Below are 72,089 nucleotides of genomic sequence, written 5' to 3'. Positions count from 1 at the left end.
GGCCAGCCCAATTGCTTTTGTGGTGGCCCCCACATACTAAATGGGCCGGCCCTTTAAGACGAAAGTGGGACCCACTGTGTTTTTGGCCCGCCCACTATCTTGTTGGGCCGGCCCACTTGCTATATGGTGGACCCCACATACTAAATGGGCCTGACCCTTAACAGAAAGTGGGACCCACCCGTGTTTTGGGCCCAGCCCACTAGCATGTTGGGCCGGCCCACTTGCTATATGGTGGACCCCACATACTAAATGGGCCGGCCCTTTAACAGGAAAGTGGGACCCACCAGTGTTTTGGCCCGGCCCACTATCTTGTTGGGCCGGCCCACTTGCTATATGGTGGACCCCACATACTAAATGGGCCAGCCCTTTAACAGGAAAGTGGGACCCACCTATGTTTTTGGCCCGGCCCACTATCTTGTTGGGCCGGCCCACTTGCTATATGGTGGACCCCACATACTAAATGGGCTGGCCCTTTAACAGGAAAGTGGGACCCACCGGTGCTTTTGGCCCGGCCCACTGGCTTGTTGGGCCAGCCCATTTGATCAAATGTGGACCCCACGTACTAAATGGGCCCGATAGCCGGAAAGTGGGACCCACATGCTAATTGGGCCGGCCCAATAACTTCTTGGGCCGGCCCAGTTGCCTTAATGTGGACCCCACTTTGTAAATGGGTCGGCCCGATACCAAGAAAGTGGGTCCCACATGTCTTGTGGGCCGGCCCTTTTGCCTGTTGACCGGTCAAACGAGTGCATTCGGCCCGGCCCACATGCTTAGTGGGCCAGCCCATTAAAGTTTTGACCAGTCAACCTTAGAGGTTAGGCTCGGCCCACGTAACTAATGGACCAGCCCAGCCATATAGTTGACCGGTCAAACTAAGTCAGCTGGCCCGGCCCGCAAACTTAATGGGCCGGCCCGCTTAAGACGTGGCAGGCCTCGTGTGGGCCTACCATCTACCACGGGGTTTCAGCCGGTTAACGCCGTTAATCGCGATTAACGGCGTCATCACGTGTCGGTTGCATGACGTCAGCAGTCAACGGGCTCCCGGAAACACTTGGGCAACGGTCCGATTTTCCGTGGCGGAAGGGCGCCCAAGCGCGACGGACCGAAAAAATCGTCGTAGGACTTTGCCTGACGCAGTTTCCACAACAGAACCCATATCGTCGGGTTAGGCCCATAGGCGACGAAAAATACCCCTTAGCGGACGATTTTGAGACGTTGTCTATCAGAACTTTTCTTGTAGTGTGTAGTTCATCACAAAGTTCTTGTAACTCGGTGGCAGTGATTGAAGGACATGATTAATCCCCAGTCTATTAGGAATCACTATTCCCAAGTCACTGAGTTTCTTCGCATGCCCGGTCATAACGAGCATGTGCTCACTAACGGAGCTGCCTTCTTCCATCATGCAGCTGAAGAAGTGTTTCGATGCTTCATAGCATTCCACGGCCGCATGAGTCTCAAATATAGCTTTCAGATCATTGACCAACTCATGAGGATCGTGGTGCTCAAAACGTTTTTGAAGATCGGCTTCCAGACTGCACAGGATGGCACACTGTACTTGAGAGTACCGAGCTTTCCGAGTCACGTAAACATTCTTTACGTCCTCGGTTTCAGTTTCTGCAGGAGGGTCACCTAGCGGTGCATCAAGCACATATTGCAGATTTCCGCCAACGAGGAAGATCCTCACATGACGGAACCAGTCGGTGAAGTTGCTACCGTTGCTCTTAAGCTTTTCTTTCTCTAGGAACTGGTTAAAATTGATTGGGGACGCCATATCTACAACATATATTTGCAATAGTTTAGACTAAGTTTATGACAAATTGAGTTCAAATTTTAAATCAACATAATTAAAAATCTAGATGAACTCCCACTCAAAACAATATCCCTCGCATTGTCTTAGTGATCACACGAACCAAATCCACCACACCTAAGTCCGATCATCATGAGACAAGGTGTAATTTCATTGGCGAACACTCAAAGTGTTCATCATATCAACCATATGATTCATGCTCTACCTTTCGGTATCACGTGTTCCGAGACCATGTCTGTACATGCTAGGCTCGTCAAGGCCACCTTAGTATCCGCATGTGCAAAACTGGCTTGCACCCGTTGTATGCACTTGTTGATTCTATCACACCCGATCATCACGAGATGCTTCGAAACGACAACTCTTGGCAACGGTGCTATAAGGATGAACACTTTATTATCTTGATATTTTAGTGAGGGATCATCTTATAATGCTACCGCCGCGATCTAAGCAAAATAAGATGCATTAAAAGGATTAACATCACATGCAGTTCATATGTGATATGATATGGCCCTTTTGTCTTTGCGCCTTTGATCTTCATCTCCAAAGCACGGACATGATCTCCATCATCTTCGGGCATGATCTCCATCATCGTCGGCGTAGCGTCAAGGTCAATGGCGCTGTCTTCATGGTTGTTCACCTCATGTAGCAACTATTACAACTACTTTGAAATACTACTCAACATGAAATTTAAAGACAACCATAAGGCTCCTGCCGGTTGCCACAATACAATAATGATCATCTCATACATATTCATCATCACATTATGGCCATATCACATCACCAAACCCTGCAAAAACAAGTTAGACGTCTCCAATTTGGTTTGCATATTTTACGTGGTTTAGGGTTTTCGAGAAAGATCTAATCTACCTACGAACATGAACCACAACGGTGATACTAATGTTGTCAATAGAAGAGTAAATTGAATCTTCACTATAGTAGGAGAGACAGACACCCGCAAAGCCTCTTATGCAATACAAGTTGCATGTTGAACGAGGAACAAGTCTCATGAACGCGGTCATGTAAAGTTAGTCCGAGCCGCTTCATCCCACTATGCCACAAAGATGCAAAGTACTCAAACTAAAGACAACAAGAGCATCAACGCCCACAAAACCATTGTGTTCTACTCGTGCAACCATCTATGCATAGACATGGCTCTGATACCACTGTAGGGATTCGTTGCATAGAAAACAAAAATTTTCCTACCGCGAACACGCAATCCAAGCCAAGATGCAATCTAGAAGACGGTAGCAACGAGGGGATGATCGGACTCACCCTTGAAGATTTCCAAAGCATACAAGATGAGGCTCTTGTTGCTGTGGTAGACGATCACTTCCCGCTTGCAAAAGCGAGTAGAAGATCTTGATCACGGTGCCACGATCGGGCAGCACCTCTGTACTCGGTCACACATTCGGTGTTGATGAAGTCGACGTCCACCTCCCCGTTCCAGCGGGCAGCAGAAGTAGTAGCTCCTCCTTGAATCCGGCAGCACGACGGCGTGGTGGCGGTGGCGATGGAGATCTCCGGTGGAGCTTCGCTAAGCGTTGCGGGAGAGAGGGAGGAGTGGGGCGGCTAGGGTTTGGGGAGAGGGGGTGGCCGGCTACCTTGGGGTGCGGCCAATGTGGTGGTGTTGTGGTGGCCGGCCCCCTCCCCTTGGCCCCTCATTATATAGGTGGAACCCCCAAGTGTTGGACTACAAGTCTTCGAATAAGACCCCAACCCAAAACCTTCCATGTAGTAGGGAAACCTACCCAAGGTGGGAATCCCACTTGGGGTGGGATTCCCCCCTTCCATGTGGGGGGTGGCCGGCCCCCTAGGTGGAGTCCACCTTGGACTCCCCCCCCTTAGGGTTGGCCGGCCATGGGAGGTGGAGTCCCTCCGGGACTCCTCCTTCCTTAGTGATTCCTTTCGGACTTTTCTAGAACCTTCTAGAACCTTCCGTAGAATCTTCCGGATCATTTTAAATCTTATAAAATGACTTCCTATCAAGGAAAAAAATAGCGCGCTATAACAAAATAGCATGGGTCTAAAAATACGCTATTAGCATGTTATAGCGTGCTATTAACGCGAATAGCGCGCTATAGCGCCGAAATAGCGTAGCGTCGGCTCTCCAGATATGCTATAGCGTGCTATTAGCGTTGGAATAGCGCGCTATTTTTTCCATGCTTCCTATATATAAATCTTATTCTCCGGACCATTCCGAAACTCCTCGTGATGTCCGGGATCCCATCCGAGACTTCGAACAAAACTTCGAACTCCATTCCATATTCAAGTTCTACCATTTCAACATCAAACCTTAAGTGTGTCACCCTACGGTTCGCGAACTATGCGGACATGGTTGAGTACACTCTCCGACCAATAACCAATAGCGGGATCTGGAGATCCATAATGGCTCCCACATATTCAACGATGACTTCAGTGATCGAATGAACCATTCACATACGATACCAATTCCCTTTGTCACACGATATTTTACTTGTCCGAGGTTTGATCATCGGTATCACTCTATACCTTGTTCAACCTCGTCTCCTGACAAATACTCTTTACTCGTACCGTGGTATGTGGTCTCTTATGAACTTATTCATATGCTTGCAAGACATTAGACGACATTCCACCGAGAGGGCCCAGAGTATATCTATCCGTCATCGGGATGGACAAATCCCACTGTTGATCCATATGCTTCAACTCATACTTTCCGAATACTTAATCCCACCTTTATAACCACCCATTTACGCGGTGGCATTTGATGTAATCAAAGTACCTTTCCGGTATAAGTGATTTACATGATCTCATGGTCATAAGGACTAGGTAACTATGTATCGAAAGCTTATAGCAAATAACTTAATGACGTGATCTTATGCTACGCTTAATTGGGTGTGTCCATTACATCATTCATACAATGATATAACCTTGTTATTAATAACATCCAATGTTCATGATTGTGAAACTAATCATCCATTAATCAACAAGCTAGTTAAGAGGCATACTAGGGACTCTTTGCTGTTTACATATCACACATGTATCAATGTTTCGATTAATACAATTATAGCATGGTATATAAACATTTATCATAAACATAAAGATATATAATAACCACTTTTATTATTGCCTCTTGGGCATATCTCCAACACATGATGCCATGCATCCCTCCAACATGTGAGCAAGGGTGGGATAACACCATGAGGGAGTACCCCAATTACACCATACATAGATGACATAAATAGAAAGAATGACACACATAGAATTAAGGTGCTTCGGGACATCAACAAATGACATCCAACACGGCATCAAACAGAGTTCAAAGATGGCTTGCCTTGGCTTATTTGTCCCTGTACTTCTTCAACTCCATCAATATAAGAATCCCAACAACATAAATAAAATCCTCGTCCGATTCCACTTCTTCTTTTTCTCCGGAATTGTTCGCATCTATCGCCGGAACATATAAAAGGAACACAATCAATCACATTGCATCAACAAGACAACATTCAACAATCAACAACTAATAATGCAGCCAAGGTATAACATACTAAGGACTTATAGATACCACAAAACAAATTTAAAAGTTTTAATTTAGAAAACCCCATTTATGTACCTAGTAGAGGCATGAGTGCATCACAACTTAGCAATTGCCTCTCTCGGTTATCACCATGGTATAAACCAATTATCCCCTGGTATATAACACCACAAAGAAGACACGTGCCTTGGTTAGGTATCAAAAGCATTCATATTTTATTTTAAAACATTTTTTTTTGAAAAGTAGAAAATCATTTTCCTAGTTTATTTGGCTAATAGACACTATACCAAAATAGGAGGTAAACAATATGCTACCCTATTTTAAAACTTAAGCAAAACAATAGGACTAAGGTTAAGTTGCAGAGGTTTTGTTTTGCAAGAATAAAACATAGGTTGACCATTTTTAAATAAAAAGAGTTGGTTAAAGATTTTAAATAAACTAAAGTTTTGGTACAACATTTCATGCGATACACACATAAACACAAACAGTAACAAATTTGTATGAACAGAAACTAACAATATTTTTCCTAGATGGCCAGTACTGAAACAAGACTAACCCAATTGGGTTCACCCAAAATTATTAATCCTACAATTTTAGGAATTTGTTAGAGTCTGCAGTACACATAGAACAAGTTTAATTTACCAAAACTCGTACAAAAATCCTAAAAATACAAGGTCAGTGGCATTGGAAAGGTATAGAAATTTCTCAACTAGTGCACTTGGTTTCACTCGATTTGGGTTAGTCTATCTCAAGTTATTAATAGAAGAGTGCTACTGGTTTTAACAGAAATTAACAGAAACTTCAAATATTAAGTCGGGCGGGAAAATCCTGGGCTGCGCAGGGGGTGGAGTGTTGGGCCGGCCCAGGAGGGGTTTCCAGGTGGGGAGGTGAAGAAATAAAGAAAAAGAAGAGAGGGCCCAGGCGGGCCAGGCCTGCATGCATGGGCTGACGTGGCCTCACGGGCCGACGTGGCCATGCACGCACGATCGGGTCGGGGCTCTTCTCCCTCCCGCGACCATGCTCGCGTATCGGAAGAGACCGGAGGAGGACGGCGGTCCAGGGGCTCACCTGCGCGAGTGGGCGGCCGACGGCGAGGGCTGGGCGGAGCAGCGGCGGGTTGGGCGGACGTAGGGCGCGCGTCCAGGGCGCGTTCTCCTCCTCCCTAGTTGCTCCCCTCATCGGTGACTTCCTCGCAGAGGTCCTCGGGCATGTCGACGGTGGCGAGCTCCGGCGGTCCTGGATGGCAAAGGAGGGTATGGTGAGGACCAGAAGGGGATGGGGGAGAAGTTTAAACAGAGAGGGAGCGTTGAGAACGACGGGGGCGTCCGTGACCGTGCCCGCCACCCATGCGGTGACCACGGCGGTGGTGATCTTGCCGGCGTGCAGCAGCAAAGAGGGGGCACCTCGGCGTCTTCTGGGAGGTGGGAGAGGTGGGGTGGAGTGGAGGTGAGGCTAAGGGAGAGTCTGGGGCGCTCTGCCGGCTTTTATAGCCGAGGCCGGGCTCATGGTGGACACGGTGCACACGGCATGTCGTGGTGATCACGTCGGAGCGAGCACGGGCGAGGCTTCTGTGGGCAGCACTGGCCTCAGGAGCGTGCGCATCGGGGAAGGGGATGCCAGGGTATCATCATGGCGCAGTCTCGGGAGAAAACATGGCCTGCAGCTTTCTACCCAGAACTTGGTGACCACGTCCATGGCAAGCTCGGGCAGAGGTGCTGGGTGCATTGGGGCACGAGGGAGAGGCATTTATGGGCTCCAGGAATCCAGGGCTTGGTGCTGGACAAGGTTAGAGGTGCCAGGGGGCAGGTCTAGGATGTTTGGGTCAAAGCCTATGCCACTCAATGGCATTGGGAAGGAGAAGAAGAGCAATGGTGGTGGAGGGGTTGTGTAGGGTTGTGTTGGGGGGATGACCCCCGGTATGCCAAAGGCATGCCAAACCAGATGGTTTGAGCCATCAAGATACCGGTTTAATGTTCGTTCCGGAACACGAAGTCAAGCGTTGGCTGAGTAAGCCAGACCGGTATCCCCAAGAGGGGTATACCGGAACCGGATGAAGAAGACACCGGGCTACCGGTAAGAAGAGCATGTCGGCAAGACTGGTCAAAGATTCTCTTCAGAGCTAGAGGACAAGGATGAGCTAGCAAAGTGACTTTAATCGAAGCCCTGGCACCAAAGAGAGGGATGACGCTGAAAGAAGCCGGAGGACGTCAGCGTCCCTGATTAAAGAAGACCCCGGCGTCATCCATGATTAAAGTTACTTTGTAAAGTAGTTTGTCCAGTCAAAGATGCCATTGGGGTTTCTTGCTCTGTAAGCCACCCTCTCCCCTATATAAGGAGAGGGGGCACACCCGTATCCAGGAGGATCAGTCTCTAGTTGAACTTTGTATCCAGAAACCTGTATTCATGTTGAGATCAATGAAGATCGTGATCTAGAGCAGAGTTCTTCCTTGTGTGTTTCTTCTTGTATCCTTGCCTTTGGCTAAGTTCTTGAGGAAAGCATCCGGAAGTTCATCCCATCTAGTCACAAACCCTCCCCCGAATCCTCTTGCGCCCATTCGGCCCCAACTTAAGCCATCCCATGGCATCTGCTCGTTCGCCACGACGACAGTTGGCGCCCACCGTGGGGCATGAAGTGGCGCTTGCTGGAGTTCACATTCGGGCGGGCATCCTCGACGTCGCCGGCCAGCGTACGGTGTCCGCGCTAGTGCAGCGCATCTACGCCATGGACTTCATCAACGACAACGCGGGCTGCTTCGCCAATGGCGGCATCTTCCCTAAGAACGGCCGCATCATCGAGTTCGGCAGCCACCGCGTCTACTTCGGCACCGTTCCCGTGCGCCAGCGCCCCTCGTCAGTGCTGGTGGCGCCGGATCCGCCAAGGTGGCTACATGCAGGCCGCGCACCCGGCAGCGTGGAGGTGATGATGGCAGGCGTGGTCGGCGCCGGCAAAGAAGCTGTGGAAGAAGGTGCAGGGCGTGCGGTTTCAACCCGTGCGGCCAAGCCACCGCTGGAGCACGACGCAGGCACTGCGGGAGCATCGTCTGCGCTACCGGAGACACCGCTCCAAGCGGCGATGAGCATCCTCGCCACGCCCATCGCGCAGAACATCGACCTGGCAGCGGCTCAGGAGGAGCTGGAGGCACAGCGCCAGAAGATGCTCGAGAGCGGCAAGGACGTCGTCAGGGCGCAGCGCGAGCTGAACCTAACAATACGTGAGTATAACGCTGCCCATGGCTTTGCTTCTGTTAGCGCTCATGCTGCTAGGATACCGGAGAACCGGCTTAAGGCTCGCAATCTAGATCAGGATCTGCGTAAAGAAATTCATGCCGGCAAAAGCACCTCTGCATCTGTGAGCATAGTAGAAAAGCCTAAGTACAGTAGCCCGGATAAAACTATAAAAGCTGCTAAAGCTGCAGTACAGCTGTGTGAATCGCTTTCCGGGGACGCTCTGGCAAAGCAACAAGAGCGTGTCCGGGAGCTTCTTGAAACTATCGAGCAGCAGAACGCTGAGCAGCTTGATAAGCTGAACAAGGTTGTGGCTTCAAAATCCGCGCGTTCGACAAGGAATGCCGGTAGCAAGTCCCATGGGCAGGCCTCATCCCCCCATCCAGACAGAAGAAGAGAAAAAGAGATGAATGCGCAGCAGATGACCGTGTACGATCCGGTTCTTGCCGGAAAACAACAAGCCGGGCAACACGATGCCTGTAGAAAAAGCTAAGGGGCAAACAGAGGCTACGCCAAAGAAGGCTATGCCGGAAACAATCATGCCGGTAGACACGAAACCGGGCAAAATTATCGAGCTGCAAGGGCAGCGTATGATGAGGAGGAAATGGATCCCCCAAGGTACCGGCAGGCAAGGGCCGCGGTGCCAGAATGTTATGATGAGGCTGATTCCATAAGACCGGCAGCATACCGGAACCCGTTGGGAGAATGCTTGGGAGAAAGATACCTGCCAGAACGGGATGCGAGGCACCGTCTGGACAGAGTATATTTGTCGGAAATGATCGAGGCAGAAGGTCCTCCGGGCCCAAAGTGTTTTGGTCCAAGGATCATGAAAGAGGGGCCACCGGTTCGCAACTTCCAGTTGCCCCATGACACAAAAACATACGATGGCACCACGAAGCCGGAAGACTGGCTCGCGGATTACGTGACCGCGGTATACGTCGCTGGCGGCGGAGGAACCGTAGCTGGAGGAGGAAACCGGCGTTGGGCCGTGAGAATCATACCATCATTCTTGGTGGGACCGGCAAGAATCTGGCTGAACAACTTGCCGGCAGGAAGCATAAATGGTTGGTTGGACTTTGAGGAAGCTTTTGTGAGCAACTTCAGCAGCACCTATCAAAGGCCAAACAGGCCGCAGCAGCTCGCTCTGTGCATACAACGCCCGAATGAAACAGACCGGGACTACCTGGCCCGGTGGAACACCACCAGGAACTCCTGTGAAGGGGTGATAGAGGCGCAAGCCATTGCTTGGTTTAGCAGTGGGTTGATACGTCTCCGACGTATCGATAATTTCTTATGTTCCATGCCACATTATTGATGATATCTACATGTTTTATGCATACTTTATGTCATATTTATGCATTTTCTGGAACTAACCTATTAAGGAGATGCCGAAGAGCCGATTCTTTGTTTTTCTGCTGTTTTTGGTTTCAGAAATCCTAGTAAGGAAATATTCTCGGAATTGGACGAAATCAACGCCCAGGGGCCTATTTTCACACGAAGCTTCCAGAAGACCGGAGAGCTGACGAAGTGGGGCCACGAGGCGGCGCCACGCTAGGGCGGCGCGGCCCAAGGCCTGGCCGCGCCGACCTAGTGTGTGGGCCCCTCGTGACGCCCCCTGACCTGCCCTTCCGCCTACAAATAGCCTTCGTCACGAAACCCCCAGTACCGAGAGCCACGATACGGAAAACCTTCCAGAGACGCCGCCGCCGCCAATCCCATCTCGGGGGATTCAGGAGATCGCCTCCGGCACCCTGCCGGAGAGGGGATTCATCTCCCGGAGGACTCTACACTGCCATGGTCGCCTCCGGAGTGATGAGTGAGTAGTCTACCCCTGGACTATGGGTCCATAGCAGTATCTAGATGGTTGTCTTCTCCTTATGTGCTTCATTGTCGGATCTTGTGAGCTGCCGAACATGATCAAGATCATCTATCTGTAATGCTATATGTTGTGTTTGTTGGGATCCGATGAATAGAGAATACTATGTTATGTTGATTATCAATTTATATCTATGTGTTGTTTATGATCTTGCATGCTCTCCGTTATTAGTAGAGGCTCCGGCCAAGTTTTTGCTAGTAACTCCAAGAGGGAGTATTCATGCTCGATAGTGGGTTCATGTCTCCGTGAATCTGGGGGAGTGAGAGAAACCTCTAAGATTATGGATGTGCTGTTGCCACTAGGGATAAAACATTGATGCTATGTCCGAGGATGTAGTTATTGATTACATTACGCACCATACTTAATGCAATTGTCTGTTGTTTGCAACTTAATACTGGAAGGGGTTCGGATGATAACCTGAAGGTGGACTTTTTAGGCATAGATGCATGCTGGATAGCGGTCTATGTACTTTGTCGTAATGCCCAATTAAATCTCACAATACTCATCATATCATGTATGTGCATGGTCATGCCCTCTCTATTTGTCAATTGCCCAACTGTAATTTGTTCACCCAACATGCTATTTATCTTATGGGAGAGACACCTCTAGTGAACTGTGGACCCCGGTCCATTCTTTACATCTGAAATACAATCTACTGCAATTGTTCTACTGTTCTCTGCAAACATCATCATCGACACTATACATCTAATCCTTTGTTACAGCAAGCCGGTGAGATTGACAACCTCACTGTTTCGTTGGGGAAAAGTACTTTGGTTGTGTTGTGCAGGTTCCACGTTGGCGCCGGAATCCCTGGTGTTGCGCCGCACTACATCTCGCCGCCATCAACCTTCAACGTGCTTCTTGGCTCCTACTGGTTCGATAAACCTTGGTTTCATACTGAGGGAAAACTTGCCGCTGTACGCATCACACCTTCCTCTTGGGGTTCCCAACGGACGCGTGCTGTACGCGTATCAAGCAGATTTTCTGGCGCCGTTGCCGGGGAGATCAAGACACGTTGCAAGGGGAGTCTCCACATCGCAATCTCTCTACTTTGTTTTTGTCTTGCTTTACTTTATTTACTACTTTGTTTGCTGCACTAAAACAAAACACAAAAAAATTTGTTGCTAGTTTTACTTTACTTGCTATCTTGTTTGCACTCTATATCAAAAACAAAAAAAAAATTAGTTACTTGCATTTACTTTATCTAGTTTGCTTTATTTACTGTTGCTAAAATGGGTACTCCTGAAAATACTAAGTTGTGTGACTTCACAACCACAAATAATAATGATTTTTTATGCACACCTATTGCTCCACCTGCTACTACAGCAGAATTTTTTGAAATTAAACCTGCTTTACTAAATCTTGTTATGCGAGAGCAATTTTCTGGTGTTAGTTCTGATGATGCTGCTGCCCATCTCAATAATTTTGTTGAACTATGTGAAATGCAAAAGTATAAAGATGTAGATGATGACATTATAAAATTAAAATTGTTCCCTTTCTCATTAAGAGGAAGAGCTAAAGATTGGTTGCTATCTCTGCCTAAGAATAGTATTGATTCATGGACTAAATGCAAGGATGATTTTATTGGTAGATATTATCCCCCTGCTAAAATTATATCTTTGAGGAGTAGCATAATGAATTTTAAACAATTGGATAATGAGCATGTTGCACAAGCATGGGAAAGAATGAAATCTTTGGTTAAAAATTGCCCAACCCATGGACTGACTACTTGGATGATCATCCAAACCTTTTATGCAGGACTGAATTTTTCTTCGCGGAACCTATTGGATTCAGCTGCTGGAGGTACCTTTATGTCCATCACTCTTGGCGAGGCAACAAAGCTTCTTGATAATATGATGATTAATTACTCTGAGTGGCACACGGAAAGAGCTCCACAAGGTAAGAAGGTAAATTCTGTCGAAGAAACCTCTTCCTTGAGTGATAAGATTGATGCTATTATGTCTATGCTTGTGAATGGTAGGACTAATGTTGATCCTAATAATGTTCCATTAGCTTCATTGGTTGCCCAAGAAGAACATGTTGATGTAAACTACATTAAAAATAATAATTTCAACAACAATGCTTACCAGAACAATTCTAGTAACAACTATAGGCCATATCCTTATAATAATGGCAACGGCTATGGTAATTATTATGGGAATTCTTACAACAATAATAGGAACACACCCCCTGGACTTGAAGCCATGCTTAAATTTTTTATTAGTACACAAACTGCCTTTAACAAATCTGTTGAAGAAAAGCTTGGGAAAATTGATATACTTGCTTCTAAAGTCGATAGTCTTGCTGCTGATGTTGATCTTTTGAAATCGAAAGTTATGCCTCATGAGAATCTTAATAATAAAATTGTTACTACAGCAAATGCCATCCAAGTTAGAATTAATGAGAATATAAGATTGATGGCCGAATTGCGTGCTAGGTGGGAAAGAGAAGAAAATGAAAAAGAAGATAATATAGCTAAGGTTTGGACTATTACCACCACTAGTAATGCTAATGCTACACATGTTGCTGCACCTCCTACCAATAATAATAAAAGAATTGGTGTTAGCAATGTTTCCACTTCTAATGCAAAGCGCGAGAAACTACCCGAAATTGCTAAAACTGCTGAAACTGCCTGTGATAAAACTGCTGAAATTTTTTCCAACATTGGGGATGATGATCCCATTGCTTTAGATTATAATGGTTTGAATTTTGATGATTGCCACATCTCTGAAGTTATAAAGTTCTTACAAAAACTTGCTAAGAGTCCTAATGCTAGTGCTATAAATTTGGCTTTCACAAAACATATTACAAATGCTCTCATAAAAGCTAGAGAAGAGAAACTAGAACGCGAAGCTTCTATTCCTAGGAAGCTAGTGGATGGTTGGGAGCCCATCATTAAGATGAAGGTCAATGACATTGATTGTAATGCTTTATGTGATCTTGGTGCAAGTATTTCTATTATGCCTAAGAAGATTTATAATATGCTTGACTTGCCACCATTGAAAAATTGTTATTTGGATGTTAATCTTTCTGATCATTCGACAAAGAAACCTTTGGGGAAAGTTGATAATGTTCGCATTACCGTTAACAATAACCTTGTCCCTGTTGATTTTGTTTTCTTGGATATTGAATGCAATGCATCTTGTCCCATTATATTGGGAAGACCTTTTCTTCGAACTGTTGGTGCTATCATTGATATGAAGGAAGGTAATATTAAATATCAATTTCCTCTCAAGAAAGGTATGGAACACTTCCCTAGAAAGAGAATGAAGTTACCTTTTGATTCTACCATTAGAACAAATTATGATGTTGACACTTCGTCTCTTAATAATACTTGATACACACTTTCTGCGCCTAGCTGAAAGGCGTTAAAGAAAAGCGCTTATGGGAGACAACCCATGTTTTTACTAAAGTATTTTTGTTTTATATTTGAGTCTTGGAAGTTGTTTACTACTGTAGCAACCTCTCCTTATCTTATTTTTGTGCATTGTTGTGCCAAGTAAAGTCGTTGATAGTAAGGTTCATACTAGATTTGGATTACTGCGCAGAAACAGATTTCTTTGCTGTCACGAATCTGGGCCTAATTCTCTGTAGGTAACTCAGAAAATTATGCCAATTTACGTGAGTGATCCACAGATATGTGCGCAACTTTCATTCAATTTGAGCATTTTCATTTGAGCAAGTCTGTGCCTCAATAAAATTCGTCTTTACGAACTGTTCTGTTTTGACAGATTCTGCCTTTTATTTCGCATTGCCTGTTTTGATATGTTCGATGGATATTTCAATTCCATTAACTTTCAGTAGCTTTGTGCAATGTCCATAAGTGTTAAGAATGATTATGTCACCTCTGAACATGTATATTTTGATTGTGCACTAACCCTCTAATGAGTTGTTTTGAGTTTGGTGTGGAGGAAGTTTTCAAGGATCAAGAGAGGGAGATGATACAACATGATCAAGGAGAGTGAAAGCTCTAAGCTTGGGGATGCCCCGGTGGTTCACCCCTGCATATATCAAGAAGACTCAAGCGTCTAAGCTTGGGTATGCCCAAGGCATCCCCTTCTTCATCGACAACATTATCAGGTTCCTCCCCTGAAACTATATTTTTATTCCATCACATCTTATGTGCTTTGCTTGGAGCGTCGGTTTGTTTTTGTTTTTGTTTTGTTTGAATAAAATGGATCCTAGCATTCTTTGTGTGGGAGAGAGACACGCTCCGCTGTTGCATATGGACAAGTATGTCCTTAGGCTTTACTCATAGTATTCATGGCGAAGTTTCTTCTTCGTTAAATTGTTATATGGTTGGAATTGGAAAATGATACATGTAGTAATTCTAAAATGTCTTGGGTAATGTGATACTTGGCAATTGTTGTGCTCATGTTTAAGCTCTTGCATCATATACTTTGCACCTATTAATGAATAAATACATAGAGCATGCTAAAATTTGGTTTGCATAATTGGTCTCTCTAAAGTCTAGATAATTTCTAGTATTGAGTTTGAACAACAAGGAAGACAGTGTAGAGTCTTATAATGTTTACAATATGTCTTTTATGTGAGTTTTGCTGCACCGCTTCATCCTTGTATTTGTTTCAAATAGCCTTGCTAGCCTAAACTTTGTATCGAGAGGGAATACTTCTCATGCATCCAAAATCCTTGAGCCAACCACTATGCCATTTGTGTCCACCATACCTACCTACTACATGGTATTTCTCCGCCATTCCAAAGTAAATTGCTTGAGTGCTACCTTTAAAATTTCTATCCTCTACCTTTACAATATATAGCTCATGGGACAAATAGCTTAAAAACTATTGTGGTATTGAATATGTACTTATGCACTTTATCTCTTATTAAGTTGCTTGTTGTGCGATAACCATGTTCCTGGGGACGCCATCAACTACTCTTTCTTGAATATCATGTGAGTTGCTATGCATGTTCGTCTTGTCTGAAGTAAGGGAGATTTACCACTAAAATGGTTAGAGCATGCATAATGTTAGAGAAGAACATTGGGCCTCTAACTAAAGCCATGAATCATGGTGGAAGTTTCAGTTTTGGACATATATCCTCAATCTCATACGAGAAAATTAATTGTTGCTACATGCTTATGCATTAAAGAGGAGTCCATTATCTGTTGTCTATGATGTCCCGGTATGGATGTCTAAGTTGAGAATAATCAATAGCGAGAAATCCAATGCGAGCTTTCTCCTTAGACCTTTGTACAGGCGGCATAGAGGTACCCCTTTGTGACACTTGGTTAAAACATGTGCATTGCGATAATCCCGGTAATCCAAGCTAATTAGGACAAGGTGCGGGCACTATTAGTATACTATGCATGAGGCTTGCAACTTGTAAGATATAATTTACATAACACATATGCTTTATTACTACCGTTGACAAAATTGTTTCTTGTTTTCAAAATCAAAGCTCTAGCACAAATATAGCAATCGATGCTTTCCTCTTTGAAGGACCTTTCTTTTACTTTTATGTTGAGTCAGTTCACCTATCTCTCTCCACCTCAAGAAGCAAACACTTGTGTGAACTGTGCATTGATTCCTACATACTTGCATATTGCACTTGTTATATTACTTTGCATTGACAATTATCCATGAGATATACATGTTATAAGTTGAAAGCAACCGCTGAAACTTCATCTTCCTTTGTGTTGCTTCAATACCTTTACTTTGAAATATTGCTTTATGAGTTAACTCTTATGCAAGACTTATTGATGCTTGTCTTGAAGTACTATTCATGAAAAGTCTTTGCTATATGATTCAGATGTTTACTCATGTCATTTACATTGCTTTGATCGCTGCATTCATTACATATGCTTACAATAGTATGATCAAGGTTATGATGGCATGTCACTCCAGAAATTATCTTTGTTATCGTTTACCTGCTCGGGACGAGCAGAAACTAAGCTTGGGGATGCTGATACGTCTCCGACGTATCGATAATTTCTTATGTTCCATGCCACATTATTGATGATATCTACATGTTTTATGCATACTTTATGTCATATTTATGCATTTTCTGGAACTAACCTATTAAGGAGATGCCGAAGAGCCAGTTGCTGTTTTCTGCTGTTTTTGGTTTCAGAAATCCTAGTAAGGAAATATTCTCGGAATTGGACGAAATCAACGCCCAGGGGCCTATTTTCACACGAAGCTTCCAGAAGACCGGAGAGCTGACGAAGTGGGGCCACGAGGCGGTGATGTCTACTTCCCCCTCCTTTTCCTGTAGACAGTGTTGGGCCTCCAAGAGCAGAGGTTTGTAGAACAGCAGCAAGTTTTCCCTTAAGTGGATACCCAAGGTTTATCGAACTCAGGGAGGAAGAGGTCAAAGATATCCCTCTCATGCAACCCTGCAACCACAAAGCAAGAAGTCTCTTGTGTCCCCAACACACCTAATAGGTGCACTAGTTCGGCGAAGAGATAGTGAAATACAGGTGGTATAAATAAGTATGAGCAGTAGCAACGGTGCCAGAAAATAGCTTGCTGGCGTGTAGTTGATGGTGGTAGTATTGCAGCAGTAGTAACACAGTAAAACAGTAAACAAGCAGCGATGGCAGTATTTAGGAACAAGGCCTAGGGATTACACTTTCACTAGTGGACACTCTCAACATTGATCACATAACAGAATAGATAAATGCATACTCTACACTTTCGTTGGATGATGAACACATTGCGTAGGATTACACGAACCCTCAATGCCGGAGTTAACAAGCTCCACAATTATGTTCATATTTTGGTAACCTTATAGTGTAAGATAGATCAAAAGACTAAACCAAGTACTAACATAGCATGCACACTGTCACCTTCATGCATATGTAGGAGGCATAGATCACATCAATATTATCATAGCAATAGTTAACTTCGCAATCTACAAGAGATCATGATCATAGCATAAACCAAGTACTAACACGGTGCACACACTGTCACCTTTACACACGTGCAGGAGGAATAGAACTACTTTAATAACATTGCTAGAGTAGCACATAGATGAATAGTGATACAAAACTCATATGAATCTCAATCATGTAAAGCAGCTCATGAGATTATTGTATTGAGGTACATGGGAGAGATGAACCACATAGCTACCGGTACAGCCCCGAGCCTCGATGGAGAACTACTCCCTCCTCATGGGAGCAGCAGCGGTGATGAAGATGGCGGTGGAGATGGCAGCGGTGTCGATGGAGAAGCCTTCCGGGGGCACTTCCCCGCTCCGGTAGCGTGCCGGAACAGAGACTCCTGTCCCCCAGATCTTGGCCTCGTGATGGCGGCGGCTCTGGAAGGTTTCTGTAGTTTTCGTCGAACGCATCAGGGTTTTCGATCCAGGGGCATTATATAGGCGAAGAGGCGGCGCAGGAGGGCTGACAGGGGGGCCAAACTATAGGGCGGCGCGGCCCCCCCTCTGGCCGCGCCAGCCTATAGTTTGGTGGGCCTGTGGCCCCCCTCTGACCTCTCTGGTGTGTTCTGGATGCTTCCGGGGATTCTAAGATCTTTGGCGTTGATTTCGTCCGATTCCGAGAATATTTCGTTACTAGGATTTCTGAAACCAAAAACAGCAGAAAACAGGAACTGGCACTTCGGCATCTTGTTAATAGGTTAGTTCCAGAAAATGCACGAATATGACATAAAGTGTGCATAAAACATGTAGATAACATCAATAATGTGGCATGGAACATAAGAAATTATCGATACGTCGGAGACGTATCAGCATCCCCAAGCTTAGTTCTGCTCGTCCCGAGCAGGTAAAACGATAACACAGATAATTTCTGGAGTGACATGCCATCATAACCTTGATCATACTATTTGTAAAGCATATGTAGTGAATGCAGCGATCAAAACAATGTATATGACATGAGTAAACAAGTGAATCATAAAGCAAAGACTTTTCATGAATAGCACTTCAAGACAAGCATCAATAAGTCTTGCATAAGAGTTAACTCATAAAGCAATAATTCAAAGTAAAGGCATTGAAGCAACACAAAAGAAGATTAAGTTTCAGCGGTTGCTTTCAACTTGTAACATGTATATCTCATGGATATTGTCAACATAGAGTAATATAATAAGTGCAATAAGCAAGTATGTAGGAATCAATGCACAGTTCACACAAGTGTTTGCTTCTTGAGGTGGAGAGAAATAGGTGAACTGACTCAACATTGAAAGTAAAAGAATGGTCCTCCATAGAGGAAAAGCATCGATTGCTATATTTGTGCTAGAGCTTTTATTTTGAAAACATGAAACAATTTTGTCAACGGTAGTAATAAAGCATATGCATCATGTAAATTATATCTTATAAGTTGCAAGCCTCATGCATAGTGTACTAATAGTGCCCGCACCTTGTCCTAATTAGCTTGGACTACCGGATCATCACAATGCATTGTTTTTACCAAGTGTCACAAAGGGGTACCTCTAAGCCGCCTGTACAAAGGTCTAAGGAGAAAGCTCGCATTGGATTTCTTGCTATTGATTATTCTTCAACTTAGACATCCATACCGGGACAACATAGACAACAGATAATGGACTCCTCTTTTATGCATAAGCATATACCAACAATTAATAATTTTCTCATTTGAGATTTGAGGATTGTTGTCCAAAACTGAAACTTCCACCATGGAGCATGGCTTTAGTTAGCGGCCCAATGTTCTTCTCTAACAATATGCATGCTTAACCATAGGGTGGTAGATCTCTCTTACTTCAGACAAGACGGACATGCATAGCAACTCACATGAAATTCAACAATGAATAGTTGATGGCGTCCCCAGTGAACATGGTTATCGCACAACAAGCAACTTAATAAGAGATAAAGTGCATAATTACATATTCAATACCACAATAGTTTTTAAGCTATTTGTCCCATGAGCTATATATTGCAAAGGTGAATGATGGAATTTTAAAGGTAGCACTCAAGCAATTTACTTTGGAATGGCGGAAAAATACCATGTAGTAGGTAGGTATGGTGGACACAAATGGCATAGTGGTTGGCTCAAGTATTTTGGATGCATGAGAAGTATTCCCTCTCGATACAAGGTTTAGGCTAGCAAGGCTATTTGAAATAAACACAAGGATGAACCGGTGCAGCAAGACTCACATAAAAGACATATTGAAAACATTATAAGACTCTACACCGTCTTCCTTGTTGTTCAAATTCAATACTAGAAATTATCTAGACCTTAGAGAAACAAAATATGCAAACCAAATTATAGCATGCTCTATGTATTTCTTCATTAATAGGTGCAAAGTATATGATGCAAGAGCTTAAACATGAGCACAACAATTGCCAAGTATCACATTACCCAAGACATTTATAGCAATTACTACATGTATCATTTTCCAATTCCAACCATATAACAATTTAACGAAGGAGAAACTTCGCCATGAATACTATGAGCTAAGAACACATGTGTTCATACGAACCAGCGGAGCGTGTCTCTCTCCCACACAAGCATGATGTAATCCAATTTATTCAAACACAAACAAAAACAAACACAAACAGACGCTCCAAGCAAAGTACATAAGATGTGACGGAATAAAAATATAGTTTCAGGGGAGGAACCTGATAATGTTGTTGATGAAGAAGGGGATGCCTTGGGCATCCCCAAGCTTAGACGCTTGAGTCTTCTTGATATATGCAGGGGTGAACCACCGGGGCATCCCCAAGCTTAGAGCTTTCACTCTCCTTGATCATGTTGCATCATACTCCTCTCTTGATCCTTGAAAACTTCCTCCACACCAAACTCGAAACAACTCATTAGAGGGTTAGTGCACAATAAAAATTAACATATTCAGAGGTGACACAATCATTCTTAACACTTCTGGACATTGCATAATGCTACTGGACATTAGTGGATCAAAGAAATTCATCCAACATAGCAAAAGAGGCAATGCGAAATAAAAGGCAGAATCTGTCAAAACAGAACAGTTCGTATTGATGAATTTTAAAATGGCACCAGACTTGCTCAAATGAAAATGCTCAAATTGAATGAAAGTTGCGTACATATCTGAGGATCATGCACGTAAATTGGCTTAATTTTCTGAGCTACCTACAGGGAGGTGGACCCAGATTCGTGACAGCAAAGAAATCTGGAACTGTGCAGTAATCCAAATCTAGTACTTACTTTTCTATCAACGGCTTTACTTGGCACAACAAAACACAAAACTAAGATAAGGAGAGGTTGCTACAGTAGTAAAAAACTTCCAAGAGACAAATATAAAACAAAGTACTGTAGCAAAATAACACATGGGTTATCTCCCAAGAAGTTCTTTCTTTATAGCCATTAAGATGGGCTCAGTAGTTTTAATGATGCACTCGCAAGAGATAGTATTTGAAGCAAAAGAGAGCATCAAGAGGCAAATACAAAACACATTTAAGTCTAACATGCTTCCTATGCATAGGAATCTTGTAAATAAACAAGTTCAAGAAGCATAATGCAACAAGCATAGAAAGATAAAACAAGTATAGCTTCAAAAATTTCAGCACATAGAGAGGTGTTTTAGTAACATGAAAATTTCTACAACCATATTTTCCTCTCTCATAATAACTTTCAGTAGCAACATGAGCAAACTCAACAATATAACTATCACATAAAGCATTCTTATCATGAGTCTCATGCATAAAATTATTACTCTCCACATAAGCATAATCAATTTTATTAGTAATAGTGGGAGCAAATTCAACAAAGTAGCTATCATTATTATTCTCATCAAGTGTTGGAGGCATAGTATAATCACAACAAAATTTACTCTCCATAGTAGGTGGTACCAAAAGACCACTATCATTATAATCATCATAAATAGGAGGCAAAGTATCATCAAAGAAAATTTTCTCCTCAATGCTTGGGGGACTAAAAATATCATGCTCATCAAAGCCAGCTTCCCCAAGCTTAGAATTTTCCATATCATTAGCAACAATGGTGTTCAAAGTATTCATGCTAACATGTTCCATGGGTTTTTTAATTTTCGCATTAAACCATTCATGTCTTGACTCAGGAAATAGTACAAAGAGCTCACAGATGTTTTCCATTATGCCTTACTAGTGTAAACAAGAAACAAAAAGTTGCAATTGCAGGATCTAAAGGAAATAGCTTCGAGCACAAACACAATGGCGCCAGAAAAGTACTTTACCTGGAACCGAAGTATGAGTGCCTTTTACCTTTCCTCCCCGGCAACGGCGCCGAGAAAAGTGCTTGATGTCTACTTCCCCCTCCTTTTCACCTGTAGATGTGTTGGGCCTCCAAGAGCGAGAGGTTTGTAGAACAGCAGCAAGTTTTCCCTTAAGTGGATACCCAAGGTTTATCGAACTCAGGGAGGAAGAGGTCAAAGATATCCCTCTCATGCAACCCTGCAACCACAAAGCAAGAAGTCTCTTGTGTCCCCAACACACCTAATAGGTGCACTAGTTCGGCGAAGAGATAGTGAAATACAGGTGGTATAAATAAGTATGAGCAGTAGCAACGGTGCCAGAAAATAGCTTGCTGGCGTGTAGTTGATGGTGGTAGTATTGCAGCAGTAGTAACGCAGTAAAACAGTAAACAAGCAGCGATAGCAGTATTTAGGAACAAGGCCTAGGGATTACACTTTCACTAGTGGACACTCTCAACATTGATCACATAACAGAATAGATAAATGCATACTCTACACTTTCGTTGGATGATGAACACATTGCGTAGGATTACACGAACCCTCAATGCCGGAGTTAACAAGCTCCACAATTATGTTCATATTTTGGTAACCTTATAGTGTAAGATAGATCAAAAGACTAAACCAAGTACTAACATAGCATGCACACTGTCACCTTCATGCATATGTAGGAGGCATAGATCACATCAATATTATCATAGCAATAGTTAACTTCGCAATCTACAAGAGATCATGATCATAGCATAAACCAAGTACTAACACGGTGCACACACTGTCACCTTTACACACGTGCAGGAGGAATATAACTACTTTAATAACATTGCTAGAGTAGCACATAGATGAATAGTGATACAAAACTCATATGAATCTCAATCATGTAAAGCAGCTCATGAGATTATTGTATTGAGGTACATGGGAGAGATGAACCACATAGCTACCGGTACAGCCCCGAGCCTCGATGGAGAACTACTCCCTCCTCATGGGAGCAGCAGTGGTGATGAAGATGGCGGTGGAGATGGCAGCGGTGTCGATGGAGAAGCCTTCCGGGGGCACTTCCCCGCTCCGGCAGCGTGCCGGAACAGAGACTCCTGTCCCCCAGATCTTGGCCTCGCGATGGCGGCGGCTCTGGAAGGTTTCTGTAGTTTTCGTCGAACGCATCAGGGTTTTCGATCCAGGGGCATTATATAGGCGAAGAGGCGGCGCAGGAGGGCTGACAGGGGGGCCAAACTATAGGGCGGCGCGGCCCCCCCTCTGGCCGCGCCAGCCTATAGTTTGGTGGGCCTGTGGCCCCCCTCTGACCTCTCTGGTGTGTTCTGGATGCTTCCGGGGATTCTAAGATCTTTGGCGTTGATTTCGTCCGATTCCGAGAATATTTCGTTACTAGGATTTCTGAAACCAAAAACAGCAAAAAACAGGAACTGGCACTTCGGCATCTTGTTAATAGGTTAGTTCCAGAAAATGCACGAATATGACATAAAGTGTGCATAAAACATGTAGATAACATCAATAATGTGGCATGGAACATAAGAAATTATCGATACGTTGGAGACGTATCAGGCGGCGCCACGCTAGGGCGGCGCGGCCCAAGCCCTGGTCGCGCCGACCTAGTGTGTGGGCCCCTCGTGACGCCCCCTGACCTGCCCTTCCGCCTACAAATAGCCTTCGTCGCGAAACCCCCAGTACCGAGAGCCACGATACGGAAAACCTTCCAGAGACACCGCCGCCGCCAATCCCATCTCGGGGGATTCAGGAGATCGCCTCCGGCACCCTGCCGGAGAGGGGATTCATCTCCCGGAGGACTCTACACCGCCATGGTCGCCTCCGGAGTGATGAGTGAGTAGTCTACCCCTGGACTATGGGTCCATAGCAGTAGCTAGATGGTTGTCTTCTCCTTATGTGCTTCATTGTCGGATCTTGTGAGCTGCCGAACATGATCAAGATCATCTATCTGTAATGCTATATGTTGTGTTTGTTGGGATCCGATGAATAGAGAATACTATGTTATGTTGATTATCAATTTATATCTATGTGTTGTTTATGATCTTGCATGCTCTCCGTTATTAGTAGAGGCTCTGGCCAAGTTTTTGCTAGTAACTCCAAGAGGGAGTATTTATGCTCGATAGTGGGTTCATGTCTCCGTGAATCTGGGGGAGTGAGAGAAACCTCTAAGGTTATGGATGTGCTGTTGCCACTAGGGATAAAACATTGATGCTATGTCCGAGGATGTAGTTATTGATTACATTACACACCATACTTAATGCAATTGTCTGTTGTTTGCAACTTAATACTGGAAGGGGTTCGGATGATAACCTGAAGGTGGACTTTTTAGGCATAGATGCATGCTGGATAGCGGTCTATGTACTTTGTCGTAATGCCCAATTAAATCTCACAATACTCATCATATCATGTATGTGCATGGTCATGCCCTCTCAATTTGTCAATTGCCCAACTGTAATTTGTTCACCCAACATGCTATTTATCTTATGGGAGAGACACCTCTAGTGAACTGTGGACCCCGGTCCATTCTTTGCATCTGAAATACAATCTACTGCAATTGTTCTACTGTTCTCTGCAAACATCATCATCGACACTATACATCTAATCCTTTGTTACAGCAAGCCGGTGAGATTGACAACCTCACTGTTTCGTTGGGGCAAAGTACTTTGGTTGTGTTGTGCAGGTTCCACGTTGGCGCCGGAATCCCTGGTGTTGCGCCGCACTACATCTCGCCGCCATCAACCTTCAACGTGCTTCTTGGCTCCTACTGGTTCGATAAACCTTGGTTTCATACTGAGGGAAAACTTGCCGCTGTACGCATCACACCTTCCTCTTGGGGTTCCCAACGGACGCGTGCTGTACGCGTATCATGGGTGCAGAAGAGGTTCGCCGTTGTGGCAAAAGCTGCAGCGGAACATGCCAACAACGCTGGCAGAAATGATACGCGTGGCGGATAACTATGCGTTGGGAGACCCAATGCAGCCGGCAGTGCAAGCTAAACCGGAGCAATCAAACCCGCCGCAGCAGCGCCAAGAGCAACACCGGGATAACCGGAACAACAAAAGAAGGGAAGATTTTCCGGATCGAAGTTACGGTCCGCAGCAAGTTGCTGCTGTACAAGAAAACTCTGAGGCCAGCGGCAGTCAGAGGCAAAGAACCGGATCGCAGCAATGGGCGGGTCCAAATAAATAGTGGGTCGAAAAGAAACCCTTGGGCCAGAAAAAGAACTGGCAAGAACCCGCGAAGTACACCATGGAAGCTGCCATGGACCAACCTTGCCGGTGGCACACACCGAATCCGGCTCACCCGTCAAATCATCTGACGAAGGATTGTACCTGGACCAAGTACTTGATGTTGAAGGGAGTAGCAAAGGATGCACAAGCACAAGGGGGCTCTACCGCTGTTATCACCAGAATTTGACCAAGGCGGAGGTGGGCCACGATCAAGACAAGCTTGAAGGTTATATATGGAGAAAATACGAAGATCGGCCTTATATGCAAAGTTGGGCTAGATTGCCCATTTATCTGTAATTTATTAGATCGTATCTTAAGTTAGAAGTTAGAGTTTTACCTGTGCACGGTGGGATATTCCCACGTTAGAAAGTCCGCTGGACTATAAATATGTATCTAGGGTTTATGGAATAAACAACAACACAACGTTCACCCCAAAAACAAACCAATCTCGGCGCATCGCCAACTCCTTCGTCTCGAGGGTTTCAATCAGGTAAGCGACATGCTGCCTAGATCGCATCTTGCGATCTAGGCAGCACAAGCTCCACGTTGTTCATGCGTTGCCCGTACTGAAGCGCCTTTGATGGCGGGCAACGTAGTTATCATAGATGTGTTAGGGTTAGCATAGTTCTCCGTATAACATGCTTACGTAGTGCAACCCTTGCATGTCTAGCCGCCCTCACGCCTATCTCAGGTGTGGGGGCGGCACCCTGCTTGTTCTTTATTTAGTAGATCTGATCCGTTACGATTGCTCCTTGTTATGCAAGGATTAGTTTAATATCTGCAATAGTTAGGCCTTACAAAGGGGGGGAGGATCCAGTGGCACGTAGGGTGGCGTTCGCAAGTCCTAAACAGGATGTTCCGCGGATCAACATCATTGTTGGTTCTTTGGCCTTGTTTAGGATCGGCTTATGAGCACCGTGCGTGGCCGCGAGGCCCAACCTGGAGTAGGATGATCCGATTATGCGGTGAAAACCCTAAATCGTCGTAGATCTCATTAGCTTTATCTTGATCAAGCAGGATCACCAAGTATTCGTGCACCCCGTACGAATCATGGGTGGATCGGCTCTTTGAGCCGATTCACAGGATAACCTGAGAGCCGATCGAGGCTCGTATTTAATGTTTACGTGTATGCCATGCAGGAACTAAGCGAGGCATCCCCATCACCTTCCTGACCAGGTATAGGTCAGGTGGCACGCCCTTGCACTTCGCATCGCCGCGTGTGACCAGAAGAGCATTGCGGGCCGTCGCTCGGAGGGGTCTCAGCCAGCCGCAGCTCTAGGCTCTTCCCGGCTCTACCGTGTTGACAGGCCGCTGCCCGCCGGTGGGTTTTGGCGATCAACACATTCTGGCACGCCCGGTGGGACTATCATCTACATCAACCACATCGCCATCTACATCTGAGATGGCGGCGGACGGCACGCCAGTCACCTACGAGGAGCTGCGCGTGATCCAGGAGATCATGAGCCACCAGTACTCGCCGTCAGGACCAGCTCTCGGGACGCACCAAGGAGAGTTGCCACTCCAGTCCCGTCCACCGCTGCCATATGCGTTGGCAGCATCACCTGAAGTGCCGGCTACACCGGCATTCGTCGTCTACAAGATCGGTGGTGACCCTAGTGACTACCAGTTCTTGGCTGAGGCGCCTAAGGAGATCCCTCAAGGATACGCGTGCACGTATGTGCCAGATTGTGGCAACTGGGCACTCTCAAACCAGGCCACAATGTCAGGGACTTCGGCGCAGACAGGAGGGACGTCAGCGACAGAGCTTGAGAAGCAGACGTGGCTAACTAAGTACGCCACCCCGACGAAACTCCAGAGCCCAGCTCCCGCGGTTGGCTCGAGCTGGAAAAGCAAACATGGCTGGCTAAGTACGCCACCCCGGCGAATCTTCGTAGTGCATCTCCTGCAGCCAGCACGGCGGATCAGATCGGTACCATGCGAGAGACCAGTTCGGCATTATGCCGAAAAGGAGGGCAATCGGCTATTCCAAGCCGTACCCGACGAGTACGAGATGATCCCGCTGCCACCTAAATATCGGCTCCCGACTTCTCCAAATTCAGTGGATCGAGATGGCTCCAGCTCCATCAAGCACATCGGCCGATATTTGGCGCAACTAGGACCGGCTTCGATGTCGGATCAGCTACGTGTGAGGCTCTTTTCACTGTCCCTCACAGGTTCGGCTTTTGGTTGGTATACCTCTTTGCCAGCATACTCCTTCCAGTCTTGGATGCAATTGGAAGAACAGTTCCATATGCAATATCATTCGAAGCTTCCGAGTCTAGCATTGCCGATCTAGCACAATTACGTCGAAGCGCGGAGAAACGGTGACAGAGTACATCCAGCGCTTCAGAATCTTAGGAACCGATGTTATTCGGTTCGTATAACTGAAAAGGAAGCGATCGAGTTGGCGTAGCTGGCCTTGCAACACAGCTCAAGGACATGGCCTCCCAAGCAGATTATCCCTCGGCGGCGCACATGGTTCAGAAACTATCAGCATATGAACAGCGCCACCCGGACCTGTACCAAGACAAGTTCAAGCGTGCGATAGTCATGGTCGATACAGAGGAAGGTGAAGTGCTGTGGGAGACCAAGAAGTAGCAGTGGCTGAATGGACTCGGGGAGGAACCCCGTGTCCTGCAAATGGGTAAAGCCACCGGGGCCGCCCGGGATTTGATTTTGACGTGACCAAGACTGAACAAATCTTCGACCTCCTGCTCAAGGAGAAACAGTTGACGATTCCTGAAGGTCTCAAGTTCCCTACGGCGCAAGAGCTAAACGGAAAGCCATACTGCAAGTTCCACAACTCGCTTTCCCATGCCACCAACGACTGCAGGGTGTGGCGTCAGCACATCCAAGCGGCGATAGAGAAGGGGCGTTTAATTTTCAACCAAGCACGCCATGAAGGTAGACACCCAGCCCTTCCCCGCCGTTAACATGGTAGAAGTCATCTACCACGAGTTGCCAGCCAGGTCCCACGTTCAGCATCAACATGGTAGGACCTAGGAACCACTCTGGCAAAGATGGAGATGAGGGCAGCTGCTCTCATAGCAAGGATACAGAGGAGGCCGCTCCACGCGATCGGCTCCATCATGATGGCAAGCGCTACGTTACAGAGGGAGAAGTGAAGAACATAAGATATCAACGACCTCTCTCTGATCACCTCCTCAACAAATATGTGAGACAGTATGACCAACGCCGACGGTCCAACTATGATGATGAAGGAGATCGTCTGGCTAGAGAAGCCAGAAGACATCGTCGGCAGGATCGCTATGAGGAGGAGCACGAGCGCCGTGCCACGGACACATCAAGGGAGCAAGATGACAACGCCGGACAACGGGACTGCCCTTTCTTCGGACAACTTGGGATTCAGGAATGAGCCGATTGCCCACAATCGGCAATTGCCCAGAATGCAACAAGAAGAAGAAGGAGGCAGCCAACGTGTCTGTGTTTGAGCGCTTAGGGCCTCTCCCACCACCAAGCAAACGTGCTGAGTCACTTCGTTGGGCAAATTTTGAGGATTCCGAAGACGAAGGACTTGAAGAAGAAGAAGACAGGTGCCACCATCCGAGGTGGTGCCCTGACGGACTCAGCCGTTCACAAAAGCGCAGGGTTCAACGTTTGCGCGGCCTGGAGGAAGCCGAAAGGTTATACCTGCATACGCTAAGGAAGGCACGGCCTGATCTGGCCGCAAAGGTTCAGCGAGCCCTGGATGAAGAGGGTCGTCCACGAAGAATGGAGTGGCGTCCCAAGCAAAAGAAAGCCGATGATGAAACATCGGCTGGCACAAACATGGTGCTTGTCTTGCCGACGGAGCTTAGTGTTCCACGATTATACGATGCACTTAAGGTGGACGACAGCAGGCGCGTCAAGTCAGAGGTTGGGTTGGTTTTATCCAGCCTAACCGAGTAGCAAGATTAAACCAATGAGCAAACCGTGCGAGGCTGATCCTTGTGATCGGCCCCAAAAGTTTATGGAGGGACATTACAAAACCTTCATCGAACGAGCAAGGTGGAGGCCGATTCCAGCAATCGGCCAAAATTATCTTCTGCACATATTCTGTTTGTGGTCAGCAACGATCTACTGGGCAGTGGCCACGTCGGCAGATGAAAGTCAGCATAAGTCTTTGCGAAGCCGACGTGCAAGTACGGTGCCACGACTAACCAAGAAAGCCGATATCTGCAGTCATTCAGCAGATTCGGCTCGGGGGGCATATAGTCAGATGAACATATGCAGATAAACATGTGCAGACATGCGTGCAGTGGAACATTGGGGGCCGGTTAAGGAAAAATCAGCCAAATAAAAAAAAATTTCAGAAGCAAAGCCGATGCGCAGCCATCGACTTTAGTACAGTTGCACAGGACCAAGACCTACTGGCTATGTGCTCAAGGGTTTACATCAACGTCGATGTTCAGTAGAAAGAAAGCTGATCAACGACTTATGCATCCTCGCCGGTATTCTTGCCTTGATGAAAGCTCGGGGGGCAGCTCGCCCTGGAAGTTCTTCAGAGAGCCGATTTTGATGGAATCGGCTGTTTCTGCGTTACGATTCGGAGGCTGATGGTGACACATGTGGTTGGCTCACGATTGTCCTCGCCTTGATGAAGACTCGGGGGGCAACGGACTACATGAAGATTTGGTTCTTTAGAAACCAATTGGAGTTGCATCGGTTGATCCTGCGTCGTGATCCTCTCTGGAAGCAGTTCTGGTCGCGAAAGAAGATTGCTGAAGCTATGGAGAGGAATCAGGAAGGGAGGCCGTCGGCTTTTACAGATTTTGGATTGTCCTGTCGCTGCAAAGGGATTGGATTCTCAAAATAGCCGATGAGTGGTCATCGGCTAAGGGATTGCGAAGAAAATATGGTCAGATACCAAATCGCAGCCTGAAATTGAGAAGTTCTCGGCCTACGAGCTAATCGACATGAGAATCCAGCTTCATGGGCGTCCAAAAGAAGAAAAAATCGATACATTGCTATCGGTCTTGATATGACAGGCGGAAGGAATGAAATTGGGGCAATTGAAGGATGAATCAAAAGAACAATTTCATTAATTCAGAGGAGCGGCTTTACAAGAAAGAGCCGATGGCTCTCAAAAGAGGGATCTAGTGCCTAGCGCACTGCTACTACTAGTCCTATTCTACTAGTCGTCGCTGTCCTCGTCGTCACCGCCGTCGATGTCGTCGGCGCTGCTCCCGGGGAGCTCTTCGTCGCTGCTACCACAGCCCATGGCCGGAGCCTCTTCCTCCTCGTCATCATCATCGTCCTCGCTGTCCGCCCAGGAGCGGAAGCGCTTGGTTGGCGGGTACCCGGCGGAAGAGGAAGATTCATCTTCCTCCTCCTCTTCTTCTTCTTCGTCGTCATCTTCATCCTCGCTGTCCGCCCACATGCGGGAGCGCTTCTTCAGCGGGAGCTTGGCGGAGGGGAAGGTCTTGGCCTTCGCTACTTCTCCTTCTTTCTTCTCATCATCGGAGGGGAGGGGGTCCACTTCGGAAGAAGGTTTGTCCTCGTTCTTCTTCGGCGAGAATGGGGGGAAGAGGTTTGAGAAGGAGGAGGAAGAGGAAGACGAGGCAGAGGAAGAAGAGGACATGGTGCGCAGAAGGGTTTTTTGGAGTGCCGATGGCTGGAACAGAGGAAGGGGATAAAGATGACTATTCAGTCGGCACAGTTAAATAATGAGGAGCCTGGTGGAAATTTACTGTCATTACAGTTTCCAAGGAGATGACGCCAGAGCTATCGAATTTTGCAGAGAAGCTGAGAAGACAGGGCATAATGATAACGGATACTGCAACAGCTCTGCTCTGCCACGACATGACCCGACGGAGGAACGCTTAATGATTTTGGAAAAATTATTTCCAAAACCAGGGGGGCATGTGTTATCACCAGAATTTGACCAAGGCGGAGGTGGGCCACGATCAAGACAAGCTTGAAGGTTATATATGGAGAAAATACGAAGATCGGCCTTATATGCAAAGTTGGGCTAGATTGCCCATTTATCTGTAATTTATTAGATCGTATCTTAAGTTAGAAGTTATAGTTTTACCTGTGCACGGTGGGATATTCCCACATTAGAAAGTCCGCTGGACTATAAATATGTATCTAGGGTTTATGGAATAAACAACAACACAACGTTCACCCCAAAAACAAACCAATCTCGGCGCATCGCCAACTCCTTCGTCTCGAGGGTTTCAATCAGGTAAGCGACATGCTGCCTAGATCGCATCTTGCGATCTAGGCAGCACAAGCTCCACGTTGTTCATGCGTTGCCCGTACTGAAGCGCCTTTGATGGCGGGCAACGTAGTTATCATAGATGTGTTAGGGTTAGCATAGTTCTCCGTATAACATGCTTACGTAGTGCAACCCTTGCATGTCTAGCCGCCCTCACGCCTATCTCAGGTGTGGGGGCGGCACCCTGCTTGTTCTTTATTTAGTAGATCTGATCCGTTACGATTGCTCCTTGTTATGCAAGGATTAGTTTAATATCTGCAATAGTTAGGCCTTACAAAGGGGGGGAGGATCCAGTGGCACGTAGGGTGGCGTTCGCAAGTCCTAAACAGGATGTTCCGCGGATCAACATCATTGTTGGTTCTTTGGCCTTGTTTAGGATCGGCTTATGAGCACCGTGCGTGGCCGCGAGGCCCAACCTGGAGTAGGATGATCCGATTATGCGGTGAAAACCCTAAATCGTCGTAGATCTCATTAGCTTTATCTTGATCAAGCAGGATCACCAAGTATTCGTGCACCCCGTACGAATCATGGGTGGATCGGCTCTTTGAGCCGATTCACAGGATAACCTGAGAGCCGATCGAGGCTCGTATTTAATGTTTACGTGTATGCCATGCAGGAACTAAGCGAGGCATCCCCATCACCTTCCTGACCAGGTATAGGTCAGGTGGCACGCCCTTGCACTTCGCATCGCCGCGTGTGACCAGAAGAGCATTGCGGGCCGTCGCTCGGAGGGGTCTCAGCCAGCCGCAGCTCTAGGCTCTTCCCGGCTCTACCGTGTTGACAGGCCGCTGCCCGCCGGTGGGTTTTGGCGATCAACAACCGCGCAACCTCCACCACAAGATATGCTACGGCAACAACAGCTACCACCACCACCACCGCTTACCGGGGCAAACGCCTTACCAGTACAGCCGAACCGGCAGCAGTATCAACAAGTTAACCAGGTGGGAGAAGGCAATGGCCAACCGCCTCCGCCGGCACCTTTGGGCCGGAATGTTTACCATGACCCAGATATGTGCTGCGTTGTGTTCGTAACTGAGCCAACCGACAGACAGAGCCTGCATCGCCGTTCTATGGAAGTGAACGCGGTGATGCCAGCAGTGCCAAAATACATGTTGTGGTCTGATCAAGAGATCTCGTGGTCGTTCAAGGATCACCCCAAGATCATACCTAACCCGGGTGGCTATGCTCTTGTCTTGGACCCAATCATGCAAGGGCCAAACGCTCGAGTCAAGTTCAGCAAGGTGCTGATAGACAATGGGAGCAGCATAAACATCATGTACCGGCACACCATGAACATGCTGGGCATAACAGAAAACATGCTTCAGCCAACTCGTACAACTTTCCATGGAATCGTTCCGGGCCTGTCCTATGCACCGGTTGGAAAAGTCCGGGTGGATGTGTCGTTTGGAGGACGTGACAACTGCCGGGTTGAAAACCTTGAGTTCGAGGTGGTGGACTTAGATAGTCCTTACCATGCGTTGCTGGGAAGACCGGCATTGGCTGCTTTCATGGCCTCAACTCACACGGCGTATCTCAAGATGAAGATGCCGGCACCTCGTGGACCCTTAACTGTGGTGGGAAACTACAAAGTCTCACTGGAAATAGCTTCCGCCGGATCAAACCTGGCAGAATCGCTGGTGATCACAGAGGAGAAGAGGAGGATGCAAACTGCTGTTGCGCTGGCTCAGTCCTCACAGCTGAGCTTAGCGGCAATGAGTGCAAACTTGGGCACACCGGCATTCAAGCCGACGAAAGAAACAAAGGACATTGTGCTGGACCCGGCTTACCCTGAGCGCACCGTTTGTATCAGTGCCAGCATGAATGAGGCATAGGAAAGCGCGCTCGTCAGCTTCCTCCGTGAGAATCGGAATATCTTTGCCTGGTCTACTGATGACTTGGTAGGTGTTCCGAGGGAGCTGGCTGAGCACTCATTAAATGTCCGGAAAGATGCAAAGCCGGTAAGGCAGCCGCTGCACCGGTTTGCTGAAGACAGGAGAAAGATCATTGGAGAAGAGGTGACAAAGTTACTGGTTGCCGGTTTCATCGTGGAAGTACAGCACACTGAGTGGCTAGCCAATCCGGTGCTGGTCGAGAAGAAGAAAGAAGAGAACCTGGAGGCAAAAGCTTGCCCGAAAGACCCTTTCCCTTTACCTCGGATCGATCAAGTGATTGATTCCACTGCAGGGTGTGAGCTATTGTCTTTCTTGGATGCATATTCCGGTTTCCACCAAATCCCCTTGAAAAAGGAAGATCAAATAAAAACTGCGTTCATTACCCCGCACGGAGCTTATTGCTATGTCACTATGCCTTTCGGTTTGCGCAACGCAGGTGCAACGTACCAGCGCTGTATGCAAAAATGCTTGTTTAACCAGATCGGAAAAACGTGCAAGTCTATGTGGACGATGTCGTGGTAAAAACCAAAGTAAAAAAAACCTTAATCGATGACCTCCGGCAAACATTTGATAACTTGAGAAGATTCCGTATGAAACTCAATCCGGCAAAATGTACTTTCGGTGTCCCTGCCGGCAAGCTGCTCGGTTTTCTCGTATCAAGCCGGGGCATTGAGGTCAATCCGGTAAAAATCCGGGCAATTTAAAGAATGACTATACCACGCGATCTCAAGGACGTGCAAAAGTTCACCGGTAGCTTGGCATCGCTAAGCCGGTTCATAAGCAGGTTGGGAGAAAAAGCTCTGCCACTCTATGCTCTCATGAAGAAATCCGATACGTTCGTCTGGACCCCTCAGGCAGACGCGGCGTTTAAAGAGCTAAAAACAATGCTGGCTACAGCGCCCATACTGGCTTCACCGCTAGAAAGAGAGCCTATGCTATTGTATATAGCAGCAACAAACCGGGTTGTCAGTGTAGTGGTTGTGGTTGAAATAGAAGAGGAAGGAAAAACCGTCCAGAGGCCGGTATACTACCTGAGCGAGGTGCTCTCCCTCTCAAAACAAAACTACCCTCACTTCCAGAAAATGACCTATGGCGTGTACATGGCCGCCACCAAGCTTAAGCATTACTTTGAGGAGCACCCCATGAAAGTGGTGAGCGAGGCACCCATTTCCGATATCATGTGCAACAAAGATGCTAGCGGAAGGATTGCAAAGTGGGCAATTCAGATATCACCATATGTACCGGTGTACGAAAGGAGAGATGCCATAAAATCGCAAGCTTTGGCGGATTTCCTTGTTGATTGGGCGGAGATGCAATACAAGCCGCCGGATCAAAAAATAGAGTACTGGAAAATGCACTTTGACGGATCCAAACTCAAAGAGGGTCTAGGTGCCTGTGTGGTGCTTACCTCACCCAAGAGAGATCATCTCCGGTATGTTCTGCAAGTACATTTCTGGGCATCAAACAATGTTGCTGAGTACGAGGCTCTGATTCATGGGCTTAAAGTCGCAAAAGAAATCGGTGTGCACCGGATCATTTGCTATGGGGATTCAGATCTCGTGGTGCAACAGTGTTCCAGAGATTGGGACGCAAAAGATGCAAACATGGCCTCGTAACGGTTTCACGTGCAAAAGATTGCCGGCTTCTTTGAGGGCTGTGAGTTTCACCATGTGCCACGAGCGGAAAATGAAGCCGCGGATGCTTTGTCCAAGTTGGGCTCATCTATGCAAGAAATTCCTCCCGGAATAGCCTTGGCGCACTTAAGGGTACCATCGATCAAACCGAGCCCGGAGTCGGAATCAATTTTCGTACCGGAATCGCACATAGTACCCATGGATATTGATGAAGGGAACCCGGGGACTGCTCCGGTAAGCTCGGGGACTGCTCCGGTAAACTCGGGGACTGCACAGGCAAGCTCGGGGACTGCTGCAGCTATACCGGAAGAAGCAATGCTGGTGGATAACATGGAGATAGACGCACCGGTGTTTCTAGTTCGGGAAGCACCATCATGGGTTAAACCTATTAAGGAATTCCTGATCAACGGCACCCTGCAGGATGAAGAAAATGAATCCAGAAGGATCCAGAGGAGGTCCAAAGCATACACCATCATCAATGGTGAGATGTACAAGAGAAGTGTTACCGGTGTCCTTCAAAGTTGTGTGGAACCGGAAGAAGGAAAAGAAATGCTTGAAGAGATTCACCAGGGAGAATGTGGGCACCACGCTTCATCAAGGGCGCTGGTAGCAAAAGTATTCCGACACGGGTTCTACTGGCCTACTGCTTTGGAAAATGCTGAGGATTTGGTAAGAAAATGTAATGGGTGCCAGAGGTACGCCAAGCAAAATCATACCCCAGCGTCCGGTTTAAAAACCATACCACTAACATGGCCATTTGCTGTTTGGTGCCTTGATATGGTTGGCCCATTCAAAACTGCAAGGAGCAGCATGACTCACATCTTGGTCGTGGTAGACAAGTTCACCAAGTGGCTAGAAGGGAAACCTATCGCAAAGTGTGATGGGCGCACAGCGGTAAAGTTCTTAAAAGATGTCATCTTGCGGTATGGCTACCCGCATAGCATCATCACAGACAATGGAACCAATTTTGCTCAAGGTGAGTTCAAAAGATTTTGTGAGGATAACAACATCCGGTTGGATCTGTGCTCAGTGGCACACCCACAAGGCAAGGGCCAAGTGGAGAGAACGAATGCTTTGGTGCTTTTCGGTATCAAACCGAGACTAATCGAGGCGGTGGAAAAGTCACCGGGGTGTTGGCTCGATGAGCTACCATCAGTGTTGTGGAGCATAAGAACAACTCCAAACCAGTCCACCGGATACACTCCGTTCTTCATGGTTTACGGAGCAGAAGCGGTCATACCAACCGACATCATCCATGACTCACCAAGAGTGCAGCTCTATACCGAGCAGGAGGTCAAAGAGGCCAGAGAAAATGATGTGGACTTGCTAGAAGAAGCAAGAGAGTTGGCATTGGCAAGAACAGCCATTTACCAGCAAAACCTCAGACGCTATCATAGCCGGAAGGTTAACCCGAGAGTATTCCGGGAAGGAGATCTGGTGCTACGCCTAGTGCAGCGCACTGAAGGCTGGCATAAGCTTGCACCTCCATGGGAAGGTCCCTTTGTTGTGAGCAAGGCTCTCCACAATGATGCCTATTACTTAATTGATGCACAGGAGTGGAAAAAAGGAAAGGCGGACAGGTCCGGAGAGGAGAGCAAGCGTCCATGGAACGTAGCTCTGTTGCGTCCCTTCTACTCTTGAAGTTGTGGTGTAAGAAGTTCCTTTTTTTAACCTTATATGCTATGAATAAAAGATGTTTGATCCTCGAATGAATCTCGGGGACTACCCCTAAAGTTGCATGCAATATGTTTATTTTTTCAGTTCACCGGTTGCTTAGTGAACATTTTTTCTTTCCGGTTTAGTAGCGTGCTAAACCTACCGGAGTCTTCAACTCTGCTGCTGTCCGCAACCCGGCTTCATGGCAAGCAAGATAAACCGGTAGCAATTAAGCACGCGCACTGCGAAAAGAGAGAGTGGGAACGAACAATCCGGAAAAGTTTAACTAACCTCGGTTAAACCGGTTTTTTGCAAAAATTTCGAGTTATTTCTAAGTTCAAGAAAGTGCTTCTTTGGTAAAAGAACTTTGTGCTCATACGCCAAAGAACGCCCAGAGAAGGCAGGCAGAGCCAAAGCAAAAGAGCCAAATGTGCATCGAATTGAATGCGGAAGCAATTTCGGAATCTTTGCAGTACAAGAAAAAGCAAATCAACAAGCAAACATGCTAAGGCAAACATAAGTTAATTAACTACCAGTATAGCGTACCGGCATAAACTGTTGTACCACAACCAAAAGAGAGATTAAGTTTATCTTACATCATAGACCCCGGCATACCGGGGTAGAATTTAACCGACAGTGTTTCAAAGTTGAGCAGGGCAAACAACCATGTCACATGCAAACAAGTAACAGCAGATATTCAGGCAACAGGGGCTTCGGGAGGAGCGTCGTTGGCATCAGGACCCTCTGGAGGCGCATCACCGGCTCAGCCTGCAACACCACATTGGCATTGCCAGCATCCTCCAGCGCCTCATGCAGCTTGGCCTCCGCAGCGGATTCAGCGGCCTTCAGCGCCTTGTTATGGTCAAGACCAAGCTGGATAAGCTGATCCTTGAGCTCCTTGGAGATGGCTCTCTGGACGCTCAGATCCTCCTGATGCTGCCGGATGAGCTGGTCCTTCTCCTCTGGAACCCGGAAAGAAAATGTTAGAAAAAGTTGAACTGGTAAAGTGAAGAAGGAGCAGGCCAACCGGAAAACAGGAAGCTGTACCTTGGGCGGCGGCAAGCTGCGTCCTGAGGGCCTCAATAGAAGCTTCCGGGATTGCTGTTAAAGCAGAAAATCATAAGTACTCAGAAAAAGAAAGCTTTCCGGTAAGAAGATGCCAGAGGCGCAGAGGTTTACCTTGGCACTTGCTGTGTGCCTCAGCAAGATCCCGGTGCTCCCAAAGAAGCTCCTCAAAGAGGATCTTCCGAGCGTCAGCCGTGGTCTGTTCAAGAAAAAGATGTTAGTAAGTTTCGCGCTAAGAGCAAAGATCTTAACCCGAAACTCGGGGACTGGCTATGCCGGTTTCGCGTGTTTCTAGCTAAGTTTCGCGCTAAGAGCAAAGATCTTAACCCGAAACTCGGGGACTGGCTATGCCGGTTTCGCGCGTTCCTAGTTAAGTTTCGCGCTAAGAGCAAAGATCTTAACCCGAAACTCGGGGACTGGCTATGCCGGTTTCGCGTGTTTCTACCTAAGTTTCGTGCTAAAAGCTATGCTCTCAACACGAAACTCGGGGACTGGGAGGATAGACAAGATTCAGCAAAAAAGAGAAACCGGCATAAGTTCAAAAGTTGAAGAAAAGATAGAGAAGATCCGGAAGAAAAGAAACCGGTGTAAATTGAGAAACGGAAAAGGTTTGGTGAGACTTACCATCATATTGTCTGTGGCATCGAACCACGCGCTGTCCAGCTCCTTGACGGTGTTCCACTTCTCCGCGTAGGGCAGCAAGTGCCCCAGCTCCCGGCCTTCGCGCTGAAACTCGGTGATCCGGCCAAGCAGGCCGGTGGCCTTCTCGCCGACAGCGCTAGCGGCGCGGGCGACGTGCAGCACCAAGGGCTGCTGGCCGCCGGAGGGGGTGCTGGAGGCCATTGCCTTCCCCTTGACGAGCTTCAAGGTCTTGGGCGGCGGCGGCGTTGGAGTAGCACCGGCTGGCTCAGCGCGAGGAGCTTCCGGCGGTGGCGTTGGAGCGGTCTTCGGAGAAGGGGGAGCGTCAGGCGCGTCACCCGGGTTGGAGTTTGCCGGCGCGGCTCTGGAGGGGGAAGACGTCTTGGTCTTCTTCTTCTTCTTCTTCTTCTTCTTCTTTTCTAGGACGGGAGGAACCAGAGGTTCCGCCCGCCCGGCAGCTTCTTCTTCGGCGCCGATGTTGCTGGCGCCGGTATCTTGGTTCTCGGGAGGGGAGACAAGGTCCTCCTCCGCGCGGTGATCTGGCGGTGTAGGGGCCGCACGCCCCGCACTTGTAGTGCCTCCCAGAGGGGAGGCAGAGGTGTTGCCGGCACCAGATGGTGCCGGGCTTGTATGAGGAGGAGGGGTTGAGGTCCTTGCGGATCCAGCAGAGCCCTCAGGCCTGGGGCCGAGCTTGAGCGCAGGGCTGAAAGAGAGAAAAAGAAAGGGTTGGAAAAAAGCAACCGGAAAAGAACTTCGTAAAAACAAAACGAGCAAAGAAAACAAGAGGTTACCCGGAAGAGGTTGGCATCTGCCTGCTCTTGTAGCGCCTCACGCCTGCGACCTTCCCCGCAAAGGGTTCAGTCCGGAAGCGCTTGGAAGCAGGGGCCTGGCTCGAACCGGCGTCAGAGGCCGGAGCCTTGTTCTTTTGGCCTTGGGCCATGAGCTTCTCCACAAACTCTTGGCCTGCCTCGGCCCGCAGGGGAGGAACGTGCTCGTGGACCTGTGGGTTGATGTTGGCTGAGGGAACATCTACAGAGGAACAATAACAGAAGAATATGAGAGATCAAAAAGAAGAGCTACCTCAAGCAAGGTTAGGTCGTCGGACGAACCGGATGTTTCCAGTGGAGATTTGCCGAGGCGTGAGGCTGGCGTCCGGCCCATCTTCAGGTCCTGCCAATGAATGTAAGGGTCCAGGTCGACCTTGTCCAGAGCACGCTTCCGGCAAGGACCTCGCCGGTCTGCGTCAATACGGGGGAAGCGGTCATTGGCCTGAAAACAAAAGAAAAAAGGGTTAGCCACAGCATAGAAGTTACCGGTACAGCAACCCGGGTTACACAAACTCTTACTTCTTGAGTTGGAGGGTTAGTGGAACTGAGAGGCCGGAAGCCCCATTCGCAATCATCCGGCATGGCAGTCTGGCAGATCTGCCTAGCCTTGAGGACAATGTCCTTCTTGCTGAGAGCCAGGCCGGTGATCTTGGTAGGATCACCGGGACCGTACATCTTGCTCATCTTGTGAGCCCGGCGCTTAAGAGGAAGCACCCGGCGCAAAATGAAGGCGCGGATAATTTCATCAGAGCAGATGTTAGTCTCCTTCATCAGCTGTTCCATGAAGCGTACCACCCGGTTTGTTTCGATGTGATCTGTCTTCGGGTTGTAGCTCCAGTTGATTTTTCTGGGCGGCGCCGGATTAAAAGGTGGCAGATTGATGAGATCTGCGGCGCCGTCGTTCTTCACGTAGAAGAAGGTCCCTTGCCATAACCGGCATGACTCGAGACCGGAAAACTTGAAGAAAGGGCTCCCTTGGCGGGAGCCGATGATGCGAGACCCGCATTGAACGGGGGGTTTGGGTTTAGGAATTTCCTTGCCCTGAACGGAATTGATCCGTAGAGCAAAGAAACGAGCAAACGTCTCGCGAGTAGGACGAATGCCGATATAAGCCTTCATAAAGGTGGCATAACAAGAAAGGTAAAAAACGGCGTTGCCGGGAAGATGGTGAGGTTGGAGTTGGTAAAAATCAAGGAAACTCCGGAAGAAATCGGAGGCGGGGAGGCCGGAGCCGCGCTCGAAGTGAGCGAGAAAAACAACGTGTTCACCGGGTTCAAGCACCGGTTGAATCTCGTCGCCAGGGAGCCGGCAGGATACTCCCTCCGGAATCCTTCTGGACCGGTAAAGCCAGTCAATTTCATACTGGCTAACGTTGGAGCCCATCCAGGCCCCGCGTGTGGTACCGGTAGGATCTGCGCCGGAAGCCTGGCTAGAGCTACCGGCTTCTTGGTCGCTACCGGCATCGATGTCCATCCGGACAAGATCGGAAGATAATCCGTCGGAGGATTGGCTATGCCGGCTACCAGAGGAAGAGGCAGAAGAAGAGGCAGAAGAAGAGGCAGAGGAAGACTCCTCACTAGACATGAGATTAGACGCGGAAAAACACGAATCCCACGATTTACCCCCGCGCGAAGATCTACGAATAAGAGAAAAAGCAAAAGAAAAGGAGAAGTAAATACACTACCGACCCAAGATCTAGGAAGAAAGCAAAAGAGGGGTAAAGGCAGATTGAGCCTAACCTGAGGCGGCAGAGTCGCAGAGGAAGTGGTTTGCCGGTGGAGTGGCGAGCTTGCGGTTGACGAGGAGGTCCGTCGACGGCGAGGTGGAGAAGAGCTTCAAGAAGCACCAATGCCGCGGCCGCGAGAGGAGCACCGCACAGATTCTTCACGCGACGAAGTCCGGCGAAGTCCGGCAAAGCTGCAGCAAGGGTTCACCGAGCGGAGAGATTCGAGCAGCGAACGAAGCGGCGGAGGCGCAGAGAGCAAAGGACACTGTGCGCGAAGAAGTGGGGAATGCGAGAAGAGGAAGAAGAAGGGGCGGTTTCGCCTTATAAAGGAAGAGAGAGGTGGGCCGAAAACCGCCGGGCCGTGGCAGTTCGCTCCGCGGGCCACGACGGTTCGCTCCACGGGCAGCCACGTGGCGCAGCGATACACGCGTAAAAACAGAAAGCCACAGGGAGGTGCACACGGATCCGGAACGGTGGCTAGGACCCGCTGTGAAGCAATTAATACGCGCGCGGAAGCCGAAGGGAAGTGACCACTGACACTGGCATGTCAGTAACAGTGCGCATGTCACTGACAGGCGCGAGGCCCGAGAAATTCTCGACTTCGCCGAGGAGGTGTTTAATGACTAAGATGCCGGAGGACAAGATACCGGAGAATACTTTGCAGAGAGAGAAAACGTGAATCCGGGCAAAGATGCCGGATCCAAGCTAACCGCCGGAAAGTTTAAACCGGTATCCTAAGATATGTGAACCTGGCATGGTCTGTTGGATAGAATCCACCAGACTATACCAGCTTCGGGGACTAATGTTGGGGGGATGACCCCCGGTATGCCAAAGGCATGCCAAACCAGATGGTTTGAGCCATCAAGATACCGGTTTAATGTTCGTTCCGGAACACGAAGTCAAGCGTTGGCTGAGTAAGCCAGACCGGTATCCCCAAGAGGGGTATACCGGAACCGGATGAAGAAGACACCGGGCTACCGGTAAGAAGAGCATGTCGGCAAGACTGGTCAAAGATTCTCTTCAGAGCTAGAGGAGAAGGATGAGCTAAGCAAAGTGACTTTAATCGAAGCCCTGGCACCAAAGAGAGGGATGACGCTGAAAGAAGCCGGGGGACGTCAGCGTCCCTGATTAAAGAAGACCCCGGCGTCATCCATGATTAAAGTTACTTTGTAAAGTAGTTTGTCCAGTCAAAGATGCCATTGGGGTTTCTTGCTCTGTAAGCCACCCTCTCCCCTATATAAGGAGAGGGGGCACACCCGTATCCAGGAGGATCAGTCTCTAGTTGAACTTTGTATCCAGAAACCTGTATTCATGTTGAGATCAATGAAGACCATGATCTAGAGCAGAGTTCTTCCTTGTGTGTTTCTTCTTGTATCCTTGCCTTTGGCTAAGTTCTTGAGGAAAGCATCCGGCAGTTCATCCCATCTAGTCACAAACCCTCCCCCGAATCCTCTTGCGCCCATTCGGCCCCAACTTAAGCCATCCCATGGCATCTGCTCGTTCGCCATGACGACAGGTTGATTAGGGGAGCAGGGTAGGGTTGCAGGTCGTGGCTAACCATTGGGTGGGCAAGATATGAGAGAGAGATATTGAGAGGAATACTAGTGGCATATGCATCCACAAGACAAGCATGCATAGCCGGCCCTTCTCTCCTTGGCCAAGTTTGAGTGAGCATGAGTGAATCCAAGTTGGTCATGCTCATTTTTCTAGGACGTGCTGAGGATGGAGAGGTCAAGAGATGGACTTGAGGTGATCAAGTTAAAATTAAAGTGTGAGAGAGAGAGATGGGAAGGTATTATGCATGCGCCAAATTGGCATGGTCGGCTATCTCCTTTGCAAAACATACTTGGACCAAGAGAGATGGTTAGATGATGATGTTAAATAATAGTTGAGAGAGATGTGGTTGAGGAATGGTCTCCAAAAATTATATAAGAGTTGATCGAATTTTGAATTTTGGTCTTGCCTTTGAGAAAATTTAAAGTAGCCAAGATGATATTTTGAATGGAAAAGGACTATTTGCCTGATAAGGCTAAGTGGAACTTTCTCAAAAATTACTTGGTAAAGCAAAGTGCAAGAAAAAGGCATGTATACCATTAACATGCATATTGGTGAAAACAAAATAAAACAAGAGAATAATTATACAAAATTTATTTTTGGATGGAAATAAGGTTATTTTAAATTACACTCTCATTCCCTATTTTATTTGACAAAATTATTTGAAAAGGTTTGATAAAACTAGAAATAGTTTTCTGAGGAAACTAGAGAGGAAAGCATTAGGGTTTTAGGGATTTTGGGAGAAAGAAAAGCAAATAAATTTTTAGGAGAGTAAGAACTCAAGGGTATGTGATGATCTCCTAGTGTGGATATCATTTTCACACCAAGGTGTTTGAAGATTAGGACATCAATTAAAAGAAGACAAGGTATGGAAGTTGAAAATGGGATCTAGTGGTGTAACAATAGATAGGGTAGAAGGTCAAGTGAATATAAGAATTTCAAGGGTTGCATGGGACATGCACGACGTGGAAGTTGTAGAGGGTGTTGCATAGATGAGATCCATGCATTGAGATCACCAATAACAGTTGTGGGTGTTTAAGAAACAACTGCCAAAGTTGGAACATTTTAAGCCTGCCAAAACATCTTGTTGACTTGGCTTCAAAATCATCAAGGATAAGTGGGTATAAGAAAGATTTGGTTCAAGGAAAGGGCATGGTTGGGAAGTGGTCATGATAAGGTAGGTCTAGGACCAAGTGCATTGCCATAGATGGCAACGGGTAGCTTAATCCAGGGTGACATAGGCATCCCTAATGGGCCTGCCGAAGATAGTACCCGGGGTTTACTGAAGGCCCACTACCCGAAGAATAAGAAGATTCGGAAGCCCAAGATATTATTAAGGAAAGCTAGAGTTGTAATAGGAAGCATTATTTGTAATCTTGCAGGATGAGTTAGAAACCATCCCGGACTCTGTAACTTGTACAACACGAATCCCTCGGCTCTGCCTCCTATATAAGGGGGAGTCGAGGGACAAAGAAATCATTGAATCATTGTCTCTCAAACCCTAGTTTTCATAATCGTCGAGTACTTTTCGGCTGAAACCTTCGAGATCTACTTGCCCTCTACTTCCAACTAAACCCCAGTCTACAACCCGTAGGAATTGACAAGTTAACACCTTGTCAATTGGCGCCGTCTGTGGGAACTAGAGGCGTCAAGGATACGATTTCGATGGCACGTTCAAGATCGTCGACTTCATCAACCGCAAGCAACGCGATGGATCGAGGTAAACAGATCGCAACTGATCTTGTCGATTTTGTTCCTCACCCGCCCTCCCGTTTGGATGCATATGCGTATCTGGAGGAGCCTATGGAGATGACGTTCGGAAGATCTCACTTTCGCGTCGAGAAAGAGGGATCGTATCGTGTCGAAATTCCGATTTTGTCGGGATCGTCGGCGGTCGATTCCGATTTTTCAAGCTCTACATCGTCAACCGAGTCAGGAGAAGAAGAAACTTCGTCGTCACGCTTCATCAGCACCAGGGCAAGAGAAAAACTTGCCAAGATCTTCAGCGACATGTCGTTTGAGTCATCTGCGGACTCCTATATAAGCGATGGCTCAAGCAGTGTCGACAGCTACGGCTTCATCGACAAATCTACTACAGTGGGCAAGGTCTTCGCCAATCTTCATGATGGTGTCACCAAACCCAACATAGATCTGAATACTAAGTATCACCAGATTTATGTCATCGGAGAGCCAAGTCATGATCAGGAGGAAACATCTGAGGCTTTCGACGATTTGGGAAAATCCATACGTCGATCCCTCTGATTTGCGATGAGGCCTAGGCAATAAATATATCAGGCCACTGCCGCGAGACAGAGTTCGACTCCCGCAAGCAGCATGGGATAGAGCCGCAAGGGCTATGGATGGCTCAGAGCCAATGGCTACCACAGCCACGCCAGAAGAATTACAAGCATATCAATATAGGCTTGCACGAGCTGCAAGGGAATTGGAAAAACAGACAGCTGAGCTAAACAGAAGAAAAGAAGCAGCCTCTGCATCAAGTAGGCGAAGGGCAGAGCTGAGTCGACAATCTAGAACTTCGGGTGATAGCCACAGGGAAGCTCGGAACAGAGCAAGATCAAGATTGCAAAATGTACCTAAAGGAGAAAGAGAGCACTTGGTTCAAAACCTCGACATGTCTTTTATGTCGATAGACACCAGAGGAAACATCATACCCAAGACACCAGAAGCTGGGTATATGGCGACACAGGCTTTCATCCTTGCATCCAGACCACCCCCAGGGGATCCAAGGGAGGCATTATATAACATGGCAATGGCAGGAGTTGGAGCCATGGGGACGGCGTTTGTGTCAACACCTCCCGAAGGAACAGCAAGGCAAAATAGTCCACGACCTGCGGCAGCAACAGCAGCAGCTCCCGAAGGACCAAGTGGAGCAAGGGACACGGCAGCACAAGCAAGGGTTGACAGAGCGCGACAAAGCAGAAGGGAACATCGGCAGTCCCCAGAGCTAAACGACGAGGATATGTGTGGGTTGCCATGCTTCACAAGGAGGGTTCGAAAAACTCGAGTCCCTTCAGGATTCAAGTTACCCGATAACTTCAAGAAATTCGACGGCCTTCAAGATCCAGAGGATTGGCTAATCGATTATCTCGAGACGGTGAAGCTCACAGGAGGAACCAGAGCAACAGCTATGCAGAGCATCCAGGTGCATCTGAGTGGAGCCGCACGATCTTGGATAAAGAAACTTCCTCCAGGATCTATCGACATCTGGGAAACCTTCGAGGACGTGTTCGTCAAGAACTTCCGGTCCACATGTAAAAAACCTGCATCATTAGAGGAGCTAAGAGCGTGCCGACAAAAGCCAGACGAGCCTATGAGAAAATATATCCAAAGGTGGAATATCATCAAAAACTCGGCAGAAATTATATCTGACGAGAGAGCAATAGATGCGTTTGTCGCAGGGATCAGGCGTGGAGATTTTGTCGAGGATTTGGGTAGGACCAATCCAAAGACAGTATCCGCATTAATGGAAATAGCAAATAGATGGGCAGATGGAGAAGATGTTGTTCACAACAAACGGCATAGGTCGCCAGAGGAAGACCGCGGCCGAAATTATCAACCAAGGCGACGATTTCCTCGGCCGTACTCGAGCTATGATGCTCCAGGACAAATCTCGGCTGGCTTCCGATCAAGCGCAGGAGGAAACAACAGAGAGGAGTACCAGAGAAGCAACGAGCAACGAGGCGACAATAGAGATGATTCTCGAAACAATAGGCAAAATAGCGGGCCAAGGTTCCAGAGGCCTTTTGTGTCTCCCGAAGAGATGATGAACGGGCCGTGCCAGATGCACTTTTTCCTCGACAGCAACGGAAAAAGACAGTCGGGACATCTGCAGAAGGATTGTCGCAATTTCCAGGCAATGCTAAGGTATGCAGGGCACGCTAATGCTCAGGCAGCACAGAGAAATCCTCGAGAACCCAGGAGTGAGATTCACTTGCCACCTCCTCCCGCGATTACGGACGACAATCGACATCAGCTCAGAATAGCGGCAGCACCTCCACCACCACCTTACGTGGATCCTAACTCTAATGGAGCGGTCTCGATGATTCAGAAGGGAAGGCCATCCAATAGAACTCAGAAAGTAATCTCGCGGCAGGTGTTCATGGCAGAAAAAATGCCTCCACCAACAGTCGAGTACCTTAATTGGTCAGGGCAGGACATTGGCTTCACCATAGCGGACCATCCACAGCAACTTCCTCGACCAGGGCAATCAGCACTCATACTACCAGCGGTCATCGCAGGATTTGACGTATCTCGTGTGTTTATAGATGGTGGCAGCAGTTTAAACCTTATGTACGCAGATACATTAAGGAAGATGAACATATCCCTAGCAAACCTGAAGCCAACAGACACGAGATTCCACGGTATCACACCAGAGAAGCCAAGCTATCCGCTGGGGAAGATTAATCTCGACGTTCAGTTTGGGACCCGAGAAAATTACAGAATCGAGAAGTTGGAGTTTGAAGTCGTAGATTTCCCATCACAGTACCACGCTCTGTTGGGACGACCAGCATATGCTAGATTTATGGCGGTACCACATTACACGTACCTGTTGTGGAGAATGCCTGGACCTAAGGGACCAATCACAGTCAAAGGAAGCTTCGCCTTAGCCGATAAATGTGATAAGGATTTTCATCGAATATCAGAAACTTTCGGGATGCAAGCTGAGTATTTGGCGTCAAGGCTCATGACTGACTACGACGTGCTGCCAGACGTTGGAAGGCCAAATAAAGAGTCAACTTTTAACACTGAGAAAAATTGCAAAGAGGTGCAGATTCACCCGACAGACCTGAAAAAGACGACATCCATCGCAAATGACATGGACCTCGCATAGGAAAGCGCGCTCGTCGAGTTCCTCCGTGAGAACTGGAAAATCTTTGCATGGTGTCCAGCTGACATGCCAGGAGTACCCAGGGAACTTGCCGAGCACCACCTAAACTTGGATCCACTAGCGAGACCAATCAAACAACCTTTGCGGCGTTTTTCGGAACCAAACCGCAAGGCTATGCTGTCAGAAATTGATCGACTGAGAGAAGCTGGTTTTATCAAGGAGCTGCACATAGAGGCCACATGGGTAGCTAATCTAGTGTTGGTGCCAAAGAAAAACACTAAGGTCCTTCGCATGTGCGTCGACTTTACGTGTCTCAATAAACATTGTCCAAAGGATCACTTTCCCCTCCCGAGGATCGACCAAATTATCGATTCCACGGCAGGATGTGAACGTCTTTCCTTTTTGGACGCGTATTCTGGTTATAACCAGATCAGGTTAAAAGAAGAAGATGAAGTAAAAACAGCGTTCATCACACCTTACGGTGTGTTTTGCTACAGAACAATACCCTTTGGTCTGAAAAACGCGGGAGCAACATATCAGAGGATGATGCAGAAGTGTTTGGCGACACAGATTGGGAAAAATGTGCAAGTGTACATCGACGATGTCGTCATAACGTCAAAAAAGGGGGCGACGCTGATCGAGGATCTCAAGGAAACCTTTGACAACCTCGACAAATTCTGCCTCAAGCTGAACCCGACGAAGTGCTCCTTCGGCGTCCCAGCAGGAGAACTTCTTGGGTTTTTAGTTTCAGCAAGAGGGATTGAAGCAAATCCCGACAAAATACAAGCTATCGTAACAATGAGGAAGCCAACAAAATTGAAAGAAATACATCAATTAACTGGGCGAGTCGCAGCTTTAAGCAGATTCGTCGCCAGGCTGGGAGAAAAAGCGCTACCATTTTACGCTCTAATAAAGCAAGGGGAGAAATTCCAGTGGAACGAAGAAGCCGATAGAGCTTTCGAGGATCTGAAGCGCACAATCTCGACACCACCAATCTTGGTGGCGCCGAAGGAAAAGGAACCTCTCCTGCTGTACATTGCAGCCACACCCCAGGTGGTTAGCACGGTGCTAGTCGTCGAAAGAGAAGAAGAAGGGAAACTCCATGGAGTGCAAAGGCCGGTATATTTCATCAGTGAAGTTTTATCGCCTTCCAAACAGCGGTACCCGCAGTACCAGAAATTAGCATATGGAGTGGTTACAACGGCAAGAAAGTTGCGCCACTATTTTTCGGCACACCCGATAATAGTAGTCAATGAAGCACCTCTCTCAAATATACTGAACAATCCAGAAGCTACAGGGCGTGTCTCCCTTTGGGGAATAGAACTTTCCCCTCGGGACATCACATATGAAAAAAGAAAGGCAATCAAGTCGCAAGTTTTGCCAGATTTCATTGCAGAGTGGATGGAGCTGCAAAACACGGGACCCCCAGATTTGTCGAGAACTTGGACCATGAACTTTGATGGATCCAAGAGGGTAGAAGGAGCTGGCGCAGGAGTGATATTGATATCACCCGAAGGCGACAAATTAAAGTACGTCCTACGGATGACGTTCCCAAACGCATCCAACAATGAAGCAGAATACGAAGCCCTCATACACGGGATGAAGATGGCGAAAGCTTGCGGCGCAACTCGACTAAAAATCTTTGGCGACTCACAATTGGTGGCTCAACAAGTTATGAACCAATGTGATGCAGTCAATGATAGCATGATAGCATACAAGGAGGTGTACAATGAGCTTGAGAAGCTGTTTGATGGATGCGAGGTAAATCATATCAGTAGGTTGAGCAATGATGAAGCCGACGTTCTCGCAAACACCGGGTCGCAGTGCCTCCCAATCCCACCAGGTGTATTTTGGGAAGAGATAGCGGAGAGATCCACAAAGCCGAAGAAGACGCAGAAAAAAGCAAAGGAAGGAAAAACTTCGGCGCCCCTCAAAGAGGTTGTGGAGGACGAAGAAGACCAAGAGCTTGTGATGATGATAGAAGTTCCTTGGATGCAAGCGTACATATCGTATATCCTTAGGAAGGAAATACCCGACGATCCAGTTGTGGCAAGGCGATTTATTCGACGGTCCAAAGCTTTCACAGTGGTCAAAGGGGAGTTATACAAGCGAAGTATTTCAGGCGTCCTGCAAAGGTGCGTCACACTCGAAGAAGGAAGGATAATCCTAAAGGATGTGCATGAAGGAATATGTGGTCACCATGCGAGCAGTCGAGCTATTGCAGCCAAGGTTTTTCGGGCAGGATTTTACTGGTTAACAGCAATCGAGGACGCAAAAAGAGATAGTAAGAACCTGTGATGCGTCCCAGAGATTTGCCGCAAAACCTCACTCTCCGGCGGCGGAGCTGATGCCAATACCATTGTCGTGGACCTTTGCCCAATGGGGACTTGATATGGTGGGCAAGTTGCACAAAGCTTCACCAGGAGGATATGAGTACCTGTTGGTTGCTGTCGACAAATTCACAAAGTGGGTAGAAGCGAAGCCAATAAATTCACCAGACGCAGCATCGGCAATAAAGTTTGTAAAAGGCCTCGTTTTTCGGTTCGGAGTACCTCATAGCATTGTCACAGACAACGGTACCAACTTTACATCCAAGGAATTCAAGGAGTACTGCGCAGAAGTAGGCATTAAATTGCACTTTGCGTCAGTTGGGCACCCGCAAACCAATGGCCAAGTCGAGAAAGCCAATGGCATCATCTGCAACGGTATCAAAAAACGCTTGCTAGGACCGCTTGAAAAGGCTCGACATACCTGGCCAGAAGAATTGCCAAGTGTTTTATGGAGCATCCGAACAACACCAAATACGGCGACACAAGAAACTCCGTTCTTCCTCGTCCACGGAGCTGAGGCAGTACTACCAATTGAGATAGAGCATGATTCTCCAAGAGTGACAGAGTATGACGAGGAAACTTCAAGAAAAGCTTTGGAGGACGACGTAGACGCACTCGATGAAGCTCGAGATGAAGTACTTTCACGAGTCACCAAATACCAGCAGGACCTCAAAAACTACCACAGTCGACGGTTAAGGCCAAGATCTTTTCAGGTCGGAGATTTGGTCTTACGGTTAAATCAAAAAAGTACTGAAAAGCTCGAGTCGCCATGGCTAGGCCCTTACATCGTCACAGAAGTAATCGAAGGAGGTGCATACAGGATCAAGGACAAGAAGACAGGGGTTGCCGAGAAAAACCCCTGGAACGTGGCGCAGCTTAGGCGGTTCTACGCCTAGAGTCGAAATATAGTCCTCCTCTGTAAAAATACAATGTACTGAAATGCCCACGAGTTTTCAGACGCACTCTTTTCCTTTTCGGGGCACCGAGTGGGGCCGGAAAGGTTTTTAATGAGGCGGGCTCGCGGTGCTGCAATATAATAAAGATAGTGGAGATATACTTCTTATTCTTCGACACGCTCGGGGGCTCAACGCCTTCAAATTACAAAATATGCACAATATAGATAAACTAGACTTACCGAAATATTTCGCCTTGGTACAAGAATACCTCGCCAAATAGAATATCGGAAGCTAATAATTATAAATATAGTGTACTTGTCAAAATTCTACTGCTTTGGTCTGAAAACCTCGCAACAAAAATATAGAACTTCGCCACCAAGACACTCGGGGGCTGGTAACACATCGACAGCAAAATATATACATCTTCTTGCAACAAGAGAAAAATCTGTGAGATAGCAAAACAGTATACACTCCAGCCAGAGGCTCGGGGGCTCCAACAATATAGGCTACTTTACAATATAAACAAATTCTTCGGAACAAAAAGAGATCGACAAGATATAGACATAATTTCTCGCAATATAGTACAGCTCAGTTTAGGCCTAATATACTATCTATGGGTAAACCTCTGGTTGTCTTGTGCTCAGCATAGGTTCCCTTGACGAAGAATTCTGAATCCATCCGAAGAAGTTCATCCATCATCGCCTCAGCCACAGGAGTAACCATCTCATTGATTGAGTCAATGTTATTTTTTCGCCGTGATTTCTTGGCCAAGCAATCAGCAACAATCTTTGTCAGGTCCAACTTGGGATGACAAATGTGTATCATAATCATGGCGAACCTTGCTCCAGCAGTCAATTGAGCTCGCACAAAATTATGAATACGAGGAGCATCTCTAAATTTCTCCATCAGTCCAAGAAGAGTTTCGGGAGCCTCATCTCGAGGAAATAAAGTCTTGTAAACAAGGGTTAAGGTTCTCGTGCAGAAATTGAGAAATTCGCGCACCTGACAAGCGCGATCTTGGAACCTGACAATTTGCTGGGTTCGCTCAGGAGTGGCCCAGAAAAGACAGCCATGGTTAAGAGAAAGATTGACGAGGAGATTTGTCCTGACATTCACTCTTTCGTCTTCAGCGGCAGCGTCGAGAACCGAGCCTATTAAGCGACAAAGCAAGAAATCTAAGGGGAGGCACAGTAAAAAAAAAAGAAGCAGTGTGAGGTTGGAAAAACTTACCTAGCATATCCGCGCTAGCTTCAATCATTAGCTCGAGCATGCTATTTTCTCGAGTAGTGGCTTTCTCAGCTTCCGACACAGCAGCATCCTTAGCAGCTATGGCCTCTTTGGCTTGTTGAAGAGCGATTTTCTCTCCCTTGGATGCATTTCGAGATTGTTCCATCATCGCAAGAGTTTGTTTCTTCATGGATTGGAGTTGTTGTCGAAGTTCTTGCAAATCTTGCGACAAATGTTTGCTTGAAGAACCTTCGAGGAGGCTATCATCGACTAGTGTTTTCTTCGAAAAGGAGGAAGCAGGAGAAGTATCGGCGGGATGAGGATTGGCAGAATAGTTATCAAATATCAACTGGAAAAGAAAATTCCAATATCAAATGATTGCACAAAATAGAATCCCATTGATCTTCAGGAAATTTACATGGATATTACAAAAGGAGTTCTTCAAAAGGATTACTAAGGTAATTGTCGCCAAAGCTAATATGGCGACAATAGCTAAAGAAACAGGAAAAATAAAAAGAAGGGGCATTCAACTAGACCTCCGGCTTTGATGAGCTAGGAGTTGAAGATGGCTTGATTCCGAGATAGGCCAGGATTTTCTTCGTGTTGGGCTTTGCCGCCTTAATCAGCGATCGCCATTTTGTTTGCTCTATCTGCTCCGTGTCGCCTACTTTTGCCCAGTCGATAGTTTGTTGGCTATCAGCGACCAAGGCTACAGTGTTTTCGACAGCAATCTTCATGTTCTCCTGGCGCATCTTCAGTCCAAGATCCTCTGGCGGGTTGAAGTCCTTGGCAAGAGCAAGGAAAGTCTTGGGTTCCGCTTTCTTCGGGAAGAAGTAGGGGAACAGCCGCAACAATCCTGAATCAGCATGCCCAATGCCTTCGCGAGCTTCAGTTCCATGAAACTCAAGCATAGAGAGCGCGTCAAGAAGAGGATCGTTGTCAGGATCTTCAAGCTCGAATTCTTGGTTTGTTTTACCTGTCGCAGAAAATATATGTTAGTCGACAGTAAAGAAAAGCAAGTCTAAGAAAAAATAGAGTGGATCGACAAACTTACTGACAAAGCGCTGATTCTGCGTCTCCAAGCGCTTGATGATCGCCTTTTCACGAGTGGCCTGGGCAGCTTTGTGCTCGTTCAAAGCAGTTTCGGCATCATCAAGTCTTTTCTGCAGATCTTTGACACCAGCAGCTTCTGCCTTGGCTTTATCAGCCTCCGCTTTAGCTTTACTAGCATCAAGTTCAGCCCTCTTGCGAGCCGCTTCACTTTGCTCTAACTTCTGAGCAAGTGTGTCGACAAGCTTGTTGGCCTCCGCAAGTTTTTCTGCCAAAATAGTTAAGAATCGTCAAAATTGCGACAAAACAGGAGCAAGAAGTTATAAACAAGGGCTAGCAAAGAATTATTACCTTCAGTCTTGCTGGCATACTCACGGTACCCAATGAATTGGGCACCGATGCGAACAAGCTCTTTGATCATAGGCTGTCAAAGGAAGACAAAGAAAGAAAATGTCGGTATGGGAAAAATATGATGGCATAAAGAAGCAAACAGAAGAAATATAGACAGTGGCAAGAAAATTGAAAAGCTTACATCATTCAAGAGAGGGTTAGAGGAGCTACCCAATTGGAGGGTAGGCTCCGGGATTGTTTCAACCCTTGTCCTTTTTGGTGAAGGGACAAGAGGGCTTGAAGGAGGAGTAGGAGCGCCGACGTTTTGTTGAGGAGGCGAGGATTCCTCTCCTTCGATTGGCGTCTCCGAAACAACCAGAGTGTGTGACGTACTCGTTCGAGCAGCCACATCAACAGCTGGTACTTCTTCCTCATCATCACTGCGATTCAATGTCGGTAGCATAAAAAGCAAGATACACAAAAAACTTCGAGTACAAAAATGAAGGGAAATACAAGGTGACTTACGAGCTGATGAGGGACTCAAGGTATGGATCGTAAGCTGCCTTCTGGCGTGAAGGAGCAACTTCTTCGGCTTTGGAGGTGCCGGAATCTTCGACATCATCCCTTTTCCTTTTGTTCTTTGGAGAAACAGCAGGAGGAGGAGACTGTGCCGATGCAGTGCCTTCAGAAGATCCCGCAGATTTTTGAGAATCTACGGGTTCATTCACAAAAGAGGGGGCATCCTGGTTGTCATCGGTGACAACGACCCTTTCCTCGACTTCTCCACCTTCAGGAAGGGGAGGAAGCGAGACAAGATTCGGATGGTTCTATATAAAAAACAGGGCAAGGTGTCAAGAAAGGAGTTACAGAAAAAAGATAGCAAGGCAATAACAAATCTATCGACAAAGTTTACCTTGGGAAGCGCATTGGTGGCGCTGTACGGTTTTACACGACAGGAAGAAGGGATAGGATCTTTTTTGCTGAGGGAGGAGATTTTTCGGACAAGCTTTTCTAAGTCCTTGACCTCTAAATCCGCCGACAACCGATCTACGTCCTTGTCGCCAGCATACTTCCAGAGAGGGTATTTGCGAGCTTGAAGAGGCTGCACCCTGGTTCTAAGAAAATACGTTGTGATCTGAATACCTGACAGCTCCTTTCCACGAGTATTTTGCAACTCATGGATACGAGTCATCAGGGCCTCTGTCGATATTTTTTCTTCTTCGGTAGCCTCTGCGTCCCAGGAGCGGTGGCGAAGGATTTTCTCGGCACCATCGAAGGGAGGGATGTTGTCTTCAGCACATCCATGGTTTTCTTCTTGAATGTACAACCACTTCTTGCGCCACCCCTGGACTGAGTCAGGGAGTTTGACGTCGAAGTAGTCGACTGTGGGGCGAATGGAAATAACAACGCCGCCTATATTATAGGCGACGTTGGGAGAGCCATTACGGCGACAAAAGAAAATGCGCTTCCATAGCGCCCAGTTAGGCTGGACGCCAAGGAAGGCCTCGCAGAGGGTGATGAAAATGGAGATGTGGAGGATAGAATTTGGCGTGAGGTGGTGAAGTTGCAGACCATAAACGAAAAGCAGTCCGTGGAGGAAAGGATGAATGGGGGCGGAGAGACCGCGGATGAGATGGTCGATGAAACTTACCCGATACCCCATTGGAGGGTTTGGGTAGCTTTCTTCACTAGGGAAGCACAGCGCCTTCGACTTCTTGCTGATCCCCAGCTTCTTCAAGAGATTGATGTCCTGGGTGGAAATTTTGGACCTTTCCCACTCCGCGCTTCCCAGATCTACGGCAGCCATTGATGACTCCGGCGTGCTGTGCCTGATCAATCGACGAGGTGGCATCAACAATGGCGCGGGAATGCAGCTAGGACAGGATGAGCTCTGGGAGTTGTGGGACGCAGGAGGAAGTTTCGCAGATGAAAGCAGGGGAACGGTGCGAGCGGAAGTGCTCGAGGAAGAAGAAGGGGATCTTATATAGAGGTGCGGTGAAGCGGCGGACCGTTGGATGAAAAATGTGTGTGGCAGATGATGACCACATGGAAACAGGGGTAAAAAAGTATTTTAACATTGGAGAAATTACGGTACGTGCGCCAGGAAAAGCGGAGGACGTGTGTCCCCCACCTGCACGACGTGTCAAGATAATGGTTACTTTGGGCCCGCAAGGCAGCGGGAGAAAATTTCTCGCGATTTTCGGACTCGAAATCATGGCTATCGTCAGCAATAACGTCACTTTTGCAGGGAAAAATTCGCCTCAACAGTTTCATAAAAAAGGCGACATGGAGAAATATTGGCGAGCCTTTGGTCAAATACAAGTTTTTGATCAAATGCTCGGGGGCTACTTTTGAAAAATGAAAAGATCAAGAAAGACAAAATAGAAATGGCAAGAGCCTATGATCAAATACAAATATTTGCTCATAGCCTCGGGGGCTACTCCCATCGGAAGCGCTGTTCGCGCACCCGAGAAATTGTAAAACTTCGGGAGAGAAAGAAAATATAGCGGCATAAGGCGTGGAGCCTACAACCAAGCACAAGTCCTTGGCTGTAGCCTCAGGGGCTACTCCCATCGGGAACGCTGTTCGCGTGCCCGATGAAATTATAAAAAAGAGAGAAAGAAAGAATGCAAAGAAGAAAGATAGAAGAGCAAAAAAGTATATTTCGAGTTATAAATAACTCTGCATATACTCCCATCGGGAGAGCAATATAAGTCAACTTTGACTCAATAAAATGTGCCATTCCAACAGCCGAATAAGCACTCGACAATATATTCTCAGAACGCCAAAGTTGCGATCAATTTCTGAATGCCGCAAAACTTTGCGAAGGTAAGACCCCAGATCCATCCTGTGAGGCGTGGCGCCGTCTCTGACGTCGGTTTTCTACTTTTATCCGTATCAACAGATACGAAGAAAAATCCTAACGGACGTGTCGTTGCCTAATTGACGGTACCTCGGAGGAGGGATCCTCACGAGGGGGAGAAGAAGTAGGGGCCATAGGGCGGAGTGCACACGGGACGGTGGTACGCGATTTACCCAGCTTCGGAACACCTGCACGATGACAGGGCCAACTGCTGCTTGTCTGGAATTATCTGGGCGCTTTCGCGATGTTACAATGAGTTGAGATTCTGCCTCTAGGGCTCCCGGGATCCGGATTATAAAGGCGCACGGATCTAGGGTTTACATGGAGAGTCCTACCCGGATACAGGTTTCCTAACTACGGTACAATGTCTTGCCGTGTACGCCAAGGATCCACCCTTCCATCTACGTCGTACCGGATCCGGGTCCCTTAATGGGCCTCCGTGGATCTGGGTTCCTCCTCAATGTCGGTTGGATCCGACTTCCTGCTCCTGGGCTGGACATCTTCTGTCAGGATCAACAGCAACTGGGCCGCCCGATGGGCCACATGCCTCATCACCATCTGTGGGCCACCCGGGCTTGCCGGATCTAGGCACTGTCGATGGTACACCCATGAAGTATACCCACAACAGTAGCCCCCAGAGTTCTCCGAGTTTCGCCTGCTGTTTCCGCCTTGCTAGTCCATCATGATCTCCGGCAAACGTTGGTAACGCGGAGAAACTTGAAGAACTCCAACTTCACATTTTCTTCTTTTTCCAACTTATAGCCGGAAAATGCTCCCATTCTGCGGGACTTCATCCATCGACGTTCCGAAAAACGTTTCCGGGTTACTCCCTGCTCACGAATGAAAACCAACTTATCCTCACGCATTTACCCGGAATCTTAAAAGACTCAAACGGTTCCGCCAATTCAGGCGCCATTTTCGCGCGATTTGCGCGGTAACTTATCTCTAGCCATTTTTACCGCTTAGGGTTTAGGACACGTGTCACGCATCCAACGGTGCGACGCTTGCGTTCCGACCACAGGATGCGGAGCACGAATCTCGTCCCACCGGCCTATAAATATCCGCCGTCGACGCCTTAACCCTCATTCACCCCCCTTCTCACCTCTCTGCCGAGCGCCACCGTGAACTCCCTCTCCGCCGTGCCGGAATCTCACCGGAACATCACCGGAGCTACTTCGCCGCCGCGTCGTGTTCATCCTGTTCTTAACATCAGCGAGCCACCGCGCGGAAACCTCGTCGCCGGCGACTCCGACCGCCGTAAACGCCATTACGGTTAGTTCTCGAACTTTGCTCTCGCGCCGTAGTTAGTAGGGATGAACTTGGGGAAGACGATGCTGGATCCGACTAAAGAACATTTTCCGCCATTCAACTTTTCTTCAGATGTCTTCAACGACTCCGCCTCCAGCCTCTGAACCGATCATGGCCACCCCAATCTCCTCCGCCCCTCCACCTTTCGCTCCAGCTAAGCTGGGTCCTTCAAAGGATTCCGGCAAGGAAACCGAAGGGACTTCCGCTAACCCGGAAAAGGCCTCCAGGGAGGATCAGGCGGAGCACAAAGCGGAAGAGGCCGCTGCCAAAAAATCAAAGGCTCGCCAATGAGATGCTGAAGCCAGGGGAAAATGGTGGCCTTGCACCACCACCAAGACGGAGCTGACGAACCTCGAGACGGAGGGCTTCCTGCAACCCGGAAGCTGGAGGTCGGTTCCTGATGAACTAGCCCCAGCTCCGGAGGACAATGAGATAGTGCTGACGAAGGCACTGGTGGAACGGGGTTTTTCGTTTCCGCCTTCGGACTTCTTCCTGGAGATCCTGAAGGTTTACGGGCTCCAACCCCACAACATCTCTCCAAACAGCGTGCTTGCAATCAGCAATCACGTCACCCTGTGCGAGGGCCATCTCCGGGTAACTCCCGAGCTTCCTCTGTTTCAATACTACTTCACCGTCAAGAAGGAGAAGATCCAGAACTCCACCGAGCTGGCAACATGCGGATCCATCACCTTCATGATCCGCCCGGGCCGCGTCTACCCCCACACCGACCGCCACGAATCCGCGCGGTACTGGTCCGGAGGCTTCTTCTATCTGAAGGACGTTTCCGACCCGGCGAGCACAAGGAGGCTGCCGCCGTTCAAGAACTGCCCCGCCACCGAGCTTCCGACATGGACGCACTGCCCCCACCTCTCCGAGTCGCCCCAGCTCACTCGCGCCGTCAGGCGGATCTGCAAGCTCACGGAGGAGGGGCTGTCAGGGAAGGACTTGACCCTTTCCTGGTTCACCAAGCGGATCCAGCCGCTTCAACACAGGGACCGGCTGATGTTCCAGTACTCCGGGCGCGACGACCCCATGCGCGCCACAAAAGACAATCTTTCCGCCGACGCCATCGACAAGAGGATCCGACTCCTTATCAAGGTTCCGCGTGAACTTCATGTTCACGTGTGCAACAAGGACATTCACACGAATGGTTCCGGAACCGCGGTACGTCGTCTCGACTTTTTAGTCCATTGCTTTTCTTCGCATTCAAACTTTTTGCTTAAGTGTTCAACACTGCATTAGCTTGAGGCGCTCGAAGAAAATGAACTCGGAACTCTTCTCTGGGTTCCCACTACGGGCAACACGGATCCGGAGGCCGCTTCGGAGGCGGAAGTCCACGAGGCCCCACGCCCTTCTAAAAGGAAAAAGCCTGCTCCGTCCAGCCCTGCCACTAAGCGTGCCCGCGAAATGCCTAGCACTGCGGCAACTCGGAAAGCGGAGGCGGAAAAGAAACGCCTCAAGCTGATTAACACCAGCAACAAGGGGCAGCCCGCCATCCAGAACTTCTTCAAGCCTTCCGGGTAAGTGTCTGTTTCCGAGATCCAAGTTCTAATTTCACGAGCAATTCCTTAGTTGTTTATGCTTTTTTCTTTTTACTGAAGCTCCGGAAGCCAGCCCCCCAAGGCTCCAAAGATCTTGAAGAAGAAGGTCAAGCCGTCTCCGGCTTCAGTTCCTGTTACTCCAGAAGTGGAGATCCCACCCAAAGCTTCATCTGCTTCTAAGCCGGATCCCAAGGACATCATCGACCTTGAAGATCTTCCGGAAGATCCCGCAGACCTTGGAGATTCCGCCAAGGGTGCTTCCTCGTCTGCCCCTCCTCAAGATCAACCAAGCGCCGCTTTCGCGGAGCCCACCGAGGAAGAATATGAGGAGAAGGTGAAGCTCGTTCAAGCCTCCAATGCGATCCGGGTGGACCCTCGACCGACCCAGTCTCTTCAAAAACTTACACTCGCCGAGCGCCACACCGAAGTTTCCGCCATGCTGAACAAGGTCTGGGGGAAGTCGGATGAGGAGATGCAAGAGCTCACCGTCCTGGAGAACGATCTGAAAGAGTTTTTCGCCAAGCACAAAGAAGTGCGGCAGGTAATACTAGCCCCCAAGCATTGGGTCAGACATTTCCGTGTAACATGTGTTAGCCGATGCTTTCTCAAGATGTACCTTAGGCGGAGATTTAAAAATTTTATTCCTTCAAGAATTTGGATTCTTCGCCAGCCCCCCGGATTGCAAATATTCGGCTAACTCCTCTCTGCTTCTCAGACGACGCGGAAATTGCACGAGGATCTCCGCATCCATGTGCTGGAGCAGATCACGGAGATCGAAGGGCTGCGTCAGAGCGCGGAAAACAGCCAGAAAGCTGTCCAGCTTCTTGAGACCCGCCTTCGTGGTACGTCTTCCAAGCTTTGCGTTAGTATATTGGTATCTGTTCATGATGTTTGATATGTGCAACTTTCCGCCTTCAGAAGAAACTGCCAAGCACTCCTCGTTTGATGAGCTTTCCGCCAAGGTCAAGGTGCTTGAGGCGGAGAACGAGTCCCTCAAAACCTTCATCCAAAAATCCTCTAATAAGGAGACTGAGGCGAGGAAGGAGCTCTCCGAGAAGCATGCCCGCGACCTGGCGGAGCTAAATGAAAAACTGGAGAAGAGCCAGGGCCGCGTGCTTTCCGTGATAGCCAAGAACAGAGTTCTAGAAGCGGAGGCGGAGGCCATCGACAAACTTATCTTCCGTAAGCGTTTCTCCGTGTCATTGCTCCGACTACCTCATATGCTTTCTCTCTAACGAAACTGGACCTTCTTCCACAGCGAGCCTTGGCTTCGAGTGGTCAAAAGAGTCGAACCTGAAGAGGACGGAGGCATACGAGGAAGCGCAGATTTCCATTGACGCGTTATTTGAAGCCTGTCGCGGAATCGCCAAGACTCTGTCTCTGAAGAAGGCCAAGACTACAATCATCGATACGATGACCAACCTCATGGAGCAAGTGCCGGACTTCATCAAGGACTGGCAAAAATCTTCCGCACGCGGAGTCGCCTCTCTGGTCTTAGCCACCTGCAAGGCTCACTTCCCCTCGCTCAACTTTGCGACTGTTGCACGCGGAGCCCCCAAGGGTTCCAACATAGGTGCCATCCTTGCGGAAACCCAGGGCTATGAGCAGTTGTTTGTCAGGCGAGTGAATCACTCGTTCTGGTATAATAAATACGATCTGCCCAAGGGATTTTCCGACGCAGAGGAGGAGGAGGAGGGTGAGCCAGAGTATTATGGCGAAGGCTCCGGGTCAAGCGTCGAGCATTCCGGAGAAGGCTCTGGCAAAGACTCCGAAGCCGGATCCGGTGACAGCGACGGCGACGACTCCGCCTACCAGGAATCTGAAGAAGAGGACTCCGAGTAGAGTTCCTGTTTAAACAATGAAACAAGTTGCATCATTTTGGCCCCAGAGTGGGTTTGTAATAAGACTTTAAATTCTTAAGTAGCTAGGAAACGAAACGACTATGCATGGGGCGGAAACACTTATCCTGCTATCCGTTAATATTATGCGCAAGTTTCGTTTTATGTTGGAAAGCAAGTGCTGATTGTATTGTTTTTCCGGCTTGCCAGCTTGACCTTCCGCGAGCCGGAGGACCTTAGCCGGAAACACTTGCCAGCGGCGACGAAGCCCAATGGCAATCCGTCAATAACCGCGGAAACAAGCCCCCAAGCATAGGTGCCGGAAATCGCTACTAGGAATCCACGAGTTAGGTACCCAATAAATATGACTGGGACTCGACAGAATGGTAAGACCTTAAGCGGCACCTGTCGAAGTTTACACCAGTATCCCGAGATCATGTCCAAGGACGTGATCTTGAAGTAGGTTTTTGCGGATTGCCACTAGAGCAGTTAACTAGTACCTGATCCGTCAGATGAACTAGCCCCTACTACCATTATCCCTGTACAATATAGAAATTTATGTGAAGAAATATAGAAAGGTTTTAAGTTGTCGAGTAAAAATAAAACAGTCGAGATTTTCCCTGACTCTACGATTCAAGCAAAATCTCGGGGGGCTACTGACATAGGCATCCCTAATGGGCCTGCCGAAGATAGTACCCGGGGTTTACTGAAGGCCCACTACCCGAAGAATAAGAAGATTCGGAAGCCCAAGATATTATTAAGGAAAGCTAGAGTTGTAATAGGAAGCATTATTTGTAATCTTGCGGGATGAGTTAGAAACCGTCCCGGACTCTGTAACTTGTACAACACGAATCCCTCGTCTCCGCCTCCTATATAAGGGGGAGTCGAGGGACAAAGAAATCATCGAATCATTGTCTCTCAAACCCTAGTTTTCATAATCGTCGAGTACTTTTCGGCTGAAACCTTCGAGACCTACTTGCCCTCTACTTCCAACTAAACCCTAGTCTACAACCCGTAGGCATTGACAAGTTAACACCTTGTCACAGGGGTTCCAAAATGGAACCTTAAACAGATTTTGGGACTTATCCAAATTTATGATGCCTTGGGGTTTTTGACTAGGGTAAGAGAGAAGGATGTATTAAGGGGTAGATGATCCCAAGTTTTGAATTCAAGGATGATTGAGCTATCTTGTACCACAAAGAGAAAAATCAAGATGGCACACTCCTGTTGTCATCAGAAGAAGAGTTTGATGTAGTAGAAAGGAAACCAATTTTTCCTAAGTCACATATGTGTTTTATTAGGTGAGTTTTTTTGTCTGACCACTAGAGGTGTTGTTCTTTGAGGTAACTCAAGACAAAACTCAACAAGCAAAACAAGACAATACATCTACCAACGGATCAAAGCCATTCATCTTAACAGACAGATCAAGGCAATTCATCTTAAATAGTCTATGGAAAAAGTTTTTGTTCCCCCTAATTTTTGCACTTTGGACAAATAATCAAGGTTGCAAAGGTTGGGGTGTTACAGATCTTCCACCCTTAAAATAATCTCGTCCCGAGATTATTGAGCGTAGAACTAGAGGGGTTGTAAAGCTTAACGAAAGTTAGACTCCATTCCTCTTTCGGTGTGCCGTTGTTGAGAGGGTCGCAACTTCAGCTTCTGGGAGACATGATAGATTTCTCTCGAGGACAAGCTTCGCGAAGGGTTGACTACTCCATGCAGGTGTTGGATCTGTAGCTTCTTCACGATCCTAGCGGAGGTTCAAGACTGTGGGAGGATTGGTGCACCCAATGGTGCTTGAGCAGGGTAGAAAACTTTTTAGAGTTAGCTAAAATTTAGTGGATGACAAAGTCTTCCACCCTTAAGATTGTTCAGCGGGGTTCCTGAAAACTTAGAGCTTCAGCCACAGGTCTTGTCGGGCGCTTTTTTAAGAAGCCATTGATCTCCCGTCTTGAGTTGAACATCTTCTGAGGGCGTTGTGTAGTCCACGGCTTCAGGAGGGGTTAGTGCAATCCCACGTTTCCAACGGTGTTTTTAGAAAGGTTTAAAATTTTAGGTTTAGCTCCAACTTTTAGTGGAAGACGTAGTCTTCCACCCTTAAGATTTTTCATCGATCTTTCGGAAAAACTTAGAGCTTCTGCCTTGTAGTTCTGCCAGGGTCTTCTGAAGAAGTCATCGATCTTCCGTACTCAGTTGAAGAATCTTCGGGGCGACGTGCAGACCACAACTTCAAGAGGCACTCACGGTGTTAACTAAACCATAGGGGATGCGCGGTGAGTTAGTAAGTCGATGAAACACCTAGTTGGTATCCATATGAAGTAGCAGCAGAGGTCGGCGAAGACAATCTTCAGCTTGCGGGTCGGTGCTGCTTCTACCAGCTAAGAAGTTAGCGGGTAAACTACACCTAAGTCTTGAGTCTTGAGGTATCTTCAGAAGCTTGATACGTCTCCGACGTATCGATAATTTCTTATGTTCCATGCCACATTATTGATGATATCTACATGTTTTATGCATACTTTATGTCGTTTTTATGCGTTTTCTGGAACTAACCTAATGACGAGATGCCGAAGGGCCAGTTGCTGTTTTCTGCTGTTTTTGGTTTCAGAAATCCTAGTAAGGAAATATTCTCGGAATCGGACGAAATCAACGCCCAGCATCTTAGAATCCCCGGAAGCATCCAGAACACCCGAGAGTCGCCAGAGGGGGGCCACAGGCCCACCAGATGATAGGCCAGCGCGGCCCACACCCTGGCCGCACGGCCCTATCGTGTCATCGCCTCGTTGACCTTCTGACACCGCCTCTTTGCCTATAAGAAGCCCCTCGACCTAAAACCTGGAGACGGGAAAGCCACGGTACGAGAAACCATCCAGAGCCGCCGCCATCGCGAAGCCAAGATCTGGGGGACAGGAGTCTCTGTTTCGGCACGCTGCCGGGATGGGGAAGTGCCCCCGGAAGGCTCCTCCATCGACACCACCGCCATCTTCATCACCGCTGCTGTCTCCCATGAGGAGGGAGTAGTTCTCCATCGAGGCTCGGGGCTGTACCGGTAGCTATGTGGTTAATCTTTCTCCTATGTACTTCAATACAATGATCTCATGAGCTGCTTTACATGATTGAGATTCATATGAGTTTTGTATCACAATTCATCTATGTGCTACTCTAGTGATGTTATTAAAGTAGTCTATTCCTCCTCCATGATGTAATGTTGGCAGTGTGTGCATCATGAAGTACTTGGTTTATGCTATGATTGTGATCTCTTGTAGATTATGAAGTTAACTATTACTATGATGGTATTGATGTGATCTATTCCTCCTTTCATAGTGTGATGGTCACAGTGTGCATGCTATGTTAGTACTTGGTGTAGTTGTGTTGATCCATCTTGCACTCTAAGGTTACTTAAATATGAACATCGAATATTGTGGAGCTTGTTAACTCCGGCATTGAGGGTTCGTGTAATCCTACACAGTTAGTGGTGTTCATCATCCAACAAGAGAGTGTAGAGTCTAGCATCTATTTATTTATTCTATTATGTGATCAATGTTGAGAGTGTCCACTAGTGAAAGTATGATCCCTAGGCCTTGTTCCTAAATACTGCTATCGCTGCTTGTTTACTGTTCTACTGCATATGTACTGTCCGCAATATTACCACCATCAACCACACGCCAGTCCTGGACAGCAAAGCACTTTTCTGGTGCCATTGCTACTGCTCATATTTATTCATACCACCTGTATTTCACTATCTCTTCGCCGAACTAGTGCACCTATTAGGTGTGTTGGGGACACAAAAGACTTCTTGCTTTGTGGTTGCAGGGTTGCATGAGAGGGATATCTTTGACCTCTTCCTCCCTGAGATCGATAAACCTTGGGTGATCCACTTAAGGGAAACTTGCTGCTGTTCTACAAACCTCTGCTCTTGGAGGCCCAACACTGTCTACAAGAATAGAAGCTCCCGTAGACTTCAAGCACTTTTATGGCACCGTTGCCGGGGAGGAAAGGTAAAAGGCACTCATACTCCGGTTCCAGGTAACAGTACTTTTCTGGCACCATTGTGTTTGTGCTCGAAGCTATTTCCTTTAGATCCTGCAATTGCATCTTTTTGTTTCTTGTTTACACTAGTTAGGCATAATGGAAAACAACAAAAATATGAGAGATCTTTATGAACTTTATCTTGAATTAGGACATGATGTGTTTGAAGAGAGAATTAAAAAACCCATGGAACTTTATATGCATGCTAATGGGAATGTTATTAATATGAATGCTTTGAACACTATTGTTGCTAATGCTATGGAAAATTCTAAGCTTGCGGAAGCTGGTTTTGATGAGCATGATCTTTTTAGTCCCCCGGGCATGGAGGAGAAAATTTACTTTGATGATACTTTGCCTCCTATTTATGATGATTATAATGATAGTAGTATTTTGGTGCCACCTACTATGGAGAGTACATTTTATGATGATTATACTATGCCTCCTACACTTGATGAGAATAATAATGATAGCTACTTTGTTGAATTCACTCCCACTATTACTAATAAAATTGATTATGCTTATGTGGAGAGTAATAATTTTATGCATGAGACTCATGATAAGAATGCTTTATGTGATAGTTATATTGTTGAGTTTGCTCATGATGCTACTGGATATTATTATGAGAGGGGAAAATATGGTTGTAGAAATTTTCATGTTACTAAAACACCTCTCTATACGCTTAAAATCTTGAAGTTGCACTTGTTTTATCTTCCTATGCTCGTTACTTTGCTCTTCATGAACTTGTTTATTTACAAAATTCCTTTTCATAGAAAGCATGTTAGACTTAAATGTGTTTTGGATTTGCTTCTTGGTGCTCTCTTTTGCTTTAAATACTATTTCTTGCGAGTGCATCATTAAAACTGCTGAGCCCATCTTAATGGCTATAAAGAAAGAACTTCTTGGGAGATAACCCATGTGTTATTTTGCTACAGTACTTTGTTTTATATTTGTGTCTTGGAAGTTGTTACTACTGTAGCAACCTCTCCTTATCTTAGTTTTGTTGCATTGTTGTGCCAAGTAAAGTCTTTGATAGTAAGGTTCATACTAGATTTGGATTACTGCGCAGAAACAGATTTCTTGCTGTCACGAATCTGGGCCAAATTCTCTGTAGGTAACTCAGAAAATTATGTCAATTTACGTGAGTGATCCACAGATATGTACGCAACTTTCATTCAATTTGAGCATTTTCATTTGAGCAAGTCTGGTGCCTCAATAAAATTCGTCTTTACGAACTGTTCTGTTTTGACAGATTCTGCCTTTTATTTCGCATTGCCTCTTTTGCTATGTGGGATGGATTTCTTTGTTCCATTGACTTCCAGTAGCTTTGTGCAATGTCCAGAAGTGTTAAGAATGATTTTGTCACCTCTGAACATGTGAATTTTTATTATGCACTAACCCTCTAATGAGTTGTTTCGAGTTTGGTGTGGAGGAAGTTTTCAAGGGTCAAGAGAGGAGGATGATACAATATGATCAAGAAGAGTGAAAGCTCTAAGCTTGGGGATGCCCCGGTGGTTCATCCCTGCATATTTCAAGAAGACTCAAGCATCTAAGCTTGGGGATGCCCAAGGCATCCCCTTCTTCATCGACAAATTATCAGGTTCCTTCTCTTGAAACTATATTTTTATTCGGTCACATCTTATGTACTTTACTTGGAGCGTCTGTGTGCTTTTGTTTTTGTTTTTGATTGAATAAATGATTGTTTGGGAGAGAGACACGCTCCTCTGGTTCATATGAACACATGTGTTCTTAGCCTTTAATTTTCATGGCGAAGGTTGAAACTGCTTCGTTAATTTGTTATATGGTTGGAATCGGGAAATACTACATGTAGTAATTGCTAAAATGTCTTGGATAATGTGATACTTGGCAATTGTTGTGCTCATGTTTAAGCTCTTGCATCACATACTTTGCACCCATTAATGAAGAAATACATAGAGCTTGCTAAAATTTGGTTTGCATAATTGGTCTCTCTAAGGTCTAGATAATTTCTAGTAAAGAGTTTGAACAACAAGGAAGACGGTGTAGAGTCTTATAATGTTTACAATATGTCTTTTATGTGAGTTTTGCTGCACCGGTTCATCCTTGTGTTTGTTTCAAATAACCTTGCTAGCCTAAGCCTTGTATCGAGAGGGAATACTTCTCAAGCATCCAAAATACTTGAGCCAACCACTATGCCATTTGTGTCCACCATACCTACCTACTACATGGTATTTCTCCGCCATTCCAAAGTAAATTGCTTGAGTGCTACCTTTAAAATTGCCATTCTTCACCTTTACAATATATAGCTCATGGGACAAATAGCCTAAAAACTATTGTGGTATTGAATATGTACTTATGCACTTTATCTCTTATTAAGTTGCTTGTTGTGCGATAACCATGTTCCTGGGGACGCCATCAACTACTCTTTGTTGAATATCATGTGAGTTGCTATGCATGTTCGTCTTGTCTGAAGTAAGGGAGATTTACCACTAAAATGGTTAGAGCATTGCATAATGTTAGAGAAGAACATTGGGCCGCTAACTAAAGCCATGATCCATGGTGGAAGTTTCAGTTTTGGACAAATATCCTCAATCTCATATGAGAAAATTAATAATTGTTGAATGCTTATGCATATAAGAGGAGTCCATTATCTGTTGTCTATGTTGTCCCGGTATGGATGTCTAAGTTGAGAATAATCAATAGCGAGAAATCTGATGCGAGCTTTCTCCTTAGACCTTTGTACAGGCGGCATAGAGGTACCCCTTTGTGACACTTGGTTAAAACATATGCATTGCGATGATAATCCAGGTAATCCGAGCTAATTAGGACAAGGTGCGGGCACTATTAGTATACTATGCATGAGGCTTGCAACTTGTAAGATATAATTTACATAACACATATGCTTTATTACTACCATTGACAAAATTGTTTCTTGTTTTCAAAACCAAAGCTCTAGCACAAATATAGCAATCGATGCTTCCCTCTGCGAAGGGCCTTTCTTTTACTTTTATTGTTGAGTCAGTTCACCTATCTCTCTCCACCTCAAGAAGCAAACACTTGTGTGAACTGTGCATTGATTCCTACATACTTGCATATTGCACTTGTTATATTACTCTATGTTGACAACTATCCATGAGATATACATGTTACAAGTTGAAAGCAACCGCTAAAACTTCATCTTCCTGTGTTGCTTCAATACCTCTACTTTGAATTATTGCTTTATGAGTCAACTCTTATGCAAGACTTATTGATGCTCGTCTTGAAGTACTATTCATGAAAAGTCGTTGCTATATGATTCATTTGTTTACTCATGTCATTTACCATTGTTTTGATCGCTGCATTCATTACATATGCTTACAATAGTATGATCAAGGTTATGATGGCATGTCACTCCAGAAATTATCCTTGTTATCGTTTACCTGCTCGGGACGAGCAGAAACTAAGCTTGGGGATGCTGATACGTCTCCGACGTATCGATAATTTCTTATGTTCCATGCCACATTATTGATGATATCTACATGTTTTATGCATACTTTATGTCGTTTTTATGCGTTTTCCAGAACTAACCTATTGACGAGATCTTTGAAGGGTCGATTCTTTGTTTCTGCTGTTTTTGGTTTCAGAAATCCTAGTAAGGAAATATTCTCGGAATCGGACGAAATCAACGCCCAGCATCTTAGAATCCCCGAAAGCATCCAGAACACCCGAGAGTCGCCAGAGGGGGGCCACAGGCCCACCAGATGATAGGCCGGCGTGGCCCACCCCCTGGCCGCGCGGCCCTATCGTGTCGTCGCCTCGTTGACCTTCTGACGCCGCCTCTTCGCCTTTAAGAAGCCCCTCGACCTAAAACCTCGAGACGGGAAAGCCACGGTACGAGAAACCATCCAGAGCCGCCACCATCGCGAAGCCAAGATCTGGGGGACAGGAGTCTCTGTTCCGGCACGCTGCCGGGACGGGGAAGTGCCCCCGGAAGGCTCCTCCATCGACACCACAGCCATCTTCATCACCGCTGCTGTCTCCCATGAGGAGGGAGTAGTTCTCCATCGAGGCTCGGGGCTGTACCGGTAGCTATGTGGTTAATCTCTCTCCTATGTACTTCAATACAATGATCTCATGAGCTGCTTTACATGATTGAGATTCATATGAGTTTTGTATCACAATTCATCTATGTGCTACTCTAGTGATGTTATTAAAGTAGTCTATTCCTCCTCCATGATGTAATGTTGGCAGTGTGTGCATCATGAAGTACTTGGTTTATGCTATGATTGTGATCTCTTGTAGATTATGAAGTTAACTATTACTATGATGGTATTGATGTGATCTATTCCTCCTTTCATAGTGTGATGGTCACAGTGTGCATGCTATGTTAGTACTTGGTGTAGTTGTGTTGATCCATCTTGCACTCTAAGGTTACTTAAATATGAACATCGAATATTGTGGAGCTTGTTAACTCCGGCATTGAGGGTTCGTGTAATCCTACACAGTTAGTGGTGTTCATCATCCAACAAGAGAGTGTAGAGTCTAGCATCTATTTATTTATTCTGTTATGTGATCAATGTTGAGAGTGTCCACTAGTGAAAGTATGATCCCTAGGCCTTGTTCCTAAATACTGCTATCGCTGCTTGTTTACTGTTCTACTGCATCTGTACTGTCCGCAATATTACCACCATCAACCACACACCAGTCCTGGACAGCAAAGCACTTTTCTGGTGCCATTGCTACTGCTCATATTTATTCATACCACCTGTATTTCACTATATCTTCGCCGAACTAGTGCACCTATTAGGTGTGTTGGGGACAGAAGAGACTTCTTGCTTTGTGGTTGCAGGGTTGCATGAGAGGGATATCTTTGACCTCTTCCTCCCTGAGATCGATAAACCTTGGGTGATCCACTTAAGGGAAACTTGCTGCTGTTCTACAAACCTCTGCTCTTGGAGGCCCAACACTGTCTACAAGAATAGAAGCTCCCGTAGACATCAGAGCTTCACTTGGTAAGGACCAGATGAACCATGTGATGTAGCTTGGCTTTTACGCTATTGTCCTCTCAGCTTGTTAGACGGCGCGTTAGAGGGTGGTTTCAAGAATATATCCTCGTGATTAGTGCGGTTATGCTCTAAGGTTAGACCAAATTAGTATGTCTTCTCGCCGAGGTGCAGTCACGCTTGAAGGTAGGGCTTCTTCTTTCTTGGCGTAGTGGAGATGCTCCAGCTGATCTTGAAGGAAGTTAGCGTAGATAGGGGTCTGGGTTAGTTTTCCTGACGTTTGAAATCAACTGTTAACGGGTTTAGAGTTAGAGCCTTTCGTTTAAGTTATCCAATTAACTAGAAGTTAGCGTTTTACCGGCTAGGTAGGTGAGGGTGAAAACATCTTAGAGAGGCTTCCTACGCTGGGTTATCACACTAAGAATGTTTTTTAGACCTAAATAGCAGGACAAACATACACACAACAAACAGATACAAACACTCAAGGCAGCACACTAGAGAACTACAAGCAATCATCAAACCAGACATGGTACTCTAAGTACCCAGAAATTCCTAATGCGCGGGGGTAGCTCAATCAAAGCGATGGAGTTTGTCCTATCCATCCTATAGGTTTGGGGCTGGTCACATATGTTGATGTCTTCATATCTTCAGCATCAGCTTCAACTTGGATCCTTGTAGCAGTTGGTGGTGAAGGGGCCGGGTGTTGAGTCGTTGATGTTGAGGCGGAGGAGAAAACTGTGTAGAACTTCTAGTCTCGACATCCCGGAAACATGAGGTCTTCAAAGAGGTAGCTGTTGAGGTGCTCCCGAAGTCGGCAACTTCTGGTGGCTGGCCAAAAAATTACTAGTCAAGAACTGAGGACTTGATCCCAGACGATTGCAAAAAGGTGCAAGTCCACGGAGGAACAAGGTCAGATTTTTGACATACTTTGGTCACAACCAAAGATATGATGTTATTATCCCTACATGAGCACGGCTAAGTCGGCATCCAATCTTCAATAGCTGCTGTTGGATATACATGAGACTTCCTGAGGGATTGATCCATCTTTGAGTTCGAGTCCCCGGTCTGAGTTGGGGACATCGTCCAATATGTAGGTTTGAAGTGGATGAGACAATAGAGTAAAAATTTTCAAACATTTTAATCAAGCGGAGAGACAAGAATTTAGAAGTCTTGAAGAAATAAGAGGAGTAGAAGCTATGCTTCCGACTAAGGAAAGAATTTGTTTCGTAAATAGTTTTTCCCAAGTACTTGTTTCCTAACTAACGTCCATGCTAACTAAGGTCTCCTACAATCAGGATAGCTCTGATACCAGCTCTGTGGGGACCCCGGACTAGCTGCCCGAAATTCCCTGTTATGTATACAGTTCACGATCCCATGATCAGTGCGCCGTGAACACATAACCGAACTGATATCAAATTACACCATCCATTACAAAGCGGAATAAGAAAATTACAACATGGTCACATGACCAATACTTACATAATAGCCTCGAAGGGCCTAACTAAAACATCAGAGTAGCATCATCACTTCAGCAGCGCAGTACCCAAGTCGTCTGCCATAACCCTACAGGCAACTGCCTGGGAAGACGTTCCTAGCTCGCATAGACGTCGCCAACTCCTTCTTCATCCGTCGTGTTCCTCCAAGTCTGGCCAAGTAAATAGCCAGGGACAAAGCCGTAAGTACATTTGGAATTGTACTCGCAAACCATCAAGAAAGGTAATTTGCAAGAGTGCAAGACGACAAGTGCTATTCTAAGAAGACAAGAAGGAAGAGCTATTTTCTCAAGTGGAAATAGCTTGGGAAAGAGAATCAGTTTCTCTTGTGGATATAGCATGTGGAAGAGACATAGTTTCTCTCGTGGATATAGCATGCACAAGAGCGTCAGTTTCTCTTGTGGATATAGCATGCCGGCATCTCAAGTGATGCGGACACTATGGTGTTTTACGGACAACTAGCTAACCTTCTAGGAGGAAAGGTAGCATGCCGCCATCTCAATTGATGGGGACGCTTAGGAAGTTCTATGACATATCTATATCTTTATTGAAGATGAGGTAGCATAAGCCCATCTCAGTTGATGAGAATGCTAGAGAATTCCTATGACATACCTATATCTTTATTGAAGAAGATACTTCAAAAGATATCTATGACATCTCTATATCTTTGTTAAAGAAGAGTTCCTCTTCAAGAAACATTTAGGAAAGAGTTCCCCACTTAGTCTCCATTTTTCCACGACCATCTCTATATGGTCAACACACGCCCATTTTCCGTACCTTTCCGGTACACAAAAACACAACACTTCCTTTGCAAATCATTTGTTCAAAAACAAAACGCAAGCCCCGGTTAAGTATGGCCATTTCAACCCGTCCATGACCGCGGACGCGGCTATTCGAATAGATTTGACTCTGCAGAGTTTGCACACTTTCCCCACAACTATCCGGATACCTATCGTGTGGGCATCCTCCCTGCATAACAACATATGCCACGACGGATACCCGGACATAACCTTTCGCCCATCTCCACTGGCATGATTCCTTCCCTGCGGGCTTACCCCTTCCCGGCACCCCGGTAGCATACCCCCTTTTGAGCGTATCTCCGGCGCCATGACAGAATACCCTCAGTAATCATCCGGCTATAGACAACTACAGTGTATTGCCTCCTCCAGAGCGCAACCCGGCTTCAGGGGCCATATCCACCCCTATAGAAAGTTGTGAGGTGTCCCATGTCAGCTTCAACAAACTACGGGCTAAGCCCCGTCCCACACCAGGGTAGTGTGGTTGCGCGATAAAAAGTTGGAACGGCGAACACTTATACGCAGTGCTCCTTTGAAAAACATTTCACCCACACTTCCTTTGTTTTCCAACAAACCACCATATTTC

This window comes from Lolium perenne, chromosome 3, assembly GCF_019359855.2.
Source record: "Lolium perenne isolate Kyuss_39 chromosome 3, Kyuss_2.0, whole genome shotgun sequence".
Classification (NCBI taxonomy): domain Eukaryota; kingdom Viridiplantae; phylum Streptophyta; class Magnoliopsida; order Poales; family Poaceae; genus Lolium; species Lolium perenne.
Note: the sequence above shows the minus strand (reverse complement) of the source record.